We start from the raw sequence: 54,408 nt of genomic DNA, 5'->3' as shown, positions 1-54,408 counted from the left end.
TATGTAATATCGTGAATTTGTAAGAGTGATGTGTTATTTGGGAAATCCATACGAGTGGTGTGTTAATTGGTGAATCCATTATAGTGGTGTGCTGATTGGTGAATCCATTATAGTGATATGTAATATCTTGAATCAATTAGAGTGGTATGTAATATGGTGGATCCATTAGAGTGGTATGTAATATCGTCAATCCATAATAGTGGTGTTTCATGTCGTGAATTCATTATGGTGGTGTGGTATTTGGTACAGCCATTAGAGTGGTTTGTTAATTGGTGAATCCAATATTGTGGTGTCTAATAGCGTCAATCCATCAGAGTGGTGAGTTAATTGATGAATCCGTAGTGGTGGTATGTAATATCGGGAATCCATTAGAATGGTATTTTATATTGTAAATCTATTAGAGTGGTATGTAATATAGTGAATCCATTTGAGTGGTATGTATTTCGTAAATCCATTAGAGTGGTATGTAATATTGTGAATTTATTTGAGTGGTATGTAATATCCTGCATCCATTATAGTGGTATGTTAATTGGTGAATTTTAATCTGTTTCATGTGCACAGATTGATACTTTACCCAAGTCTGCGAGAACTTGATTTATTATTTTTCATACTTATCCCAGCTAATACCCATTGCTTTAATTAAGCCTATTAATACTGATTAATTTATAGCTCTTTTTTCTGTTTGCTGTAAAATCAACTTCCCAGGTTTAGTGCTCACAATCAGGTTTTAACCCTGTCACATTCTGTATTTGTCTGTCCTGAGTCAGGAGCCTGTGGTTCAGTGGTTGTTTCTAGTGAATTTTTGTCATATTTGTTTTTTGTAAATTATTTTATTATGAGTTAGACCCTTTAGTTTCCATTATTCCACATTTTTTATGTCTATGCAGACAGTAGGGTAGGGAGTTTTTCTCATTATTGAAGGCTGTATGGTTGCCTATAATTGCTAACATCTACTTCCTTTGAACTCTAGTGGATAGTTCTTATTAGCAATCATACCATAACTCTTTATGTCGTAACTACAATCCCCCTTCTCTTTACGTAGTAACTACAATCCCCTTTCCCTTTCATGAATGTGACCTAACGAATTAGACTATTTACCGGATTTGTTACCACATGTGGAATAGGATCTGCTTACCCTTCCAGAGCACCTCAGATCACCCCTAGTTTTTGGTGGGGTTCGTGTTGATTATTCTTTAGTTTTCTATGTTGTGTCATGTGTAATATTGTTTGTCTTTTTGTCTTTTTCATTTTTAGCCATGGCATTGTCAGTTTGTTTTAGATTTATGAGTTTGACTGTTCCTTTGGTATCTTTCGTCCCTCTTTTATATTTACATGTCATTGTCAATAAACTATGTTGTATCTTTTCTTCTCACTAAAATTAGGCATATACAATAATAAGAGCTTCTAAAATATTTCTTTTATCTTGGCAACAAAATAAAATGCCACATCAACATGATCAAAAGTATAACATTGATTCAAGAGAACCCTTCACTAAATTAAAGTGAATAGCAATAACTACACAAATTATATATTATGTGAATTCAGAAATTATTGGGATATTTCTAAATGCAGCATTTTAAAAGAAAGTTCATTGCAATAATTAAAATCACATCTTATTTTGGCAATGCACAAGGTGATGCATTTCTAATACTGTTTATGGCATCTTTATACTAAATCTGTTGGATGTGTACAGATTGAATTAAAATCACATTTTAATTTTTCAGTAATTTTCTATTTTATCACAACACATACAGAAGTGCCATTAATAAATTTCTCAATATTGTTGGCTTTAGAATATTTGTCATTTAATTACCATTTTCTGAATTTAAGTATTCGTATTCTTTGCTTTTTTATTTCAAATACTGTAATTTCAAAATTTTAAGGGGCAGATAGTACAGAACTTTGTATAATGAAAGGGGAGGGTCCAGTCATGCATTAATGATTCCCTATATAGTCAACCATTTTTTTCCCTCAAAAGGAGGCCCCAGCCCTCCAGGACCCCCAGTATCCTCCTATGATTATTGAGGTTTTCATGAATGAAAATAGTGCGATTGGGAATGTATAGCAATGATAAAAATTTACATTCTGATATCTGATACTAAATCTAATAGCAGTTTTTTCTCAATTGTAATAAAAAGTCTCACTGTTTTGTCCATTTTTAAAAAAATCACAATAAAAAATGCACCCAATAATTTCTGAATTACAGCATATACATTATTATATTATAATATTTTAGATGTGAAACATAAACATGAATTTACCAAATAAATGTATATAATTGTAAGATATCAAAGTACTAAGAGATCCAAATAATTTGCTCTACCACTTTATAATCTTGGAATTTGAAAGGCCTGCCTTAATCATGGTAATCAAAAATTTACAAAACAACTAGTCTGTTTTCTAGCTAACTGGACTTAAGGGATTCATGAGTTAGACAGAATCGTCAGAAAGTATTAGCTTTACCCTTGGAATAAATATTCTGTTTGACAAAATATCATCTTTCCTTCATACAAAACTTTTACATTGTATTATCTTATAATGCCCTTTACTTTTGTATGAGTTGCATAAAAAGAACTACCTCGTAGTTTTTGGAGAATATTTTTCAAGAATTCATAAATGATTGTCCTTCATACTGTAACATGTTATACATAATAAAATTAATGCAAGTTTTAAATGACTCAAATTGACACTAGTATATCTTAGGTTTTCATCTTAAAAAATTATGTCAAAGAACCAGAAATAACAAAATATTTTTCAATTTATTAAAGAAAAACATTTTAAAAATAACTTGTAGATCAATTCCTTGTAGAGCTTTAATTTATAGATCATATTTTTTATTGAATATAAGAGGATTGTAAACAGTTGACATACCATCTCAATTGATGGTTGTTTGCTCAACAGCCAGTGGCAAATATTTCACAAAGTTGAGGATGACATGTAACAGCAAATTATTAATTCCCTCTTACTGATATGTCAATCAAAAACTGGATCAAGAAGTGAATTTAAGATACTGCGGATTCATTATTATTCGTTGGATACAAATTTTCATGGGTTTCGTGGGTGCAGGTGAACCACGAAATCAAATGTTCAACGAAATACATATTTTTAATAGGCTTTGTTTACAGAGATTGTTAAAACCACGAAATCAAATATCCACTAATATGCAAGTTTTCTGCAATCCACGAAAATTGATACCCACGAAAATAAATGAATCTACAGTACAATGTATCTTTCATACTATAATTATAAATGTTTAAAATAGAAATTTGATACTTGACCACCGATTACAGTTAAGACATGAAAATAACATAAAAATGGCATATAATGAGCAAAACAAAATCTGCAAATTAAAGTAGACACCTGATAAAATCAAAATGGACAAAAACAAAATCATTTCAGATTGCAGGTAAATAACAACAACTCAAAAATGCTGAAAAATAATAATAAAGTCAAATATCACATATTGTATTTCTATATACAATTATAAAGTACTGGTAACACTAAATTCTTGAAAATAAACCAAACCAATACATACATGTACATGTATGTGCAGGATTTTCCCCAATAACACTTTAAAGATTCAGTATTTGCTAAGATCAGCTAACCCTTAATCTAATTGGCTTCTTTTCTCTGTATCTAATAAAGGAAGCTTTTCTCTGCATCTTATAAAGGAAGCATTTCATTTTATCCTCTTTTCTTTTTCTTAATTTGTTTGTTTTTTTATTCAATCTTGGTCAAATTTCACAAATGGAACATTGCAAGGGTTAACTGTAATGCTGAAATGCAAACAGAAATAATAAAAGTCTAGCCTGGTTAACAACAGTTTTTGGCCACGGTAACAATAGTTTTAACATTAGCTGGAGAATAATACTGATTGTTCATCATAAATTTGAAAATGAAGATGAATGAAACGTTGTGCTATCTTTGGAATCGGCATCCAACAGAAATGTAATAGGATCAACAGATGATTCCATTGATGATGGCGTAATGTCAAGGTCAGAGAATGATGGAACTGTCAACATGTCAACTGCAGCATGATCATAACCTGTTGACATCACCGGAAAAGTGGAATTATGACACGTTGTTGATGCTGTTGTTATACAGGAAGGAAATAACTCATGTGTTATATCTGACAAGTCATGAAGGGGCTGCACCTGCATTAGATCATGTGAGGAAGAAAATACTGAGCTTACACATTCACTTTGTCTGAAAGAGTTAAGAATCGAATCATATAATATGTTTTCCTCAGCGCTGGTATAAACCATATCAACAAGAGAAGACGAGGAATCAACTGTCGGAAGTTTAGACGGGAAATCCCACAGATCAAATGATGTCATAGGAACATCATGAGAATGATCATTTGTTATCTCCCCTGTGGTGAGTCCCGAGTTGGTGCTCATTATTTCGTTTGGCAGACTTGCATCATACGATGACTGTACATGTGCATCATAGGGTGACTGCACTTGTGCATCATGATGGAAAATTGTAGAGGGCGTTGTCAATGATGATTGTAAATTAGAATCTCCATGGTTGAATTTATTGTCCGATCCTACTTGTGGAGAACTTGTACGTAAAGTGGGGGATGGTGACAAGGTCAGATGATGATATGGTGCAGAAGATATAACAGGATTACTCTGCTCTTTTGGAAGTTGTTGTGTTTTAAGATATGTATTTGTGGATTTCAGCTCTGCATCCTTTTCTAAAGAATCATTACCATTCTCATCACCTAAATGTGTTATAATCTCCTCCACATTTCTCTTAAATTCCTCTGGTTTGTCCATTATTTTGGTTTTTGTGCTGACCTTTCTCAGTGCTGACAAAACAGCTGTAAAAAACAAATCCTTTGATCAATTTTTTTTAAAATCATTCAGATATACATATCTAAAACTGTCAGGTGATAGGGTTATTGATATAATAATTGGTGATGCAATGCAAGTTGATTAAACAGTTGAACAGCAAAATGGAAATATTTGCTTCAAATAACTTGCAAGTTAGCCGATCCGACCTGCCTTAAATAAAAAATTTCATATTTTCCTATTTGTTCTTTTTTTTTAGCCTGTAATACAGTACATGTCATTTGTTGTCTTATTAATTGTATTTATCATTAATAACGCCATTATTTTTTCTTTTGAATTGTTTCACATTTTATATACTGAGGTCTTGTATAGATTAGTATGTGTTGTTGAAGACTGTACATGTGTACAAATCCTCATCTTTTGGTCTTTAGAGGATAGTTGTCTCCATGGTAAGCATACCAGTTCATCAACAAGGGGCAATAACTACTTTTTCAACTATTGAGGTTATTTCTCATTGATCAACTGACAATTTCAGTCTTTTTAAGCCATGTAAACTAATTTATAAATAATTATATATAAAATAGACTAGTAGTTTTATGTATATTGTATATAATTATATCTTGATTGGATAGAACTGTAGCATGGTCTGAAGCGATATTAAATTATGATTGAAAAAAAATGAACAGATTTAATTTTCTTGGGTTGGCCATGTTTTTCATCCATTTATACGAAAAAATAGCACTTGTCTGTAGATAACATGCCAAGTTTCAAAATTTTTTACGTTGTAGTTTTAATAAAAAAAAAAAAAAAGTTTAGTATCATCTATATGAAGTAAAGAACATTAACTATATTATATAATTTTTACCTGGTCGGAGATTTATAAGGGACATATTTTCTTCGACCCATTTTCCAACTGAATTCACAAACATCTCCCTGGTCACGCCTTCCATAGCTTTTTTATATGCCTCAAACAATGGTTTCAACAAAAAGCGGAACTGACAACATGTTAAGGAATTCATTTTTATCTAAGTTGTTTAGAGTTGTTTCCCTTGCTACAAAATTTTAACATTGCAAGGGAAGCAACTCATATTGTCATGCAACAGGTTCATTTAAATAAAATATAATGAAAGCTGGATAAAAGTAATTTGGACTTTTAGACAAGATAAAAGTACAGAATGGAGAGGTAGGGCATTAAAAATTATCAATATAAATGTTTAATAACAAAAAGGGAGGTAGGAGCTGCTAGCAAATGCAACTTGTGGTTTATAAAGTCACTAATGAATTAGAAGAAAGCTTATCCTACACTTATTTCAAAATATACTATTACAATGTAATGAATTTTCTATTAGTAAAAGGCAATAACCACCTGCTTCAAGTTTAATCAAATGATATCTTATTTCACTCTGATTCCAAATTACAAGGTTTCCATATATCAGTGATTTGAAGGGGGAGATAATTTGATACTTTAGTTTCAAAAATTACGAATTTATACGTGCATTAAAAAACATATAGTAAAGTTGTACTTTTGTTTGACTGGTGTGTTTTTAAAATCATTTTTTTCAGTATGAAGCCAGGGAACCTTAAAAGAAACAAACCTTTGACAGGAAATAGGCAATCCTCATGATACTTTTCAAACTCTCAAACTCTGCGATTAAAGGCTAGTGATTACTGAAGACGAACTATCCGATAACCTCCCAACTGAGGCTTCCTTTAAGTTTAAAAGAACTTATAAAAATTTGCTACTTCCTGACTTTGCATAATGTCAGAAACAATAGGCATATACAAAATATGAAGTAACTACCTCTCTTCTTTATGAAATCTAAAGATTTATACAAAAGTTGAAACTTTAATCAATGCCTGATCAATCTCTATGTATCTCAAGAGAGACAATAACAACACGCTGCATAACAGATAAAAACCAAAGGATACCATCCAGAATTTCCAGTTTTCTTGTGTTTTCTGCTTCACATATTTGTCAAACATTGCATCAAGGTCAGTGCTGGACTTCTCTTGTAGTTTTATACCAACAGCAGGCAATCCCTTTTGTAGAATACTAAAAAATAAGTAGTACACAAAATGAGAAGACGTTCACATGAAATATACCTGGAAAAAAGGTATGGTGATTAATTTCAAGAGACAAATGCATTCTCATCAAAAATGAAATTGGAATTTATACAAGTATGGATTATTTCTGTAAAGATCATTGGAAATAACATATAAAATTTCCATTTGTAAGAATTCTTATAATAGTATATCAAGTTTTGTTAATCTAAAGATAGACACTTACAAAATATGTTCAAGAACTTTTTATCTAATCTTTTTTATTTTTAAAAATATCTGTTCTAAAAAAAAATCTAAAACAAGGCCTTTTTGTTTTGTAAAATATTTTCAATGCATTTGTCTCCTTTTTAAAGCAATGAACATTTCTGACACCCCAAGCAGAGAATTTGATTAAAATAAATTAAAAGCAAGTTTCCAATTCTACTCTTCTTGCATAACAAATCTTTAAAAAAATATATCAAACACATGCTTTTTGGTCAGAAATGTGATGTATACTAAACTGCTAGAATTTTGTGCATCACAAACTATAAACTTAAATGCTTTCATACTTCAAAAAGCATTTATAATTTAAAACATTTATCGTTATTAATTATATATTTGTAAACTATGTGATATATCATATACTCCTGTAAAAAAAAGAAAATTAGTGTAAATCATCTACAATTAAAACAATAACTATATTAATATAAATATGGACCTGTGCAAAAAAAAAAAAAAAAAATCTACAATATCCATACTAATGGATTCTAAGGGGCAATTGGAGATAAAAAGGTCTCCAATGATACTTACATGATAAAATGTTCTTAAATACTTAAAATTTCATCTAATTAAAGAAGCTTACAGTTTGTGATAACTCTTACAAACAGACTTAGTTTCAAACTTGTATTTTTAAAATATAAGTTACTGCAATCTCCCCAAGATGATGTACTAGCTTTCAACCACTTCACAAGTGTAAAATAGTTTTTTTCTGTGAAAGGCAAGATTGACTTATAAACAGAACCTTTATCATGTTTAAATAAGTGAACAACTTGCATAACTATTTCTCATCTGAATAAGATTTCAAGATCTTTTTTTTTCCTCTTGCAAGGTAAAGCAAATTCGATACCAATAAAAGTACAAACCTCTGAAATGATGAAAAATCTAGAAACCTGCTTAAAATCATATCTTGTTAACTGTTTAAGACTGAGCTTCTCCATGTGAGGACATTTGAATAAAACAGAGGTGGATTTAGGGGGGGGCCAATAGAAAAAAATTGGTTGCTTATATGGAGAATCAATAAAGCGTGACTGGAGGGGGCCCCCTTTTAGGCAGTCAGTGGGCCCCCACTTTTGATATTTTTTCTGGATCTGCCACTGTAAACTGGCTTAAAATTTTGATAAAATGATTTGATTGGTTGATACAAGCTAGACAAATCAATCCAAGAGGAGATAATGCAGTAATTTTGACTTTTTCTATTTGTCTTCCATTGTCGAACAAATTGAAAATCAAGAAAAATTCTAGCAGTATAGTATAAATATCTTGCTGCATACAAACATGGCAAATAAATACGCTCATCAATGTTTTTAGGTTTAAAAACAAAATAATGTATCATTACATTAGAAACATTACAATTCATTTGCATTAAATTCAACACAAATAATAATTGTTTTTAGACTTACTGAATTTGGTTACCCAGAGCCTCTATTTCATGGTGCAGGGCAAGGGCCTCGTCCTGCTCGGCCTTAGATTCAACCTTAAGTTGTCGGCAGTATTCAGCAGCTACAATAGGGAGATTGGTCAGAATTTTTGGGTGAGTGCCCCATTAATTCGGAGGCTTCACAACAAAACTTAAGTAAAAACAAGCGAACAATTTATGTGACAGGTCAACCGATACTTCTACAAGTCTCTTGAAAATAATCCAAATTACACTTATGATAGTGAATTTAAAGAAGTCCAAATTTTTTTGTTTGGTGAAATAATTTTAACAGAGACTAGTAACTGTATCAATAGACTCGACACAACCCTTAAATACCAATATCTAAACAAGACAGCAAACACATTAAGAGTAACAATAAACTTAAATTTTACATATATTCCATACTAAAATATCTAGTACCTACTTTTAAACAGCATTGATGACTTGCTTTCTTTAGAGGATACGTTTTCTAGGGCTGGAACTAGCTCACGTAGAGTATCAAAGCCTTTCTGAAAACAAAATAAGCAACCAACGCATGAAAAATTGAGATTTTAAATTATTCAATTTTCACTGAAATAAATATATCATTAGAAAAATTAGTTCCTTATTGAAAATAAATATATGGTATTAGCTCGAACAATAACTTCAAAATCAAAATATCTCTGCTTTTTGCTTCATCTGCAACAATTGAGTTACTTCCCTTAGATAGGTATTAATTAAGATAAACTTTTGAGTATGGAATTGTCAAATGCTAAATAATTTTGTGTATGCAGTTATAAACAAAAAGCAGTTTTATAATAATTTTTTGACACAAAAATATCATAGCTTCTCATCATAGAGTTGTAATTTACTAAAAATTGAAATTCTTCCCTTTCAGACAGTTTTTTTTTTATGAAAAAGTTTACAAAAACATGTTAAAGAGTATAAACAATTTTCAACACAGAAATCAGCTTTTTAACACAATCATTATCCATCGGAAAAGATAGAAGCCTATGATTTTTTTTAATGCCAATACATATATTCAATAAATAAACAACAATTATAACATTTCACACATATACAGTTACCTTATATACTTTACCTGACCTTAGAATAATGGGGATCTGGCCCAAATAAGCTTTAAGATTTTTCAAAAGGTCCAAATTCTTTGGTCCCTGATTTTAACCAACTCAATAACCTCAATCATTTGGAATCATAAAATATTCATTCATTCTGAAAAAATGATGCATTGAGTAACACACAGAAATATGCATGCCTTTAAAAGATTGTGCAAATCAGAATGTATATCATGTTTTATACAAAAAATAAATCAATAAATGTATATATAGATATAGAAATATTCATCTGAACCTTTGGGTGTCTATATACAAAAAAAAACGTGGAAACTGTTTTTCATTTGCCATGTTTCTTTTTAAGTATTAAATTAATTTAATTTTGATGCAATGAATTTCTGTTACATATTTTAAATTGTATGCCCCTTTTTTTCAAATTGGCTAAGTGCTGTGGGTTCAGGTGAAATTAAGATATTTTTGTAGCTCAAAAAAATATGTGTCTGAAAAAACATGCACCAGACACAACTTTTTCTTATAGCAAATATTCAAATACTGCAATACAAATGCATCAAAAAAATATCATATCATATATGAACAAATATAATATAATTAACATCTTAAATACACATTCAAATTTAAAAATAAACTTCTTATAAAATATATGTTACAAGCATAGTAAAAAAAAACATAGAAACAAATTTCCATTTCTATCAAATAGAAAATGTTTCACATTCTAAAAATGGAAAATTGTTTCTGCATTTTCCTGAACATTTACAAATTTATCAGTGCAAAAATACCAGTGCTGTAAAAATAAAGATAATTTCTTAGTTTATAAAAGCAAACCTGTATTTTATCCCTCCTTTTATGCTCTGCTTTAATATGGGAATCTCTTTTGTGCCTTGGAATAGGGTTGGCTGGTCTCCCACATTTTCCATTGCCTTTGCTGGAGTTTGGTGACTTTGCAGCCTCCAAACTGTTTCTTCTTGAACCACTGCCACATACCTGAAATGAAGATTAGAATTGAGAATGGAAATGTTGAATGTGTCAAAGAGACAACAACCTGACCAAAGAGTAGAAAACAATTGGTCTTCATTACAGCAAGAAAATATAAGGTATAATGTTTCATTAACTGAAGACATTATAACTGTTTTGACTTAAATAGGTTGTGTTTAAATTATTTAAATAACTTTTGTGTTTAAATTATTAGAATGTTGATTATGAGAATAAATTCTTTTTACATTTATTTATTTCAGCTTTGAAATAAAATAGTATGACAAAAGACACGCCACAATTACTAGAACAACTTTACCATTTCCCTAGAAGGTGGGTCTCATTGGGGTCTAAGCGTGACGCGGGATTGCCGATTTTTTTGTAAGCGTGACACGTGAAAGTCAAATTATTGTGACGTGAAAACGGGAAATGAGGTCTTGCGGGACCCGGGAAATGACAAAAAAATGAAAATTGCTTACGTATATAGTGTAAGCGGGACACGGGAATCTGACAAAACAGTAAGCGGGATCCGGGATCGGTACCCCCCAATGAGACCCCCTAGAAGATATAAAGCGATTATTATGGAACACAGACAGAAAAAACAATAATTTAAAGAAATAACCTGCAATTGCAGAGTTGAAAATTGTATATAGTTGCTGATAGTTTAGAGTATCTAATATTTTTCCGAGAAAAATAATTTTCGATTTCTTAATGTCATATTTAAGCAGTTTCAGAGTTTGTAAAATTATCTAGGATAGTTGTGACGGATTTTAAAAAACATGTTGTTAACAATTACAACTCAGATAAAAAAAATCGTTTATAGGTAAGAAAATGTTGATTTATATCCACTGCAAAAATGACCACTCCAATTGTATATTGTTGTGTAGTTTATATCATGAGAGGATGAGAATTTTTATTTTACTAATTGAATTAATCAACCACGAGACGATACCATTTTAATTATCCAATCACAGTCGATTAAAAAAGGATTGAGAAATGGCCTATAGAGAATTCCTGTTTACGTCAACAATTTTCTCTGGACTGGTCCATTAAAGCGAATCTCATTGGTTGCTGCAAATCAGGTGACAAATCTGAAAATCGGAGTATATAAACCGTTTCTCTCCGAAATCCCGTTTCTGCTACGCGCAGCATTTGACAGGTTAACAGCTCACGTCAGAATGAACAGAAAATTTTGTGAATGGGATTTTAAAACAATTCTACACCGGTTAAAAACCGCATTTGAAAATGCCACGGAGCCTGATATACCAAGTCAACATGAGCATAGCAGTAGTTTACAGTATATCTTCGAAATCAACGAATATTACTCAACATGGACTTGAATGCGAATCGAAATTTTACAACAGAAATTACAATAAAATAGAAAAGAAATGTAAACAAAGTTCCTACCTTTAACTTGGTTATATTCTCATCAAGCTTTTTTATTTCATCGTCTGAGTTAAATGACAAGTCCTTAATGGTCAATTGATTATCCTCGGCAAACTTCATTGTTAACCCACGCTAAAGTTTAACACGACCCGCGGTTTATATAGTTGTATCCCACAATGCAATAGTAAAATCTCTAAACAATTTATCACCTCATGTTTGAAAAGAATTTGTTTTGACTATTTTGTCAAAATTTTGGGAACTGCTTATAATTATCCGTAATTTATTATGACAGAAAATTTCAGAATTGGATCGTGATACAAATTGTTATCGTTTAATAGCTATTCCAGGTATTCAGTAATTGTATATACGGTAGTCAACTAGCCGGTTTTAACTGGTTTATGTATAACTTAACATATATGCTTTAATGTTCACTTGCAAAATTGAAATGCCCATTTGCCAAAGTCTTGTATGGACAGGATTATTAACAAGACGGAAAATAGATGATGGTGTCTTCAAAGACGTCCGCGCTTAATGCCGTTACATTAAAAATAAATAGCTTTTCAAAAAGCTTGTATAATAAGCATGATCCAATTTGAAATAATGAGTGTCTAGACGTTAGATAGATTAAGATGTGACTGTCTGACTACATATTTCAATGTAACATATGATAAAATTTTAGTTTAACGTATGTGCATACGTTAGGACTTTTTGCTTCTTATTATATACGTGTTAATACTTTAAATTATAGTATGGAGCTTTGATATAACTTTAAAATTAAAGAGATATTTTCACAAAGCAGGCAATAATCGAAGGTGCAAATACATCTGGATCTATGATAAACGTTGAGCATAAATTACGTATGTGTTGTTCTGCCTACCAGAAGTTCCCCTGGAAACTGTTATAATGTCATATTATTGTTTAGACATGTTCATAAAGATGTCAGGCATAAATTAATGGCATCTTTGCTAGCCAAGGGTTACGATCCACTTCCCTCCCTCTGGGTCGTAACCCTTGGCTAGCGAACATGAAATTAGGGGGGGGGGGGGGGGGGGCTCTTCTTTTTTTTATTTTAATTTTTACAAATTTCACGTGCACACAATCAAAGGATAACTTCTAGTCTACTTCAGGCCTAAAAATACTGAAAATGAAGGTTGATTAGTATTTGACACATTCTTATACCCCCGCCAACACTTTAGCAAGAATAAATATTTCTTAGTATCTCTATTCCTTACATTTTAAGCTTGAGAAGTCTTTTATGCTATTCCATCTATGATAACTGCTGGACAGATCAAATGTACAATGTAGATTAACTACAGGTGTAATACCACCATTGACAGCGGCGGACCCAGAACTTTTTGTAAGGGGGAGGGGCTCTGACTGACCTTAAAAGGGGGGTGCGCTCCAGTCATGCTTCAGTGATTCCCTATATAAGCAACCAAATGTTTCCCACGAAAGTGGGATCCGGACCCCCAGAACCCCCCTCCCTCTGTATCCGTCTATGATTGATTTCCCCTATAAGTCTTGTTCAGAACTATAGATAACATTTCACGTAACATGTCATTGCATATAAGAAAATACGCGTCACTGGAAGCTAACCAATTAAATTTTCACTCCTTTTTCCACTGTCCACAAGCTTCAGTAACCATAACCTCAAGTCTCCTAAATATTCTATAGAAATTTCAAATAAAAAATATTGATGGGTTAAAACACCCAAGATATATGTTTATGAATCTGATTGTTTTTTACTGCAATGAAATGTAGGATTAGTTTACTACAACTGTCAAATTCAAAGGAATATGTTTTTCGATCTTTAGATGTGACGTACTATGATTTGGTGGTATTCCAGCTACACAAAATTTGTCCCCCGAAAATTTGTGTGTGCAGTGAAACATGACAGTCAATGTGGGGGTTATCTAACTTTATAGGTCACCATAGAGCCTCACTAAAACCTATGAAAAACTGGACAATCTATGAAACATTTACAACGAAAAATTAGAATGCACACACAGAAATGTCTGGCCTGTTTTACTAACCATTGATTTTATGTTGATAGTCCTAAATGTAAAGCTCCACAACAAGTATCGCATTAACTTAACATGATCAAATAAAATAAGGTCAAGGTCAGATAAACCAAACCTGAAATACAGGTACACCTATCAATCATTCTAAACACCAAACATGTACTGAGCCAAAAACGTTTAGCAACACTTTTTTTTATAAATTTTTTGTTTGTTTCTGGAAAAAAATATTTAAATATCATTGATACAATCCTTAGTTTTACCTGTAATTTAAAACAGTCGTACTTTTTTCCTGCTGATTGATTTCGCGCCATTTCAGCTTTGCACGTGTAATTGATGTTTTACCTTCTGTACCTGTACTTTTGAAACGATATTAAAAAATTCTTTTTCACTAACGTTCAGAAACACATCATTGGTAAGAAAAACACAAACATCTTTTACAAAATTACATGGGACGTCATCCAGGCATCCCCGAAAATGACAGTCAGAAAGGTATTGAAATGGTTGATGCCAGAATGAGGGTTGCTGACAGCATGGCTCGATTTAATGTGCACAAGGCACCAGTTTAGAGACTAACAAACAGATATCGACAAATTACAACTGCACAGGAAAGGTTGATTTCTCGTAGACAAAAAAAAACTATCGTCAAGGGAGGAGCGCTTCCTTCGCTTTACGTCAACACGTGACAAGTTTTTTCCGGCTAAAAAAAGTAGTGCATTAACTAAGGGAAGCTGCTGTTGTGCTTGCCAATCCTTCATTGGTGCACTTAGGGCATGGCTGAGAAATTGATTTTGAGAAACACTATACTCATTTACGCATGTAGACCCTCCCGCGCTCCATACAAAGAAAATTCTTCTGAATGTGAGTGATAAAGATTCATGTTGCTTCTGACATATCATGATTCCATTTTTGTATTATTAAAATTATATGTTGTTATGATTTTGTAATAAAATAAAATTACGAATTTTTGTTGCTAAACTTTTTTGGCTCAGTATAGTTAACCTTTTGCTTACAATTTCTTAGACACGAACTCAACCACGAAAATTTAAAATTGGACTATGAACCATGAAAATGAGATCAAGGTAAGGAAATGCAAACATTACAATCAATCTATGCATGAAATATAGTTTACATATTTCTTATATATAGTATTAAAGAAACAAACTTTAACAACGGAAGCTAAACATTAACCAATGAAGCATGAAAATAAGGTCAAAGTCAGATGATACCTGCCAAACAGAGTTATACACCTTAGGGATTGATTAATTGTTGGTTGCTTTACGTCGCATCAGCACAAAAAAGGCTATATTGCGGCGACTACACCTTAGGGAGGACGTCAAAAGATCGATGTAGGATAAAAAAAATAAAAAAAACTTAAATCAAATAGTTTGGGGGTGGGTCAACATTGCTGCAAGTTTTTTTAATCTAAAATCGATTTTACATATGTCCCTATTGGTTTAATCAATTTTTCCCAAATTAAGTTAAGAGGGGGTGAGGTCAGTGAAAAAACTGTGAATTTAGTTTTTTATCCTTCATTGAACTTTTGATGTCTTCCCTTACAATCATTCCATAAACCAAATATAGTTAATCTATTGCGTTTCTATAGTTTAAAAAACAGACAAAACATAAAAACTTAACACTAAGCAATGAATGGTGAAAAAATAAGGTCAAGGTCAAATAAAAACTGGCAGACTGGCAGGAACATCGTAAATTGATCACACACACCAAATATGGTTGACCTGTTGCATATAGTACTAGTATAAGAAAAAAGACCGAAACACAAAAACTTATCATTGAACACTGAACCATGGAAATAAGGTCATAGTCAGATGATATCCGCCAGCTGGACATGTACACCTTACAATCATTCTATTCACCAAATAAAGTAGAGCTATAGCTGCTAGTATCCGACTTGATATGCTAAACTGTGTTCACTGACCCATGAAATGAGGTCGGGTCATATGAAAACTGTCTGACAGGTGCGAGAACTTTGCAAGGTAGCAACGAAAATCACTAAATAAAAAAACAAATATAGAATTTTACGGGGTAAAATATGGTTGTGAGCATTCATATTCCCTCCTAAAGAAAATGAACAAAGCAAAAACAAAGTAACAGCAAATCATTTTTAGAGCAATCTGAGTTAGTTAGGATACACGAATGACATGTTTGCGCCTGTCCCAATTCAGGAGCCTCTGGCCTTATTTTTTTAAAATTTTAATTTAATTATTTGTTTTGAAGTTTAGTATGACGTTCATTTTTTTCACTGAACTAATACACTTTTTTTCATTAAGGGGCAAGCTGAGGCCCAACTCCGTGTTTGGGATTTTCTCTCTGCATTGAAGACTCATTCGTGGCCTTCTTCTGTTATCTGCTCTGTATTGGGTTGTTGTCTCTTTGACATATTCCCCATTTCTATTCTCAATTTTTCTTACTTCCTCAAAGTCTGATCGCAATTATCTGCAGACAGACTTTTTAATCACTTTTTTTCGTGAAAACTGTTGGTAGATTTTTTCTCAGTATTTGAGACGTGCCATGTGTGATGTCTGCTAAAGTTGTCACAGCCTGGGTATAAAATCAAATATGTAGCATTAGGTAATATTAAACATGTTGATTGCGTATTTCAATATTTATAAGTTCATTGATTTAAGAAAAAAAGCGAGAAAAATTACACCAGACGATACCTTTCATCGTGTTATTTTTTTTTTAACTTTTGAATAGTGTTGGTTCATTTATTTTCAACGGAAGCCCTTTGGTAAATGAGCATTGAGGGAGGAGAATCTTTCATTTTGATAGTTAAAATGAAGTGAATGTAAACGATTGAATGCAACCGTATGGCCTTCAACCATGAGGCTATTTCACTCTGACATATATTGTAACCAATTGCTAGCTGTCAAAAACCGTCCCCTGTATCATACATTTCGTTTACACAAATAAAAATGAGGGGTTACAAGTAGTCTATGATATATTGTTTTTAACTTGGAGACTATCAACACCCATTTCAATACTACTATATAACAACTTTATAATTTTGTTTTCATTTAAAAGTTTTTTGATCCATCATATTACTGAACTGATAAAACAGAAAGGACACGTTATTGTCTTACCTTCTTTCTTTCCTGTTATATCCGAGTGGTAGAAAAATAAAAGAAGAAAAGAGAAGGCAATACATATTTATTCATATTTTCTCTGTAAATAAAGATGAGATCGTGTAGATACAAACGAAAACCAGTGTTTACTCGTCAAGCACACATGAAAAGAAGATTAATATTTTGGCATTCGCGATATACAATAATTTTCTCCACTATATTTATCACTTGTGCATGTACAATTCGTCACTTATGGGTCCTAGTTAAAAGTCGTGGTAAGGTTTAAAGTATTCTATTTCCTATCTTTTGATTTGTTGACACTGCCTGTGGTGTTGTATTTATATACAATAATGTTTTACATTCTATACTATCATATGTCAGAAAATAGTTAAAACTTATAACTATCTTTATTTGTATCTGTTTATGTATACCCCACTCCGAATGAAGTTTAAAATTTATGGTCAGTGCAAAATATCGACAAATATAATGCCTACCCATGTTAAAATGAGCATAGAACATGACATGAAGGAATTATTTCTTAATCAAAACCTGAGAATCCAAGTGCCCACCATTTCAATCAATCTTTATCAACAATGTGTGAACAATTTAGAATTGAATGTTAATTTTTTTGTAAATGTATTTGGGTATAAATCCGTTGACAAGAAGCACATGATTATGCGTGGAACTTAAAATTTGCGCACGATTAACGCTTTCATGACACTTTATTCTTATTATAATTTTCTTGTGTTATCCCTGAGTTGAATTAGGATTTTCCTTTGTTTTCCTGTACATTACGAAACGTTGTTGAGGAGAACACTTGCTGTTATAGCTGTGTTAATTGTCTCGCGATTGTTGATATCCAATTAAAACCGTCTTCACCAATTTACAATTTGAACCCAAATTCTCATTTTCTTTATTAGTAATATATATGGAACATCAAAAACTCCAAAAGAAGCTAACAATGCATGGGCTCGATACAAGGCTGCATGAATACGGATTCAAATAAGTTGAATTATTGACTTGCAAGTCAATAATACAGAGTAATCACGAGAATGTACACATATTGACTTGCAAGTTAATAAAACACCAGTGATGTTTTAGTCTGATTTGATTTGACAAAATTGGACCAAATAGACTGCTGATAGCCAAATTTTATTTATTTATTCCGATTTTATAAAATTTAAAAAAAATCATAATTAATTTTTTTGTCGAATTCGTAGCTATGCCATTCCATATGACATGTGAAATCAAACGTACCAGTTCTTTCACAAAAACACATAACATTCAATTTTGAAACATGTGTCTTTTAACCACCACACAAAGAACTTAATGATAAATTAGCTAACGTGTAACTGTTTAATGATTTTCTTTGGACAATATGGATCATGTAAATACGTAAAAAATTATTACAAATGCAATTTGTCGTACAGGTCGTGACCAACTTTTGTATGTCTCATAGGTTAAATTGAATTGTCATTCTGAATGTTTACATACTCGTGACTGCTCTGTCTAATCCCAAGGACACTTAGGTCAGGGTCAAGTTCCTCTGGAATTTATTATTAACAATAAAATACACACTTGATTACGCAGAAAAATACTAGACTATTCATTTCTTACTAATGCACACAACTTAATATTCTTTGCATGCATATTTCGTTATCATCGTTTAAATAAATGTGAGCATATACTTTTTCATTGAATGAATTTAAGTATATCAAACTGCTATATAATATCTGGTTGGGATCCTGCTTACATGTTTAATACCAGCACATCCTGTATGTATGTACCTGTCCCATGCCAGGAGCCTGTAATTCAATGATCTTCAATGGTTGTCATTTTTTGCTGTTACATATTTGTTTCAGTTTTAGCCCTGAACATGCATTAAATATTTGCCACTGAACGTTTAAGCAATCATGATTTATTTATTTATTTTATGAAATTATTGTTAGTCTCACTTCTTAAGTTTAGGTTTACAAAATATTTTTGTGTTTGTCCATCGAAATTTAATACATTAATTACCATAAGGTAAAAATAGATTTATCAAATTATTAAAATCCCCCAAAAGGGTGTAAGTCAGGTGCAAGGCGCTCTTTGGGACGTCAATGTCAATAAAAAAAGAAACCCCAAAAGAGCTTAGGTACCAACATATATGACTAAATTTTAGGTTCAATAGGGGAACAGATGTTTAACAGGACATTTTTAATAAAATTGGCTTGATGAATTTTGCAGAGTTGTGCCGGTTGTTTCAGAGATAATTTTTTTTCAAGTTAACAGACGACAGATGCCGGGTGATGGCAAATGCTCACAATATAAATACAAGTGTATAGCCCTTTCTGCCAGGTGAGCTAATTAGAAGGGGTCCATGCCAAACTGCTGTGCATCAGCCCTTTCTGCCAGGCGAGATTAGAAGGGGTCCATGCCAAACTGCTGTGCATCAAACACGAACACAAGACCAGATTTAAGTCAATTCATTGTGCAGCTCAAATTGGTTTCTTGAGTGACAATTATAGAATTTTCTTGGGGACAGTATTGGCAATTTTGTGAATCAATATTTTTAGAGATTTGTGGTGAATGGAATATAACATCATGTAGCCACAGGTGCTGATCCAGCCATTTAAAAAAAGGGAGGTTTTCCAAACCCAGGACAAAGGGGGTTCCAATAACATGTCCCCATTCAAATGCATTGATCGTCCAAAAAAAGGGGGGTTCCAACCCCCGGTACCACACCCCAAAGCCCCCTGGATCTGCGCCTGAGCCACAGTACTGTATATGTCAATGACAGATCACTAATGCAACAAAAATTAAACCAAGACACCCAAGACTTCAATTGAAATATTAGATATGATTCATAGACATGTATAGTACTGTATATACATGTACTTCTGTGTTTGACATCAACTCTTCTCTTTGACAATCATTTATATTACAAACGAAATCTGTCAACATATTCATATCAAATACGAATTAACTGGAAAGTATTCACACACTAATGAATTGACTTTTAAATTGGATATCCAGCATAAAATCTATCAATTGACCACATGGTACTGTACATGTGTGTTTACTATTTGAATAATTGATCAAATTACCCAGCAAAGCATGCTTTATTAACAATTATTGTGTGTATGATGACTTGGCATATGGTATAGGTATTTTTGTTTTCTGTTGATCTCCTGGTGCATGGTATTTTTTTTTCTGATTTTGGTGTGAGTTTGATGATTTCTAAAAGACATTTACACCCATATTTCATATAGTGGTATTTACAACAAAACATCTTTAAATGAAATTGGATACCTTGCATTTATCATGCTTTTCAATATCATATGGTTATTTAAATCACTAACGCACCCACCCCCAAACAAAAAAAATAAATATTGAAAGACACTCCCTGAGTTATTGAAAAGTGCATAGACAAATATATCTTTTGTGTAAATTAGATACACTTATAAACTTTGACTAACAACATTAAGGTGTATCAAATGCATACAGAGAGAGCTTGTATCCCAATGGAATTTATTCCATCAGATATACTTGAGAGACACTTTTTTAATTTATCAGATATACTTGAGAGACACTTTTTTAATTTATCAGATATACTTGAGAGACACTTTTTTTTTTATTGTTGAAGACCACATTTTGACTACTAGATGTCATTTGGTTTTTTGTCTTGTTAGGTTGATTGATATGCTGACTTCGCAAGGAACTCATATATATAAGGTCAATGTCAGAAAAATGTAAACTCTATTGTATGAGGCTGAGAAACTGGGGAAGGGCGAGGTTAAATATATCCAATAGGATATACAGAGATTGGCAAAACCAAAAAATGAAATTTCCACGAATAGGCAAGTTTTCGATCTACGATCACAAAAATAAATGAATCCACAGTATAATGAGTGAGAAATCCACTAACCAAAAAAACTACATTTTTTTTAAGCAGTCACTGAACCATGAAAATGAGGGCAAGGACAAAGAACATCATATTCACTAGCCAAGGATTACAATCCTGTGGTGAGGAGGGGACTGGATGACAATCCTAGCCTTTTGAAGATGAAAGAAACATATGACATACAGATACTTTGTACCATAAGTCTGCATACCAGGTCTTATACCTTCTGAAATATAAATCTTTATAAAACATACTGTACACCGCCACCTTCCTTTGTCTTGAATTCTGTGTTTTTAGTCACAGATGAGGCAAAAATAATCATAAGAATCTGAGTGTAATATCATGGAAAATGATAAATGAGCCTCACTTATTGTGAATCATCATAGATAAGTAAGAAATGTCTTGGATACTAAGAGGTATACATTTTATCATTGACTATATGAAAACACTGACATGTATTCTTTTAGACATGTTAGATGTTGTTGTGTAAGCTAAGTTGATTTTGTATGGCAAAAATTAAAAGACATCAACTACACTTTTCTGAAATATATAACAAAAAAATTAACTAAAAAAGTTTCTAAATTTGACAGGAAAATCTCAACATTTCACCAAATGATTGTCTCAGATGACTTTGAACGAGTCAGTGACTTCTTTATTTCTTCTGGTGGATTAACTGTGTCAATGTCAGTTTCAAGCACATTTTGACTAGGATTAACTTTTGAGCTGATTCTGACATCAATTTTATCTGTGGTATATTTTCCAGAATGATTCTCATTTGTAAACAGTTCTGGAACACTGTTATGAGTTTCGTCTTTAATTTGATTTACATTACAGTTTACAAGATCAGAGCTGTTAACTGTGTCATTTATTGCACTAGTATCTGTACACCCACCGAGCACATCTGAGCACCCTTTACCTGATGTTCTGAATATAAATGGTTCAGTTTTCTCACTTTGTTCAATCTGACCTTTTTGAAAAAGACTTGATCTTACTCCAAAATTATCTTCACTATCCACAGAGGCACTATTTTTTTGGGGTATTTCACACGTACCCTCACTGTCTTCCCCTATTTCATTGGTTTGTCTATTTATAGCATTATCTGGTTCCCTGTTGCTGTCGCTTGCTATGACATCAGCTGGTACTGCATAATCTGAGTATAGTACAGGTGGCCCATTATTATCTTTCTCAATTTGTACGGGATTACTGTTCATTGCAACATACATATCTTCCTCTGACTTATACAAGGAATCAAAAAACATTTTCCGTTTTGGTTTAGGGGCCACAGGGGGAGGAATTTCTGAGTATATCCTCTCTTTTGACGTAGATTTTGTAAGTTTAAACTTTCTTGGGCTATAAACTTTTGCTGCAGACGGAGGCTTCCATTCTCCTTCAGCTGGTGGATCAGGGTCGTCATCAAGGCATCCAATTTCAGCATATCCCGGAGGTGATGGTAAAGTCTCATTTATAAAAGAATCTTCTCCAGACTGATAGACAGAAGGAGGAGGAGGAGGCAAGGTTGCATTTAACTGTGAATCATCACTGGACTGATCCATTGGAGGTGGTGGGGGTGGTGGAAAGTCGGTTGAGTCCATGTCCACAGATTTATAGTGGACATCATCTAAACTAAAGTTCTCGGTTTCAAAATAATCCCCACATAGTTTTGGCGGTGGAGGTATAGGAGGTGGGGAGTTTTGACTAGGAATAGATATCTCTGACTTCTTTACAACTGGTATCTTATTCTGTTTCACAATTTGGGCATACACAGGAAAGACGTCACTTTGACTGCTTAGACTTGATGATGATGAGAAATGATCTGAAGACGTCTCTGTATCTTTCCTTTCTCCTCCACTAGCCCATGAATAGGGTGTCACATAATAAGGCTCAACAACACTGAAAATGAAATAGTCAACATTCTTTTATACATGTAGAATTAAAATTATAAATACTGTTGTATGAATATTCTTCCTAATTTTTTATGGTACAGCAACATGATAATTTCTCAGACATACATACATTTCAAACATGTTTAACCCCGCCGCATTTTTGCGCCTGTCCCAAGTCAGGAGCCTCTGGCCTTTGTTAGTCTTGTATTATTTTTATATTAGTTTCTTGTGTATAATTTGGAAATTAGTATGGCGTTCATTATCACTGAACTAGTATATATTTGTTTAGGGGCCAGCTGAAGGACGCCTCCGGGTGTGGGAATTTCTTGCTACATTGAAGACCTGTTGGTGACCTTCTGCTGTTGTTTTTTATTTGGTCGGGTTGTTGTCTCTTTGACACATTCCCCATTTCCATTCTCAATTTTATTTCAAGTATCATGTCATTCTGTATGTGAATATAGTATTTTGTTTCTTGTCAGTTATGACTAGCCAGTCAACACTGAGGTTGTGAGTTCATTGGCATGTGTTTTAGACTCCAATCTAAAGTATAAATGACTCAGGGAGACAGATTTATAAAAGTTTTTACACACTTGTTTCCGAATCCCATATTTGAACTTTATGTCACATTGTAATATTTTCATTAATAAATACTGTTTAAACTAAAGTATAATGTGATTCTGTTTGTGAATACCAGTATTGCATAATGTTTCTTGTCAGGTATGACTAGCTAGTCAACACTGAGGTTGCGAGATCTAGGCAGGTGTCTAATCTTAATTGATGACTAGGAAAGCCAGTTTTTGTGCTGAAGTTCAGTGGTTCTTTATGGGAACTTCACTTTCCTCAACAATAAAGCCAAGAGTGCTGAAAGTTGCGTAAACTGTCAATATTGTTATGCGTTTACTTTTTTACATTGGCTAGAGGTAAAGGGGGAGGGTTGAGATCTCATAAACATATTTAACCCTGCCCCATTTTGGGCCTGTCCCAAGTCAGGAGCCTCTGGCCCTTTTTTAGTCTTGTATTATTTTAATTTTAGTTTCTTGTGTACAATTTGGAAATAAGTATGGCTTTCATTATCACTGAACTAATATATATTTGTTTAGGGGACAGTTGATGGATACCTCCGGTTGCAGGAATTTCTCTGGCTACATTGAAGACCAGTTGGTGACCTTCTGTTGTTGTTTTTTCCATGGTCGGGTTGTTGTCTCTTTGACACACTCCATATTTCCATTCTCAACTTTAATCAATCAATTCTTTTAAGTTTAGCATATATAAGTATTTCAACAATCACTGCTATATTATGTTTTTTTCGATGTCCAAATACTGTGGATTCATTAATGTTCGTTGAATACTAATTTTCGTGGATTTTGTGGGTACAGGAGAACCACAAATTCAAATGTTCAATGAATTACAAATTTTCTAAAGGAATGAGTGTAGACTTTGCCAGAAATCACGAAAATTAAATATCCACGAATATGCAAGTTTTCCTAAAACGACGAAAATTGGTACACAGGAAAATAAATGAATCCACAGTACCTGAGGTAGCAACAAATCAAAAAGGGATATAGTACTAGAGTATGTAAGGTAACTTTGCTTCCCCTTTTTTTATTTTAAAAGTTAACAACAGTGTTATACATAAACACATTTATATATTAGGGAATTTTGATGTTCAGTTTCACATGTGCTTAAGGCAGTCAACCTTCTTGCAAAAAGCAAAATGCCATTAATCTTCAGCATTAACAAAAATATCATTTATTACACAACATGCACAGTCTTATAAAAAAGTAAAAATCAAAGATCAAAGAATTTGAGAAAAATGTTTATTTTTGGCTAATTATGGTCTTTCTAACATATCATTTAACCCAAAACAATATGAAAAAAATCACCATTTTAGGTCATATTTGTCAATTTTGACATGTTAATGACAACACAGTGACTTATGTCTGAACTAATAACCAGACTATATTATCCTAAATTCATTTATCAATCAAGTTCACAAAATTTTGAAATGACAAAGTATTTCATTTTTTGTTGTTGCAATTTTAAGGACCAAATCATAGCTCTTAGTCCTTTAAAATGAAGAATTTTAGTGTAAAACCATGGCTCTAATAAAATATAGTCCTTTGAAACAAAAATCACAAACAAAACAAAATTCTATCTAAAATAGTTTGATAGTCATGTCTTTTTTAAGACTACTGTGGATTCATTTATTTTCGTGGGTACTAATTTTCGTGGATAAAGGAAAACTCACATGATATTTAATTTCTTGGTTTTGCTGAAGTCTGCACACAAGCCTATACAAAAATTGTCACTCTGGAACCTCAAAACCCAGAGAAATTGGTATCCAACAAATAATAATATATTCACAGTATGCAATACAATGTAGTTGCAGTAGATTTTAGGCTAGCAGATATAATTTACATAAATACCTATGTGCGTTTTCCTTGTTACTTTCCTGGTCAGAATCAATCCTGCTCTGTTTTACTGGTACCTGATATTGACTCAGAATCTAAAAAATATATAAAAACAACTCATAAGCATATATATATTATTCTTAATTACCAGTGAATATCTTTTGCCATTGAGATGGGACAGTGCACATGGAAATATCTAATAGTTTGTTATTCTGTGACATTATGTCAAAGAGACCAAGTTAATAGTCTATTATATGTGTGTATAATATCTCTGTTACTGTTATAAATACATAGATGCCTTTGGGGGATAATACATGACATTGTACAGAAAAAATTGCAATACACATTGAACATGTTGAACAATTCTTTTCTGAAGATTTTAACAGGAAATTGATACTGAAAATGTAAACAAGAAGTCAACTGAACTTTATGACCCACTAAAACTTCTTTCATTATTATATAAAAAAGGATAGACAATTATAAATATTGCTGATATTTGAGTTCTTAGTAATTATATTTTAGCAAATTTGTATTTTTTCCAAAGTAAATTCAATTAAGTTTACTCCAATTCACTTCATTTCATAAAAAAATTTAAAAGAACTTAAACAACATGCATGATTTGAATGAAGTGCTGTTACCAGAAATGTTTTTTTTTATGTTTATAACCCTCCACAATATCACAGAAATGTAGATAATTCAGACTTATATCTTCACGTAACTTAACTATGAATAGCAGAAATTGTTAGATTTCAATGAGACAGCAACCCAAAAACAAATATACCTCACAGATATATAAACAAGGAAATAATTGAATCTGGAATTATTTTGAATACTGGAAAATTGATTAGAAATGTATGAACTTAAGTAAACCAACTAAATCAGGTTAGCAATGAACGAATGGCTAAGGTTAATTTTACTTTCATTATCATTTCAGAATGAACTAGCTAACCCCCTTAGCCATGTGGGCATGGCTAACCCTATTTAGTTGGGTTCTTCAATTTTCCAGAATTCAAAATTATTCTTCAAGATTCAAATAATTTCTTGATTCTAAAGGTAACATACAGTCTTCAACATTAGCATTTTTTAATCAAACCCCTGGACTAAATGGATGATGTACAAAGTTACAACTACTGTAAATTCATAAATTATTGCAATGTTTCTATTATTGCGAAAAATGGGACAGGGTTATAATCATAATAAGGTAAACCTGCATTTTTTTATATGGATTAAACAGAATTTTTCTCAATATTCCAAAAAAATAAAGTTGCATTTTAGTCTGAAATGACCAAATCGAACACAACAATTTCCAAATTTTCAGTACATGAGCTCTCCAAGTTGTTCAGAGATCACAAAAAATACAACTAAAAGGTTCTATATAAGAGTTATCCCAAGATTTTTTTCTAAAATAGAAATCTCCACTTTTGAAGGTTGAAAAGTTAACATTATTAATGGAAACATTCCTGTGGTTGATGTGTGCTACCTTTCCATGAAATAATATTTTTTCACTGCTACAAATGTACTCTTATTTCTTGTTTTATAACACATATGACATCAGCTGATTGATGCATAAACAAAGGTCAACCTGATAGGTCAAAATATAGGAACATGTACCATGCTGGTTTAATACTGAATGGTTCATTACAGTGCAAAATACATGTATAAAAGTACCTACCTACTAAAATAATATTACTTTGTTACTATTACATAACCTGTCAGATATAACAAATAGAAATAAATCCTTACCTATGGTGTAAATAAAACACAAACATTACATCAGGTTATTGAAGTTAAACTTTGACCAAAACAAAGTCTTAATGTTATCTTACTATGACTCAGATAAGAAACTGTTCAATTATCAGGTTTTTTAGTTTTAACAATATTTCATTTTATTTGATCAGTAAACATCCTAAATCAGATATTATAGGGTTAAATTAGGTTTGGTATTGATTCTATTATCAGATTCAATATTACAAATGACCGGATGACCCTTGAATAAAATGTTAAGTTCCCCCTAGAAGTCTTTGTAAGGTCAATAAAATTGAGAACGGAAATGGGGAAGATGTCAAAGAGACAACAACCCGACTAAAGAGCAGAAAACAGTCAAAGGCCAACAATGAGTCTTCAATGCAGTGAGATATCCTGCACCCCAAGTTGGGCCTCAGCTGGCCCCTATTAAAAATGTGTACTCTACTATTGAAATTACTTAAATTAATGATTTAAGGTGGCACGGTAGTATTTGCTTTCCAGAATTTAGGTTGCTCTTTTGTGTACCCTACTTAGGTAAATGTATCTTAACAGTGTGATTGGACAACAAATACAGTATCAACTGAACATACTTTCCCAAACTGAGTGATGAATTAGGTGTAGAAAAATATGAAATAATTTTATATACAGATGAAAATGAATTTTTGAGAATTTTTTTAAATTTTGCATTCACTGCACCATAAAAGACCTAAAAGTACTAGTGGCCTTAGGATTTTAAAAATAGCAAAAAAAGTAAACGGTCATGGTACATATCCAAATTCATTTCTGAATGGTAAAATGAAAGTACTTCAGTTAACTGTGAATGTAGAATTTTTTGCAGTGTTAGAAAGTGGTGAAAATTCTAAAAAGGCTATCATTATCCCTTATGGCCAGGAAATACTACCGTGCCACCTTAACATTACAGAGCAAACTCTATAAACAAAATAAAATTGTTTACCCTACTTTTACTGACCCAATAATGTCAGCCCTATAATAAAATTCAAACTTTATTATTATTACTGTAATTACATAACCAATTCTGCCAATCACAATAAGACTGAGCAGAGGCTATCATCTTCGCTAGCAAGGGTTATGTGGAGAGGAGGGGTATGGATCGTAAACCATGGCTAGTGAAGTTGAGGCTATCAAGTTTAATCTCCCCAATGGTTCTCTATTTGCATTCAAAAATATATGAGAAACTGCATGGACAAAATAATATATTTTTAGAAAATAATAGTAATTGACAGAACTGATAGCTCTTGTTTTTTTTTCTTTTTTGAGGGGTGGTTGGATCTTTTTAAGTTTTTACTTCCTAAATAGAGAACCACTGGGGAGATTAAACTTGCAGATTTTTCTATCTTTAGTTCAATCAATAACTTATTACATCATCTTCAACAAGTCAAAGCTCCTTCTAAATAAAGTATTGGTATAATTTACAATTCTATTGTTATTATATAATTTAAAGCATTAATCTACTAAAAAAATTATTTACAATTTAGCATTAATTTAACTTCTTCAAACTTTAAGTATAACACATTCTCTTTGCAAACTATCAGAGACTAATGGATAGACACAATATATTTTGTTCTTTCATTTTCTATTAAGATAATAGGATTTTCAAATGGATTATCCTATTAATTTACTTTTTTTTAAGATATGGCTTATGAATAGACACAAAAACATTTTGTTATTTAATTTTCTGATTAAATAAATACTTTGGATTTATAATTTGAATATCCAATTAAAGTTACTTTTTTTTTAGATACGGCTTATGAATAGACACAAAAACATTTTGTTATCTAATTTTCTGATTAAATAAATAATTTGGATTTATAATTTAAATATCCAATTAAAGTTACTTTTTTTTAGATACGGCTTATGAATAGACACAAAAACATTTTTTTCTTTCATTTTCTGATTAAATAAATACATTGGATTTATAATTTGAATATCCAAATTAAAGATCCATTGTTATGGCTGTTACGACACCACAGTAACCCATATATATTCTACAAAGCACATGTGTCTATGTTATGTAATCAGACCTCCACCCACAATATAACATATAATAAATCAGTAGTGTAGATTTAAAGTTACTTGTCATATTTTGTATAAAGACAAAGAAGTAAACCATGACTTGGATTTTATTCAGGATAGAGAGTTATAGTCCATGTTTATAGAAACAGACTTTCATGGCATGTTAAAGTAACCTTGAAAATCCAAGTGCAAGGTCGCAGACGATCATATATGTTCTAACGTGAACCAAAATTAATATCTACATCTGATTTCTATTACTTCAGTGTTTTGATTTGGCATTTAAGATGCACTAGGTTCTTATATTTTTACATTAAACATGACATTTACTCTGTGAGTGTCAGGTGAGTGTATGCTTCTGTTACACCATAGATGTGTAAACATTATATATCTATGTCATAATCATAACATCGAATTTTTTTATTGTTACCATGGTAACATGATTTATACATGGCTATCTTTGTAAACTAGTTTTGTTGGGTGTGCTGTCTCCGCGACTTTTAGCTCAGTCACTTTCTTTTATGAATGAAGCCTTGATAGCGACTCTGATATCTTTTGACGAAGACTTGCTGAAGGAGGTTAGAAGTTATCTCCAGGTACCCCGTGTTAAATTAAATAGCAATAAGTTATCAAAGTTGGTCATTCACCATGTTCAGTCAATTGACATTTTTGTAATCATAAATAATATTTAACTCGCTTTAAGTTCATCAGTATAAAAAATCCAGCCTAGATTTAAACTCATACTTTTCAATAAATCTTTCACAAATACTTTTCTTATTTCATCTGTCAAATCAAAGAACAGTTTAATAGTTATATAAAATAATGAAACAGATATCATGTGACAACTTTATTCGCCATGATTTATATTTATGTACCTAAATTGCAAGCAAAGCCTTGTGTTCAAAATTTAAAATTAAACTGTTTTGAGATTTGAAATATCAAATCACACTCAATGCAATTGTCATAAAATTATCTGTATAGAATTAATTGTATTTAGGTGTACTTCTTTATCTTCATGCTAAAATATAGTGTTACTTAATCTACCTTACTATAACTATAGTATAGGCTTGTTTCTTATACATTGGATTTAAATAATGAGTTCTGTTTCATTTTCACATATATCATATGACTAAATGATAAAATTTTTGAACATATGTAAAAGCCATCAAAGTTTATTCTGGCTTGTTCTAAAAATCTGTTTAATCCTGATAACAAGTCCAGCATGGTTTAGGGTAAAACAGTAAATTTGATGGACAGAAAGGTTGATTCCTGTATAACCTTCAAACATTGTTTGTGTGGTTGATGTTGGAACATGATTTATATAATATAACATTTTTTTTTGAGGTTCTGATCTAAAAGGACTTTAAAAAATCTATTTTTGGTAATAAATGGATACATCTTTCAAATGATATATAAACAACAACATTTTTTTAACCAAATGTTGTTCTATAAATGGATGCTGTGACCTTCATCTTTGACCCAGGAATCCAAAATTAAAAAAAGATGTTTCTAACCTAAAGAAGCATTATCCACCAAATTTCAGATTATTAATGGAAACTGTAACCTTAACCTTGACACAGTGAACCAAAAAACTTTTGCAAGCTCCATTTGATAAAGGCTGGATATAAAGTTCAAAAGATGACATATAGACAACAAAATTAGGCAAAACAATTGTTGTTGTGACCTTGACTGTTGACCTGTTGTCTTTAAAATCATTTTGGGATTCTTAAAACCATTGTCATTACCAACAAAATTTACAAATCATAATTTTTATGTCTGAACCACATTGATCATATCATAAGCTAAGTTTGACTTTGTTGCAATTTTAATTTTTATGTCTGAACCACATTGATCATATCATAAGCTAAGTTTGACTTTGTTGCAATTTTATAAACTGTTTATAAGTACATCATTTTACAAAACTATGTTAAAAACGCTAAAAAATTAGAAAAGTTCACTCCTTACATAAAATAAATTCAGGGATAATTTGTGGCTTATGTTTCAAATATAGTGCTCTTCAGACATGATTTTCAACACATAATATTCCAAAGACCAATCTTAGTTGTTTGTTTTAAATAAATGAGCTACACTGGTTGAAGGTCAACCGCTGTAAATTACATCAAGTAACAATAGATCCTTACTGTGACATAACATAAGCATTATGACTTCAGAAGTGGTACAAGAAAGTGCACAAATTCAAAAGTCGTCCATTCATAGACAGAAGATTAATATCATTGCACCTGTTCACCATAAAAAGTTTTTGTCAAGCTTTGAGTTTTTAACACTTTCAGAGACACCAAAACCAACTGAGCTACTTACAACTTCTTGAGACACGCTTCAACATTTGACAACTGTTTTTGTACACATCCATTACTCAATTAAGGATAATAGAGGGGAAAAAAACATGTCTTCTTATTTTTACCTTTTGTATGTAATCTTGACATACCAACAACAATCTATTAAATAATTCATGGTAATTAATCATATATCTTAAATAGGTCAAGGTTTGCGTTCCTATCTATTGATCAATGTAAATATAGTATATGGTCAGTTATTCTATGAAGATGTCTATTCATGAAGTCTAAGATTTATCTAAGCTTCTGAAAAAGAATATATATTATTCAATTGGAAGAAAATGAGACTTCCAACAATGAAATTAAGAATCTTGTACATTCAAAATTGAAAATGGCAATTGGGAATGTGTCAAAGAGAAAACAACCCGACCAAAGACCAGAAAATAGCCCAAGGCTACCAATGGGTCTTCAATACAGCCAGAAAATTCCTTATCCAGAGGCGTGCTTCAGCTGCCCCCTAAACAAAAAATGTGTACTAGTTCAGTGATAATGGACATCATACTTAACTCTGAAATATAGGAATTTAAAAATTTTAAATCATACAAGACTAACAAAGTTCAGTCTCCTGACTTGGAATAGGCACTAAAATGCAGCAGGGTTAGACAACTGACATGCTTTTTGAGATCTCAACCCTCCCCTTTACCTCTAGCCAATGTAGAAAAAATTGTAAGGGTTCCACGGAATCCAGTGTTTTGCCTACTTTTGCTGTTAATTGGAGGCTCAACAAAAATGAGGGAAAAAAATAATAAAAATATTCCTCTCAATTCTATCTTTGATTGTAAAAAGCTTCTGTCCAAGTTAAGTAAAAATCCAGTATAGTTTGTGTATTTAATAAATGTCTTTAAAACTTTAACTGCTGACTGTATGTATTGTTAAATGGAAGTAAAACTAAGTCCATTTATAAGTAAAAGCAGGGTTTACGCTGGCAGTCGCCATTTTCGCAATATGCGAAAAAATAATAATTGTGGCGATAAAAATTCGTCATTTGCGAAAGCACTTGGCGAAAGAAATATATGTAATGATTTATTTTCCTCCATCTTGTTTATTTATTGTTTTTTGGAGTTTTTCTGACTTTACCCGATCAGACAATACTCGAAATTCACCTTGACCTCATTAAGATTTGGACAGAAAATCAATAATCAGCTGATTGCATTTTATAGCTATCGACAACAAAGGACTAATTAATATTTTTTCATTTATAATAGCTATAGTCAAGAAAAGAAAACTGTCGTTATGTAGAAATCTATCAAAAAGGTTGGGAAAAACCCCTAGAACGAGAGTATGGTAGAAAAAAAGGTAAATTTTAAACGAAAATATATTAATTTTACTTGGCGAAAAAAATAATAAAGTGGCGAAAAATATATTGTTTTGGCGAAAGAGGTGGTGCACAAATATTTGACCCAAGGGAAACCCTGAGTAAAAGACAGAAAAACAAGAAACAAATTTCCTTCTAGATACTAGCTTTTGATCATAAACAAACTTCTGTCCAAGTTTGGTATAAATCCGGGATAGTTTAAGAAATTTATTAAAATTTTAAAAGATTGAAAATTGACTACAAAGGTCAATAACTCCTACAGGGGTCAATTGACCATTTCGTTCATGTTGACTTATTGTAGATCTTACTTTGCTGAAAATTATTGCTGTTTATAGTTTACCTATATCTATAATAATATTCAATATAATAACCAAAAACAGCAAAATGTCCTTAAAATTACCAATTCAGGGGCTGCAACCCAAAAACAGGTTGTCCAATTCATCTGAAAATTTCAGGGCAGATAGATCTTGACCTGATTAACAATTTTACTTCATGTCAGATTTTCTCTAAATTATTTGGTTTTTGAGTTATAAGCCAAAAACTGCATTTTACCCCTATGTTCTATTTTTAGCCGTGGCGGCCATCTTGGTTTGATGGCCAGGTCACCGGACACATTTTTTAAACAAGAAACCCCAAAGATGATTGTGGCCAAGTTTGGATCAATTTGGCACAGCAGTTTCAGAGGAGAAGATTTTTCTAAAAGATTACTAAGATTTACGAAAAATGGTTAAAAATTGACTATAAAGGGCAATAACTCCTAAAGTGGTCAACTGATCATTTTGGTCATGTTGACTTATTTGTAGATCTTACTTTGCTGAACATTATTGCTTTTTACAGTTTATCTCTATCTAAAATAATATTCAAGATAATAACCAAAAACAACAAAATTTCCTTAAAATTACCAATTCAGGGGCAGCAACCTAACAACGGAATGTCAGATTCATCTGAAAATTTCAGAGCAGGTAGATCTTAACCTGATTAACAATATTACCCCAAGTCAGATTTGCCTTAAATGCTTTGGTTTTTGAGTTATAAGCCAAAAACTGCATTTTACCCCTATGTTCTATTTATAGCCATGGCGGCCATCTTGGTTAGTTGGCGGGGTCACCGGACACAATTTTTAAACTAGATACCCCAATGATGATTGTGGCCAAGTTTGGTTAAATTTGGCCTAGTAGTTTCAGAGGAGAAGATTTTTGTAAAAGTTAACGCAGGACGACGACGACGGACGACGCCGGACGCCAAGTGATGAGAAAAGCTCACTTGGCCATTCGGGCCAGGTGAGCTAAAAAACTTGAACCACAGGGTGAATGTAAAGTTTCCTGGCAGAAAAACTAAGTCCATATATATACACGGTCATTTATAAGAAAATACGAAACTCTGGATACCTTATCTTATGATCCTATGATAAACAAGCTTCTGTCCAAATTTGGTACCAAATCCATGATAGTTTAAGAAAGTAATTTAAAAAAAATCAAAAACTTCATCCCATTGAGTGAATATTTGTTAACGCAGACAACAGAATGTAGGATTGCTATGTCTTGCTTTTTCGACACAAGTCGAAGGCTCAACAAAAAACCAACATCATATGAATGTTATAGATGGTTTTACATGTAAAGCCGTTCCTTTATTAAAAAGTAAATATAAACAGGGAGGAGGTATTTTTCTCATGATTAAAAACTGTTTTTCTAACTTTATTAAAGTTGTTAAAGTTCTCCATGATACAATTATATGGTTACAAGTATCAAAAGATGTGACAATTTGTGGTCAAGATTATTATGTTGGTTGTGTCTATTTACCACCAATTAGCTCAAATTATTATAAAATGTATGAATGTGATATATTTTATGAACTGATTAATTATGTTGAAAAATATTCAACTGAGTCTTCTAAGGTATTTTTATTAGGTGATATGAATGCTAGAACTGCAATAGGTAATGATTTTATTAAACATGATAGTTTGTATGGATCAATTTTTGACGATTCCAATCACATTTTTAACTATATGAGTGACAATAATCTACCTGTTCGAAGGAACCCTGATCAAAGTACTAATGAGTACGGAACAAAACTGTTAAATTTGTGTAGAAGTACTGGACTTCGAATTGTGAATGGTCGACACAAAGACGGAACGGCAAACGATTTTACTTTTTGTGGTTCGCGGGGTATGAGTGTCGTTGATTACCTGATAGTACCGTTTGACTATTTTCACATTGTGGAACAGTTTATAGTTAGTAACTTTACTTCGTTCAGTGATCATGCGCCTCTTCACATACGTCTACAATGCAAAGCGCTGTCTTATACACATGAACAACAAAACCTTAATGTATCTTCAAGTGCATTTGACAGTTTTCGGTGGAACGATGACTTAAAAGAACAGTGTTACGAATCCTTAATTTTGAATAGTGGGTTACTCAGCCAAATAGTTTTTTGTGATGCTAAAAAATCGCAAGATGGTATTGACAATTATATTGAAACTTTTACTACTCAGTTAACGGATATTGTTGCTCCATTTTTTAGAAGTACCAGTAATAAATCTATTGACTGTCAACGTACGAGCCGAAAATTTGTATGTAAAACTACTGATAAGCCATGGTTCAATTGTGAGTGTAGAAGTCTTCGTCATGTTTATTTAAGTGCGTTAAATATATTTAATAAGAACAAAATAGCAGAAAATCATCAGAGACTTATCTCTACGAAGAGACAATACAAAGTGTTCGAAAATAAGTTAAAACGGCAGTATAAACATCAAGAAGGTGACATGCTTGAGCATCTACATAAAAGCGACCCTAAAAAGTTTTATAGAATGTTCCAAAAGAAGCGCGCTAAGAATACAGAAGTGCCCCTTTCGTCATTTTTTGAACATTTTAAAGAGTTATCATCAAGTAACACTCCAATAGTCAATGACACACAGAGTATACAAGACACTACATACGAAGAACTTGACCGTGTTATCACGCAGGACGAAATTTTGAAATGTATTTCCAAATTGAAACGTGGGAAAAGTCATGGAATTGACGGAATTCTGAACGAAATGTTAATTGAATATAAGGATGTGCTGATTCCGTTCTTAGAGGAAATGTTCAACAGGGTATTGTCTTCTGGTTACTTTCCGACAACATGGACAGTTGCGATACTTGTTCCAGTTTTTAAAAAAGGCGATCCGTCTGATCCTGTAAACTATCGCGGCATAAGTTTGGTTAGTAATTTGGCCAAATTGTTCACGTCCATTATGAATATGAGATTATTACTTTGGTCCGATACCTATGACATTATAACTGATGCACAGTTTTGATTTCGTCCGGGCAGCAGTACAGTTGATGCGATGTTTAGTTTAGTAACTGTGATTCAAAAAACACTCTCCAGTAAGAATTGTTTGTATTGCTGTTTTGTAGACTACAAACAGGCGTTTGATACAATTTGTAGACTGAATTTATGGTTGAAATTGTCAAAAATTGGTATAACAGGGAAACTTTTATCATTACTAAAATCAATGTATTCAAATGTAAAATCATGTGTACGAATTGATGGTTTTTATTCAGAGCAGTTCACGAGTACAGTTGGCTTAATGCAAGGGGAAGTACTCTCTCCAATCCTTTTTTCATTGTACGTGAACGATTTTGAAATGGAATTTTTAAATAACGGTAATGTACCGTATGAAGTACAAGAATTGTCTCTATTTTTGCTTATGTATGCCGATGATATGATACTATTTTCTGATTCTGTAAAAGGTTTACAAGATATGTTGGACACACTTTTATTGTACACTCAAAAATGGGGTTTAACTGTGAACAATGCTAAAACAAAAATTATGGTATTTAGAAATGGTGGTAATGTGAGGGTTGAAGAAAAGTGGTATTTTGATGGTAGTTTTATTGACATTGTTGATGAATTTTGTTATTTAGGTATTCTGTTGAATTATAACGGAAAATTTTTGAAAACTCAAAAACAATTAGCTGAGCAAGGCAGGAAAGCTGTATTTGCCTTGAAATCAAAAGTGTCATCCTTATATTTGAATGTTTTCACGTACCTTAATTTGTTTGATACATATATAAGTAGTATTTTATGCTATGGCAGTGAGATATGGGGCTTTCATAAAGCTCCGAATATTGAAAAAGTTCAGTTAGATTTTTGCAAAAATATTTTAGGTGTCAAACAATGTACAACGAATGTAATGGTGTATTATGAACTTGGTAGATATCCTTTGATATATCATAGATTGTATAATATTATAAGATACTGGTTTAAACTTTTATCAACTAATAATTGTATTCTTGAAAATTGTTACAAAGAGCAGGTACGGAATCAATGTAATAACAGAAATAGTTGGATTTATCAACTGAAGTATTTATTGTTTAATTTGGGTCTGAATGACTTCTGGTATAACCAAGATAATTTAGTTGTAAATGACACTCTTAAGTATTTTGTCAAAACTAGAATATTTGATCAAGCTTATCAATATTTGAATCAATTGTTGGATGGCTTGCCAAAGTGTTTTTTATATAAATACTGTGTAAATAATGTTCGTTTACAATTTTACCTTACTAAACATGTGAATTTTAGAGTGTATCTAACTAGAATAAGATTGTCTTCACATAACTTATTTGTTGAAACAGGACGATATCACGGGGTTAATAGATCAGAAAGAAAATGCACTCTCTGTACTTTAAATACGATAGAAGACGAGTTTCATTTTATTTTACAGTGTGATTGTTATAATGAAATTAGGAGGCAGTATATTAAGCCATATTATTATAAGCGTCCATCTTCATTTAAACTTATACAGTTGTTGGGCACAGAAAATGTAAAAGACATATGTAACCTTTGTAAATATCTTTTCCATGCATTTAAACGTAGAACAGACATGTTATAAGTTACCAATACTTAATATAGATTATTACTCTTCTCGGATGTATTCATTGATCAGTTATGTATGTTTTGTGTATTTATTTATGATATATTGTATTTGCATATATATTATATTTGTACTGATGAGCATTATTTGCTCAAAGTAATAAAAGAATTGAATTGAATTGAAAATTGAATGCAAAATAGTCTATTAATCAATCTTACCTGTTCCTTGATTTCTTCTGCTGGACTGTTCAAAGAAGCATATCCTCTCTGTAAATGTAAAATCATTTTTCAATAAGTTTCAAAACATTAGATGAAATCAATTTTCTTCATGGAACCATATACAACGGACCTGAATTTTGTACCCGCTAAGCTAATGATTTTTGTTTAAATACTACTGTTTTGCTACATTAACCAAGTCAATTAAGGGAAACATTTTGTTGAATGGCAGACAGGCTCAAGAAGTATGTATTTATGTATATATTTGATGGTTAAATTGTTAAAATTCATAAATCTTCACATTTCCCATTAATATTTAAAGTAGCCACAACATCTATTCTGACATAGTTTTGTCCCTAAAATAAAGATACTTAAATAGTTTGAATCTAAAATTCTTGTAATTATAAAATGTCACTTAAGACAAATTCATCCTAAACTAGTTTTCATCAAACTAGTCTTGCAAGTCCAAAAATTATAAAAAACAAGAATGTGTCCAAAGTACACGGATGCCCCACTTGCACTATCTTTTTCCATGTTCTATGGACCATGAAATTGGGTAATTATCTAATTTGGCATTAAAATTAGAAAGATCATACTATAGGGAACATATGTACTAAGTTTCAAGTTGATTGGACTTCAGCTTCATCAAAAACTACCTTGACCAAAAACTTAAACTAAAACTCCCACTTTCATTTTCTATGTTCAGTGGACCATGAAATTGGAGTCAAAAGTCTAATTTGGCTTAAAAATTAGAAAGATCATATCATAAGCAACAAGTGTACTAAGTTTCAAGTTGATTGGACTTCAGCTTCATCAAAAACTACCTTGACCAAAAAACTTTAACCTGAACGGACGCACAGACGGACGACCGAAGCCACAGACCAGAAAACATAATGCCCCTCTACCATCGTAGGTGGGGCATAAAAAGAAGTAATTTTTGTACATTGCCTACAGAGTTACCAGATATTTTTAGGTGCAAGTGGAAAGTTACCATTCCATAGGCTAGTAATATATTATTTTACATTCAAACAAGTGTATCAATATCTCAATGAATTATTGGTTAATAAAGTTGGATGATGATCAAGGGGAGGTAATCTTGATAATTTATTACTCTATTGGGAGTACCATGTAATTTCAAAGAGTTGGGATGCCAAAGGGGGGAATATCTGTGTTAGTTGAAACACTTAATTGGCTTGCATTTTAAAAAAAAATCAAATATGGAGATCTGTTAGATGTCAATTATTACCGCCAATAAATTTCAAATTTTTACTATTGTAAACTTTAAATGCTCATACTGTAAAACCACAAACTAGTGCTATGTTTTTTTTTATTATTGTGAAAAATGAGACAGGGTTTTGAGGGTTATGATCACTATAATTTTAACTCAAACTTGATTTTTTTTATATGAATTAAACAGGAATTTTTCAATACGGCAAAAATTAAAATCGCATTTTAGAACTTACAGTAAATTAAACAACAATAATTCCAAAGTGTTTACCTGTGTTTCAAGTTCATGATGAGTTTCCAGTTTCTGTAGACTTGTCATTGCAGGTAACCGTTTTGGTGGGGTTTTCCCAAATGTGGAAAATGGTGAATCAAGGGTATTGTGTGTCTCAATTGAAAGTCTCTTTTTTGGTCTACAGAGTTGTTTTCTGGAATCAAAGACCACTTCCTCATCAAAACTAAATCCTCTGGCAATATAAGTAGGACATGGACTCTCTGAGTCTGTTGAACCTCTGTAATATTTCTAAAATAACAGAAAAACATATGTAAGAAGATTGTGTTTTAAGTATAAAAATGAAAAGCACACAAATTTTACTAGTTCTAAGTAATAAAACAAATTTGGATGAAATCACATACCGTTTTGAGGTAGGTGTTATTTTATTTTTTGATAATATTGCAGTAATCAAACATTTGTTGTCCCAAGCAATTCAAAATAGCTGATCCATCCCTAGCTATGACATCTCAACTGTGCATTTGATGGTAGCTTTGAGCAAATGAAAAAAACTGTTTCACAAATATTGCATTAAAATATACAAATAAATAGTAAAGAAATCATTTACAAAAACATCTTATTTCTTATAATTGAAAGCTGTCAATAAAACTGCCGTGTTGATAAGAAGAAGAAATGGAGGATGTTCATTTTGTAAGATTCTGATAGATTAAAATGAATTCAATATAAAAGTGCTACCAATCTATTTAAGCATACACCAATCTGACGAATATATAGATTCTGGTTCAACACTTTGCTGACAAGAATCTGACGACTTCTATCTACTTTATTTTCTGGTAGTTTTTACATCTGCCAATGAAATTTCAGCCTTTAAATTTTTGATGTTGTGTATCATTAGGGCAAATCTAGAGGATCCAGAAAGAAAAACTAAGCAATGCATGGAAACATGATTTGTAATGTAATCAGATTATCATACCCCAGGCAACTTTCTCTTGTTCCACAACTTCATAAAATCTTTGAAGTATGCCTTTAACTTTGGAGATGTCATATTCTTTGTACATTTATGTTTCTGAAAAATAAATCCTTAGACTGTATAAAGTTCCTTCTTTATAATTTATCAAAAGCAACTTTGAATTAGTTAAAAGGAACTTGAAATTTGGTAAAATATTGCTAAATTTGGAAACATGTCCCTGTATAAATTGGTGATTAAAATTCAATAAATTTCAGACATTTTCAAGCTTTTCAAGAGATTTTTTCATTGGTTGATAGGTATTTGGCTGTTTGCAGTGAAAGTAAATATTGGACCAAATTGAGCAAACTGTATAACTGAAGAAGGCCAATGGCCGAAACGTCTTGAAAAATTGGTTTATTTAAACAATTATATAAAGTATGTTCCCTATTGGAATTTTGAGAACAACAATCTGTATAAGACAAACCTCTCGGAGCTCTGAATAAATAGGTATGTTTAAAATTTCAAGAAATCTGGATACAGATGAGATATACATATCAGATATCAGAATGAAAGTTTTTAATGTTTGTGTTAATCACCTGATTGCATTATCAAAAACCTCATAAAAATTCCTGAATATACACTCCTGATATCTGAGCTATTATTTTTCAAATATTGTGCATCTAAGAATATGAAAATTAATTATACATGGCTAAATCTATATTTTACCTCTTCTTCTATCCATGTAGAGAACTCTCCATGCTTATTGAGAAAATCATCCATTGAAATAATATCTGTAATATAAAAAATGGTTATACTTTACATACCCATGATACCCTTTATGTAAAAGAACAACACCCAAGATAAAACTTTTAATCTTCTAGTTTATAATGGAGTTATCGACAAGAGTATATTTCACGCAATTTTGATCCCTAGTAAATCTATTTAGTAGAAAACTGTTTATACATGTACTTATTTGAATTGTTTCAGTATAAACCAAAAAGACATCTAAATACAACATGGAAGACTATTCAATTTAGAATTTATGTTTGGACTTTTTTGTTTGCTTTTTGGACTTGAATGTTTGTCCCTAATTTTTTATTAACTGTGCATTTGCATTCAGGTATCGCAGATCAAATTTATTTGTTCATAGTGTGTTAATTTACGTTTTTTTAATGAGTCAAGCCTTCCAATTGATATTTTATTGTGTGTTTTTCTATGTTGTGATGTTATGCTATTGATTCAGAACTAGAGGCTCTAAAGAGCCTGTGTCGCTCACCTTGGTTTTTGTGAATATTAAACAAAGGACGTAGATGGATTCATGACAAAATTGTGTTTTGGTGATGGTGATGTGTTTGTTCATCTTACTTTACTGAACATTCTAGCTGCTTACAATTATCTCTATCTATAATTAACTTGGCCCAGTAGTTTCAGAGAAGATTTTTGTAAGATTACTAAGATTTACAAAAAAATGGTTAAAACTTGACTATAAAGGGCAATAACTCTTAAAGGGGTCAACTGACAATTTCGGTCATGTTGACTTATTTATAGATCTTACTTTGCCAACATTTATTGTATTTTAAAGTTTATCTCTATCTATAATAATATTCAAGATAATAACCAAAAACAGCAAAATTTCCTTAAAATTACCAGTTCAGGGGCAGCATCCCAACAACAGGTTGTCTGATTCATCTGAAAATTTCAGGGCAGATATATTTTTACTAAATAAACAATTTTACTTTCATGTCAGATTTGCTTTAAATGCTTTGGTTTTTGAGTTATATGCCAAAAACTGAATTTTACCCCTATGTTCTATTTTTAACCGTGGCGGCCATCATGGTTAGTTGACCGGGTCATGCCACACATTTTAAAACTAGATACCCAAATGATGATTGTGGCCAAGTTTGGTTTAATTTGGCCACGTAGTATCAGAGGAGAAGATTTTTATAAAAAATAACTAAGATTTACAAAAAATTGTTAAAAATTGACTATAAAGGGCAATAACTCCTAAAGGGGTCAATTGACCATTTCGGTCACTTAACTTATTTGTAGATCTTACTTTGCTGAACATTATTGCTGTTTACAGTTTATCTCTATCTATAACAATATTCAAGATAATAACCAAAAACAGCAAAATTTCCTTGAAATTGCCAATTCAGGGGCAGCAACCCAACAACAGGTTGTCCGATTCACCTGAAAAAATCCAGGGCAGATAGATCTTGACCTGGTCAATAATTTAACCCCGTCAGATTTGCTCTAAATGCTTTGGTTTTTGAGTTATAAGCCAAAAAATGCATTTTACCCCTATGTTCTATTTTTAGCCGTGGCGGCCATCTTGGTTGGTTGGCGGGGTCACGCCACACAATTTTTAAATTAGATACCTCAATGATGATAATGGCCAAGTTTGGATTAATTTGGCCCAGCAGTTTCAGAGGAGAAGATTTTTGTAAAAGTTAACGACGACGACGGACGCCAAGTGATGAGAAAAGCTCACTTGGCCCTTTGGGCCAGGTGAGCTAAAAAGGGAAAAGGTTTGGTACCATTAAAACTTTTAATCCCGCTGCAAATGTTTGCACCTGTCCTAAGTCAGGAATCTGATGTACAGTAGTTAACGTTTGTTTTTGTAATTTATCCATGTTTCTCGTTTTCAATATAGATTGAACCGTTGGTTTTCAGGTTTTAAACTAGTAATTTTGGGGACCTTTATAGCTTGTTGTTCTGTGTGAGCCAAGGCTCTGTATTGAAGGCTGTACATTGACCTATAATGGTTTACTTTTATAAATTGTTATTTGGATGGAGAGTTGTCTCATTGGCACTCACACCATATCTTCCTATATCTATATGTAGTTAATGCCATTATGATTAAACTGAATACAAATTCTACAGGTATAACTCAATAACAGAACATATTTTTTACTTTATAGCAGACCAAACATTACTTTTATCTAGTTTTTCTCTCTTTTCTTGATCCTTCTTTTTATCCCTTCTAACAGACATCTTAGCAAAGGTTCTCTGTTTCCTACTGATCTTGTTAACATCATCACATGATGAACCTGTTTTAATACAAAGACATAAATATGTTATATACATTATATACATATACAGTAAAACATGACTTAACAGAATACTGTATAAACCAAATATGTTCCAGAGCACTGTCATATCAAATTATGTGAGTTGTGAACCTGATGAAACTGAATATTGGCCCAAACCGAACACAATCTTAAGTCCTGAAGAGGTTCGCTTTAAACTGGTTTCACTGTATATATAGAAATACATTGTGTTAATTTGTGAATGTTTCTAAGCTGAAAGGAAAAGAATATGTCACATCATGTCTGTTTATTTTATGATTACTTTATGTTGGTTGGAACTTTATATGGCGACTCAAATACTTGAAAATCCCACAATGAGTTCTAAAACTATTGTGAAATATCAAACTTGTCTGGTAGAAATTGCTTTACTAACAATTTTCTAACAAAATATTTGATGTAAGTATTTTCCCTCTAATTGAACCTAGAACCTTTTTTGCTTAACATTTGGATGCATAATGAGTCACAAAATAAAAACTTTAAAGTTAAATCCATGAAAAACATAGCTAGATAACCAGTAGTGGATCCAGAAATTTTCATACATTCACTGACTGCAGAAGAGGGAGCCACCTCCTGTCATGCTTCAGTGATTCCCTATATAAGCAACCAAATTTTTTCTCCAAAAAAAAATCCGCCTCTGATAACATGGATAATCAACACATGATAATCAAAGTGCTGGATAGCACCTGTGGAAAGTTTGTAACGGTAGATTGTAATATTTCAAATAGATAGTATGTAGATTGCATGGTTAACTTTTTTTCCTACTTAAAAAAGAAAAAAACTTTATCAAGAAATGATTGTAACAGGATGCTGCTACAAAGTCTCCCAAACAAAGCTCTCAAAATTAGTCATTCCCACGGGTCGCCTGACATTAAGCAAAGTCCAATACAAATTGGTCTGGTCTAGTAAAGTGATATTCATGATTTGGGGGTGGGGATCTAGACAGTTTACAAGTTCTCAAACAGGCAGGAGGTAGGATAAGAGTGGCCCTATGGGACTAGCCTTTTATTTCATCTGATTTGTTTTATTATTCCGTACAAGAATGTATGTTGTTTCAGTGTGGGGATTTCAAAAGTTTTCAAGTTTTCGAAAAGGGGGTGGATCTTGACTGTTTACAAGTTCTCAAAACAGGATGGGGTGGGGTTACACCAAGGGACTTAATTATATTTCAATTTATTCGTTTTATTGTCCAATACAAGAATATTTATGATTAAGGGTTGGGGATCTCAACCGTTTACAAGTTCTCAAACATGAGGGGTTGGGGATGACTCTGAGGTACTCCCACTATATAACATTGGTTTTGTTTTGTTGCCCCATAAAATAGAATATTTATGGTTTAGGGGTGATCATCTCGACCGTATAAGTTTTCAAAAAGAAGTTTGTTGGGTCACCCCTGTGGACTTCTTCTATATTTCAATTTGATTTATTATATTTTCTCATACAAAAATATATATGGTTTGTGGGTGGGGATCTCAGCCGTTTACAAGTTCTCAAACAACAAGGGGATGGGAGTGACCCCTAGGGACTCGCCTTCTTTTGAATTTGATTTGTTTTATTGTCCAGTACAATATATGGTTAAGGGGTGGGGATCTTGACCATTTTCAAGTTGTCAAACAACAGGGGGTGGGGCTGACTCAAAGGGACTCCCACTTTATTTCATTGAATTTGTTTTGTTGCCCTATACAAAAATAGATATGGTTTAGGGGTGGGGATCTCAACCGTTTACAAGTTCTCAGACATGAGGGAGTGGGGCTGACCCAAAGGGACTCCCACTTTATTTCATTGAATTTTTTTTTTTGCCCTATACAAAAATATATATGGTTTAGGCATGGGGATCTCGACCGTTTACAAGTTCTCAGACATAAGGGGGTGGGGCTGACCCAAAGGGACACCCACTTTATTCAATTTGATTTGTTTTGTTGCCCTATACACAAATATATATGGTTTAGGGTTGGGGATCTCAACCGTTTACAAGTTCTCAAACATGAGGGGGTGGGGCTGACCCAAAGGGACTCCCACTTTATTTCATTGAATTTTTTTTGTTGCCCTATACAAAAATATATATGGTTTAGGGGTTGGGATCTCGACAGTTTACAAGTTCTCAGACATGAGGGGGTGGGGCTGACCCAAAGGGACTCCCACTTTATTTCATTGAATTTGTTTTGTTGCCCTATACAAAAATATATATGGTTTAGGGGTGGGGATCTAGACAGTTTCTAAGTTCCCAGACATGAGGGGTTGGGGCTGACCCAAAGGGACACCCACTTTATTTCATTTGATTTGTTTTGTTGCCACATACAAAAATATATATGGTTTATGGGTGGGGATCTCAACCGTTTACAAGTTTTCGAAAAGAAAGGGGTGGGGTGACTGACCCCTCTGGAGTTCCTCTATATTTCATTTGATTTATTTCATTGTCCCATACAATAATATATATGGTATATGGGTGGAGATCTCAACTGTTAATAAGTTCTCAACAAACCAGGGGGTAAGAGTGACCCCAGGGGACTCGCCTTTTATTTCATTTGATTTGTTTTATTGTAACGTACTAGTATAAAGAACATATAATGTTTAGGAGTTGGGATCTGACTGTTTTAAGTATTCAAACATGAGGGGTTAGGTGGGGTGACATCATTGACTCAACCTGAAAATTTTATTTGTTTTATGGTCCTGTGATCATTACTGAAAACCATGTGTGTCTGTCACTTACTGTTTTCTTCAAGTTTATAATTTATTATTGTTATTGAAAATTTAAAAAAAAATCCCTTAGGGTTCTTTAGTAAATTCCTCCCTCCTGTTGGCCCCTCAAAATACAACTAAATAGACCCCAAGGAGAAAAATAATAAGAACTGAGCAAAAACTTTGTTTAGGAGTCTTAATAGCAATTAGTATAATTACGATTTTTGTTATAGTCCGATTTCTAATGCCGAATATGTAAAAGGCCGAGTTTATTATAGTCCGAGTTTGTTGTGGGCCGAGATCAGATGAGATACCATGATACTTCCGATATTCTCGGGCTTTTACATATTGAATAGAAATTTGTAAAAATCGTAGTATAAAGCGACGAAAAATGTTTATCCATGAAATATTAATTTTCTCTTCAACCGGAGGAAGGTAGGAAACCTTTGAAACCGGGATTGTAGTACTCCCGTTTGGAGGCACACATATATTGATCTGACGCATGTCTGAAGAATACCGATAAAATCATAACGTAGAAACTGCTGTCTCGTGTGTGTATTGATTTTACTTTCCGCGTAGCGCAGATCCGCGAAGTAGTGTTTGTTCGTCTTTCAAATGAAGTTGAATTATTTGATTTATCGATGAAAATTCAGTACATTTATTATTCAAGCTGTATGCTATTAAAATAGAAAAGAGCTCAAAATTTCAAAAGCATCTTTCTATTATTAGTTTTCAAACATAAGTACTACATTATTTAGAAGTAGGACACACTTCCTAAAGTAAGTTAGGCTGTCTCCTTTCCGGTTAGGCCGATGCCTTAAGAAAGTTTATTGCTATAGCAAGCTATAGCAAACTTTCCAAAAAAATAATAAACAAGAGGCTGTCACAACGACAGCAAACCGGATTTATTAACATTTATTTGTATCCTGCCAATATCACAAGAACCATAAGTGAAAATTGTCAATATCAAATTTGACCTCCATTTTGTCATTAGTATCAACATATTAAAATTTGAAAAGCTTAGGTTGAATGGTTCATGAGTAAATGCACGGACACAACTGAAAAAGCCATTTTTCAATCTTTCAAGAACCATAACTCCTGAACAGTAAAAGTCAAAAATCGTCATTATTGAACTTGACCTCCGTTTTGTCATCAGTAACAACATATTAAAATTTGGGATGCTTTGGTTGAACAGTTCATGCGCAAATGTACGGACATGACTGGAAATGCCATTTTTCAATCTTTCAAGCACCATAACTCCTGAACAGTAAAAGTCAAAATCGTCATTATTGAACTTGACCTTCATTTTGTTGTCTTTACAACATATCAAAATTTGAAAAGCTTTGGTTGAACAGTTCATGAGTAAATGCACGGACAACATTTGGTTGCCACCTGCCAGGCCGCCGTACATCCCCAAATCAATAACCGACATATTTGTCATAAAAATCCGGTTAAAAATTAAAGAACCTTTGTGAGCACGCTCACATACCCCACGTCTTCATATTGCCACTGGAGAAACAAAATCTCACTTCGCAAGTGAAATTCTGTTGTGTGGTTTGAGAGGAGTTGGGATGACAAACTGTTGCAGTAGTACATTAAAGTAAATAAGTGCAAAGGGGCGTAACCTCAATAAAAAAAAAAATTAATCGCCATTTCCCGTTGATATGCACAACTACATAGTATGTCCTTATTATCTGAAAAGGTTTCGTGAAATTCTGTTGTGTGGTTTGAGAGGAGTTGCGATGACAAGAAACAGGACTGACGGAAGGACTGACGGTTCAAAAACATTATACCCTCTGCAACCTGTTGCGTGGGGTATAATAAAACTGTCGGAGAGAAATAGTTGTTGACCTGTTTCCCCTGTGTCTGTTGTACTATTTTCTGTTGACGTGTGATCAGAAATATCCATTTCCTCTTCAGATGTTTCTGAAATCTTTTTTCCATCATCCCCATTCTGAATGTCCTTTTTCTTCTTTCCATGGAAATTTGTCAATTCTGATAGAGCAGGCAAAATTCCTCTTTTTTTGGATCTGAAAAAAAAATTCATAAGTTGAATCAAAATTGTGTAAGTACGGGTACGCATGTTAATAAAATACAGCTTCATGTATATAGTTCTTGTTGTTATGTCAGATTTCTGTATCCAGCTTATCATTGTAATAATAATGCTTGTACAATTTGTAATTTCAAGTGTCTTGACCTCTTTTTCCATTTTCATACTTAATAATAAATCCTGTGTAACACTAACCCCCCTACGAGACCCACTTTAATGATCAGGGCGTAAATGTTACAGGAATACAATAAACATATTCAAATAATACGCAAGATACATGTATATCAAATTCTAATTATTTCTAATATATCAGAATCCTTGGGTATAAAGACCAATAGGGTTATTTCACCTTGCAACTTGAATAAACAAAAATAACAATGTAAGAACCACCTGATGTTTGGTCCAATATTTTAAGATCCAACAACTTGATTTCATTAGTGTTCAGTTATAATGGTTATCAAGAATCTGGGTCTGTTCGCATCCAATCAGGGTGTGTCCATTAACATTTGCCCCCTACACGTTCGCGCCCAATAATTTCTAATCGAGTTTTGGTAAGTGTATAGCTATAAGTTTGTTTTTTTCATTGCTTCTAAATAAAATGAGATTCTGCCGATGTTTGTTTGGTGTTGAATATATGGTAAGAATTGTAAGTGTATTGCTTTAAATATATTTTTTTGCATTGTTTCTGCATAATTAGTGAGATTCTGACAACATTTATTTAATGTGTTGAATAAATCTTAATGATGTGTAGGCAAGTGTATTGTGCTATATAAATATATTTTTTTCAGTGTTGCTTAACAAAGTGAGATTCAGACAACATTATTTCATGTGTTAAAAACAATTATAATCAATTATCTTTCGAGTCTTTTTTATTTAGAATCTTCAAAGTATTACTCCTACCAAGCTATTAAATACATGCAGTATTTAAATCAAGTTAAAACAACAATCATCATGATCATGATTTTTAAACAATCAATGAATCATCAATAACACCAAATTTAGCTGAGTATAAATACCAATTAGCAATAATCATACATAATTAACATTTAATAAGTTTAACATCAAATTTAATATAACAAAAAAAGAATCTATATGATAATATAATTCCTCAAATCTTACAGAATTCTCTGGAATTATTTGGTATTTATCAATAAAACATATAAAAAAAAAAAAAAATCAACTGAAATTCAAATAAACATTGGGCGCGAACGTGTAGGGTGCGAACATGTATGGTGTGGACATGTATTTGATGCGAACGGTCCTGATACTGGTTATCAATATCATATGCCCACAGGAATAAGAAATTCTATCAATGAAATTCTGTAAATAATAAAGTTGACTGTCAGTAGAGCTTCTCTCAACATTGTGATGCATTCCACACTCTTCCCTACGAGAAACACTAAGTTTACTGATAGTTGACTATTATTTACAGAATTTTATTGATAGAATGATTCCTGTGATATGCCACAATGTGTTCGACAGAAACCGGGGAAATTTGGCAAATACCATCACACGCAGGGAATGTTGGTGCAACTACTATGGCCAAGCTGAGACTAGTATGTATAACAGTTTTATAAATCTCAGGATAGTGAGCAGAGAGAAAACATTTTTGACATATATTTTTGAAACTAGAAAACAACTCGTACTTAACTGATTGTGCCAAATTTTAGATATCAGCGCATATGGACGTACCTATTCTAAATTGAATATTATATATTATTGTATAGTTAGTATGAAAGTTATTATATATATTTTGACGTACACTTTGAAAACTTCCATTTCATTTTTTACCGCTTTAAATCAAACAAACGTTTATGTAATATAACAGATTTTCAAACGAAACGAATTTATAAAGTGCTTTCGGCGACGTCCGCGTTTTTAGTAAATGGACTATGTCTTTTTATTACTGGCATAACGCACTCGGGATTTAATTAACTGTACTGTGTTTTGATGATACATACTTTATTTGTACTTATTACAAGATGTTTACTACAAGCTCGTGATAAAAAGTAGAAGAATCAGTGCACTCATAGAGACCATGAACATTCATTAACCTATAGTTTAGCATGGCTGTCACGAATATATAAGTTCTTCTTCTTCTTCTTCTTCTTCTTCTTCTTCTTCTTCTTCTTCTTCTTCTTCTTCTTCTTCTTCTTCTTCTTCTTCTTCTTCTTCTTCTTCTTCTTCTTCTTCTTCTTCTTCTTCTTCTTCTTCTTCTTCTTCTTCTTCTTCTTCTTCTTCTTCTTCTTCTTCTTCTTCTTCTTCTTCTTCTTCTTCTTCTTCTTCTTCTTCTTCTTCTTCTTCTTCTTCTTCTTCTTCTTCTTCTTCTTCTTCTTCTTCTTCTTCTTCTTCTTCTTCTTCTTCTTCTTCTTCTTCTTCTTCTTCTTCTTCTTCTTCTTCTTCTACTGATGTTTACTTTCCGGTTCATTCACAATAAAAGCTTTCTGGAATATTATTTCCAGTGATAAAATATTACGATATATGTTCGTAACGGAATAAATAGTATAAAACATTTGTCCCGACAGGAACAGATAAATATATATAGATCTATATATATTATAATACTAGTATGATATTGTTTATAACAAAGTTTCTAGTAAACCATCTGTCAAGTGGAACAAATATCTTTATTTTAATTTAATTAATGAGTGAATGACCCTACAATAACTTGAAGGACTTAATATTCAAAGACGGATAACATATACTATATCATGTCTCCAAAGATAACATTATGAAAGTAATATATTTTAAACACGAATATATAACATTTTGTTCTAGATTGAATCTCAAAGAAACGGAATCAATTCAACTCAGAGTTTAGACAGATATTTCTTACTCCTATGACAGTGATATTGTTTTCCCTAAATTACCGGAGAATAAAAGCTTTTCCCCTGGAGAAGAATCCCAATTAAAAAAAAAATGGCTTTAAATTATTGAAGACAATTTTATCCCCAAACAGTGCAGTCTCAGTAGTAATTGTGCATGAATACAATCTGGAAAACACTCATTTTAACATTTTTTATGTCTAAAATTACTATGTGCCGATTTGACGGTTTATTTATGTATCATTACTGACAATAAGGGATCCGGGCATATTTCAAAGTAAGGGTTTACCTCTTGAAAGGGGGTATGGAAACTGAAGTTCCAGTCAAACTCATGGTTCATTATAAATTTCCCAATTTGATAAAAATGACGCATATTTTCCCAATAAAAAAGGGTAGATGTAGTTTTGAAAAAAGCCAACAATATCCCTGTATCAAGGATTTGTATTATATAAAAAAAAAAAAAGACTTTGCTTTGATTAAGAAGCCCGGCATTGATGGACATTCACATTATCAATCACACTATGATTGTATAGCACACATAATAACTGCATGGTGTTCTATGTTTAGTAATTCACGATCCAACAACTCAAGTTGATTTTTATCAGTGTTCAGTTACCATTGGTGGTTTGCTTATGTGCCACTTGGCACTGATTTCATTTACACCAAAACAAAATATTTCATTTGCGACACAAATATAAAAAAAGAAAAGAAGATGTGGTATGATTGACAATGAGACAACTCTCCACAAGGGACCAAAATGACACGAAAATCAACAACTGTAGGTCACCGTAAGGCCTTCAACAATGAACAAAGTCCATACCGTATATTCAGCTATAAAAGTCCCAAAAATGACAATGTAAAACAATTCAAACGAGAAAACTAGTGACCTTATTTACTATATTTCATTTGCGCCAAACCATAAACCTTTCATTTGCAAACATATTTTAGGTAAATACAGGTAACTAGTATAAAAATCCCGTGGTTATCATGGTTTATGCCACAATGTGTATACGATAAATATAAGGTGTGAATGTAGGTTGTTCAACTAGTCGTTAGCGTATTTGAACGACAGCGTTAGACTTAACGACAAGTTGAACAACCGACCCCAGGGGATTTCATCACGTCAATGAAACTGTACATGTACAGTTTTGTAAGTCTTACGAGACTGCGCAGAGAAAAGCATTAAAAAATAATCCTATCGATCTCTACACACAAGGATTTTGACATAATAATTGAGTATAATTCGATATTACTCTGTAAAAATCAATCTTAAGATACATTTTTAAAATGTAGGACTGTGATCTTTAATAGTACTCGACTAAGGTGCGATGGTTTTGACGCTGAAGTTCAATACTTTTGATTAGTCAACTTGAAGAGCGACGGTGACGCTTATTTGTTGATAACTTAATTCGCCGAAGTGCGTTGGAGGTAACGCTGAAGTGCGATGGATTACTTTAACAATATTTTCAATGTTTTTCATGCTGACATGTGGATATAGACGTCAATTTGTTTGTTAAACAAATTTTCGGTTTTTAAGTACATGTAATCGTACATCACCGAGAGATATAGTAACAAAATTGAATAGGACGATCCCTCATTTAGTAATTCATTCATATCTTTAATTCCTCATAAATGAGATTCAATGAACATACAATTAATGAATATAAGCAAACGTTACAACATAATTACAAACAAATTATTAGTATAAGAGCAAAGTACAAAAGATGATATGTAAATAGTCCACAAAAAAATTTATTTAAAGTAAATGCAGTGACACATCATGTATTGACACATCTACCAACACTGTCTAAGAGATCGACTATACTCAGCTACACACTGGATAAAATGTGCATGACAAAGCTTGAGAAATTGAACCGATTCATCTAGCTATACTTGAAAAAATTGTCAGTGGTTTTCGACCGAGTAACACTTGAAACAGGATTTCGTCGTCGTACATGCTTAATTCATAGTAAAGCTGCACTGGAAAATTGTCACTTAAAATGTCCCACCAAACTTCGCGCTGTGCACTAGTACTTGGACAATTGCAACAAGCGTGTACATAAACATCTTTAAAATTCCTTGTACATATATCACATAGATATAGGAAGATGTGGTGTGAGTGCCAATGAGACAACTCTCAATCCAAATAACAATTTAAAAAGTAAACCATTATAGGTTAAAGTACGGCCTTCAACACGAAGCCTTGGCTCACACCGAACAACAAGCTATAAAGGGTCCCAAAATTACTAGTGTAAAACCATTCAAACGGGAAAACCATGTATACTTATACGAAATACAATGTAAACTCTGTTATTTGAAATGTTGCAGCATAGTTTAAAACGGTATATACATTTAAAGTATAAAAGAACGGTATATATTGCTGAAAATTTAGCATTGTCAGTGAAGGGGCGGATCCAGCCAATTTTAAAGGTGTCCATACTTGGATAACTTGAGGGGGTCCAACCCAGGAACCCGGACCCCAGCACTGGATCCACCGTCACACTGATTCAAAATTAAATGATGTGACGTTTATACACTGATATATATACCAATTTGCTACAAAAGACTATATATAGTGACAAAAAAATAAACATGCTAATTAACAAATAAAAAAACAATAGCTAAATAAAAACGAGGAAAAAATACCTACAAAACAGCAAAATAAAAAAGTAGTTAAAAATTTATAAGGTAAAATCAGTCAGACATGCTTGTTTAAAACCTAGTATAAACAACTTAAGATTAAGTTCACTGATTTCTGAATTATACTGGTTTCAGTTGGTTTCAAGAAAAAAAAGTTTATTTAAAGCAAACTGAGAAATATGAAATAGATTTATTACTAAATAAGAACAGAGTTGTTGATGAATTTATAGCGCGGAAATACTTTGTTTATTTTTTTTTGTTTATTTAAAACTCACACTCTGGTTTGTTTAAATTCGTGCCACAAAATAAAATCATAAAATCATAAAATATTAATCGACTGGTTTGCTGTTTACTATCAATGGTGATTACATACTATTCCTAACTTTATCAGTTGAAGAAATGGGATATACTTTGTGTGACTGAGATTCGGATTAGAGGTGACCAGCGAATAAACAAAGTGAATTGAAACACCAATAGTGTAATTTATTAAATCGCTGTAATTATGAACGTTTGTTTTCCTCGTTTGATAAAACATGGCGTGATTAAATTTGGAATGCATCTTGGAAATGGACCTAAATTATCCGGAAATTTATTATGTAAAGTTGGTAGTGTTATGCAAACTGACAAGAAGATAACAAACCAGACTCACACGTATACAACAATGGCGAGTGAACCAAAGTTTTTGGATAAAGGCAATTTGTCTGAATTTCTACAGTCTTATGATACATTTATGTTGGATTGTGATGGCACTCTTTGGGAAGTTGATCATATTACAGCAATTCCTGGGATTGACAAAGTGATACACATGCTTAATAAACTAGGAAAAAGATTGCTATTCGTGACCAATAACAGTGTGCATTCGAATCTCAATTATAAACTGAAATTTCAAAATTTTGGCTTTGATGCTCCAGAGGACCATATCTTTGGTGTTGCCTATGCAACAGCTGTATATCTCAAAGACAT

The 54,408-nt window shown here is 32.3% G+C and overlaps 3 protein-coding genes across 5 annotated transcripts in view; 1 reads left to right on the top strand and 2 right to left on the bottom strand.

The window, feature by feature from the left end:
• Positions 1–1,402: 1,402 nt before the first annotated feature.
• LOC134687135 (uncharacterized) lies at positions 1,403–12,447 on the bottom strand. Its single transcript, XM_063547152.1, has 7 exons — positions 11,982–12,447; positions 10,428–10,586; positions 8,957–9,041; positions 8,516–8,615; positions 6,726–6,849; positions 5,662–5,791; positions 1,403–4,825 (listed from the first exon to the last, which is right to left on the bottom strand). The coding sequence occupies exons 1-7, from the start codon at positions 12,078–12,080 to the stop codon at positions 3,882–3,884; spliced, it is 1,641 nt and encodes a 546-aa protein (XP_063403222.1). The 5' UTR covers positions 12,081–12,447; the 3' UTR covers positions 1,403–3,881.
• An 8,905-nt stretch (positions 12,448–21,352) lies between these two features.
• On the bottom strand, positions 21,353–49,812 carry LOC134687134 (uncharacterized). 3 transcript variants are annotated; one of them, XM_063547149.1, is made up of 9 exons: positions 49,743–49,812; positions 47,782–47,960; positions 43,102–43,215; positions 40,892–40,956; positions 40,190–40,282; positions 39,259–39,507; positions 37,764–37,811; positions 25,260–25,339; positions 21,353–22,840 (listed from the first exon to the last, which is right to left on the bottom strand). In XM_063547149.1, exons 1-9 carry the CDS (start codon positions 49,757–49,759, stop codon positions 21,556–21,558), a joined length of 2,130 nt encoding a protein of 709 aa, XP_063403219.1. In that variant the 5' UTR covers positions 49,760–49,812; the 3' UTR covers positions 21,353–21,555. The 3 variants fall into 3 exon arrangements, with proteins under 3 accessions (XP_063403219.1, XP_063403220.1, XP_063403221.1); XM_063547150.1 differs by lacking the exon at positions 49,743–49,812 and adding an exon at positions 49,632–49,742; XM_063547151.1 differs by lacking the exon at positions 49,743–49,812 and adding an exon at positions 49,673–49,691.
• A 3,790-nt stretch (positions 49,813–53,602) lies between these two features.
• Positions 53,603–54,408, top strand: part of LOC134687132 (glycerol-3-phosphate phosphatase-like) — a 1,438-nt gene continuing 632 nt past the window's right edge. The window contains exon 1 of the mRNA XM_063547147.1: positions 53,603–54,408. This exon is cut by the window's right edge and continues 632 nt beyond it. Coding sequence (XP_063403217.1) covers positions 53,948–54,408 — 461 coding nt within the window. The 5' untranslated portion in view covers positions 53,603–53,947.

Source organism: Mytilus trossulus, chromosome 10 (assembly GCF_036588685.1).
Source record: "Mytilus trossulus isolate FHL-02 chromosome 10, PNRI_Mtr1.1.1.hap1, whole genome shotgun sequence".
NCBI classification, from domain to species: Eukaryota; Metazoa; Mollusca; class Bivalvia; order Mytilida; family Mytilidae; genus Mytilus; species Mytilus trossulus.
The sequence above is the reverse complement of the archived record's forward strand: the minus strand, read 5'-3'. Positions and strand labels throughout refer to the sequence as shown.

What these genes read in the sequence shown, in the direction of transcription:
- LOC134687135 (XM_063547152.1), bottom strand. Translation starts at nt 12,080, where the DNA reads ATGAAGTTTGCCGAGGATAATCAATTGACCATTAAGGACTTGTCATTT. An exon ending in AGAATATAACCAAGTTAAAG is followed by an intron (nt 10,587 to 11,981) that starts GTAGGAACTTTG and finishes TCTTCATTTCAG; the next exon opens with GTATGTGGCAGTGGTTCAAG. An exon ending in GCTCTGGGTAACCAAATTCA is followed by an intron (nt 6,850 to 8,515) that starts GTAAGTCTAAAA and finishes CTTATTTTTTAG; the next exon opens with TATTCTACAAAAGGGATTGC.
- LOC134687134 (XM_063547149.1), bottom strand. An exon ending in GAGAGAAAAACTAGATAAAA is followed by an intron (nt 40,957 to 43,101) that starts GTAATGTTTGGT and finishes TTTATATTACAG; the next exon opens with ATATTATTTCAATGGATGAT. An exon ending in ATCATGAACTTGAAACACAG is followed by an intron (nt 37,812 to 39,258) that starts GTAAACACTTTG and finishes TTACATTTACAG; the next exon opens with AGAGGATATGCTTCTTTGAA.